The sequence below is a fragment of the Epinephelus moara genome, chromosome 19 (genome assembly GCF_006386435.1).
Source record: "Epinephelus moara isolate mb chromosome 19, YSFRI_EMoa_1.0, whole genome shotgun sequence".
NCBI lineage: Eukaryota > Metazoa > Chordata > Actinopteri > Perciformes > Serranidae > Epinephelus > Epinephelus moara.
Genome location: NC_065524.1, coordinates 30,111,461 through 30,171,877, shown reverse-complemented (window position 1 = coordinate 30,171,877; position 60,417 = coordinate 30,111,461). Strand labels below are relative to the sequence as shown.

The 60,417-nt window shown below is 40.4% G+C and overlaps 5 protein-coding genes across 5 annotated transcripts; 1 reads left to right on the top strand and 4 right to left on the bottom strand.

The window, feature by feature from the left end:
- Positions 1–737: 737 nt before the first annotated feature.
- Positions 738–1,973, bottom strand: LOC126406841 (uncharacterized). Its single transcript, XM_050071365.1, has one exon. The coding sequence runs from the start codon at positions 1,870–1,872 to the stop codon at positions 1,093–1,095; it is 780 nt and encodes a 259-aa protein (XP_049927322.1). The 5' UTR covers positions 1,873–1,973; the 3' UTR covers positions 738–1,092.
- A 1,586-nt stretch (positions 1,974–3,559) lies between these two features.
- LOC126406605 (uncharacterized) lies at positions 3,560–11,236 on the top strand. Its single transcript, XM_050070980.1, has 3 exons — positions 3,560–3,683; positions 3,772–3,905; positions 9,400–11,236. Exon 3 carries the CDS (start codon positions 9,618–9,620, stop codon positions 11,172–11,174), a length of 1,557 nt encoding a protein of 518 aa, XP_049926937.1. The 5' UTR covers positions 3,560–3,683; positions 3,772–3,905; positions 9,400–9,617; the 3' UTR covers positions 11,175–11,236.
- A 1,463-nt stretch (positions 11,237–12,699) lies between these two features.
- Positions 12,700–33,387, bottom strand: slc22a15 (solute carrier family 22 member 15). The gene is made up of 13 exons (XM_050070979.1): positions 33,230–33,387; positions 31,516–31,665; positions 31,285–31,417; positions 29,385–29,549; positions 28,976–29,105; positions 26,380–26,440; positions 25,404–25,570; positions 22,969–23,109; positions 21,492–21,577; positions 19,953–20,061; positions 19,781–19,853; positions 17,126–17,284; positions 12,700–16,164 (listed from the first exon to the last, which is right to left on the bottom strand). Exons 1-13 carry the CDS (start codon positions 33,311–33,313, stop codon positions 16,138–16,140), a joined length of 1,485 nt encoding a protein of 494 aa, XP_049926936.1. The 5' UTR covers positions 33,314–33,387; the 3' UTR covers positions 12,700–16,137.
- A 4,050-nt stretch (positions 33,388–37,437) lies between these two features.
- LOC126406709 (carcinoembryonic antigen-related cell adhesion molecule 1-like) lies at positions 37,438–39,425 on the bottom strand. The gene has a single exon (XM_050071171.1). It carries the CDS (start codon positions 39,289–39,291, stop codon positions 38,377–38,379), a length of 915 nt encoding a protein of 304 aa, XP_049927128.1. The 5' UTR covers positions 39,292–39,425; the 3' UTR covers positions 37,438–38,376.
- Positions 39,426–43,004: 3,579 nt separating this feature from the next.
- kif11 (kinesin family member 11) lies at positions 43,005–59,177 on the bottom strand. Its single transcript, XM_050071636.1, has 27 exons — positions 59,032–59,177; positions 58,706–58,815; positions 56,515–56,644; positions 55,178–55,275; positions 54,990–55,068; positions 54,660–54,845; positions 54,202–54,326; positions 53,992–54,082; positions 53,281–53,426; positions 53,107–53,203; positions 52,870–52,965; positions 51,859–51,947; positions 50,775–50,862; positions 49,933–50,006; positions 49,712–49,826; positions 49,204–49,275; positions 47,255–47,390; positions 46,754–46,926; positions 46,448–46,573; positions 46,108–46,263; positions 45,589–45,728; positions 45,314–45,474; positions 45,107–45,225; positions 44,574–44,796; positions 43,918–44,087; positions 43,432–43,542; positions 43,005–43,298 (listed from the first exon to the last, which is right to left on the bottom strand). Exons 2-27 carry the CDS (start codon positions 58,777–58,779, stop codon positions 43,188–43,190), a joined length of 3,186 nt encoding a protein of 1,061 aa, XP_049927593.1. The 5' UTR covers positions 58,780–58,815; positions 59,032–59,177; the 3' UTR covers positions 43,005–43,187.
- Positions 59,178–60,417: the final 1,240 nt, after the last annotated feature.

Here is a 60,417-nt window from a genome sequence, read left to right as displayed (position 1 = left end):
TCTGCTACAAATCCTGCTTTTAAAGTGTTACTTAAGTAAAAGTATGTAAGTAAAATAAATACTTTAACTATAAAAGGAACTTGATGTCCCCTCTGACAGTTATTCTATCATTACTCGTGCATTAATATAAAAGCAGGATTTTACTGTTGTATCTGAATAAGTTAGAGCTCATTTCTTATTTATATTCTTCTGATGGTAAATGTAGAGTAATTTGGGGTTAAGTACAATAAATGTCAAACACTGTGCTGTCTCTATTTCAGTACTTTCATATGTATTAAAAAGTGTAAAATCAGGATGTAATATGAATGTTGTAGCATATATCACTGACAATTGTCATGTTTCTGTGAAGTGTTACGACATCATAAAAAATGTCATTTAAAAAGTCATTACAAATTCATAGTGTGTGCACTTTCCTGTGCGGTCCTCCATTTTATGCTGGTTCCCTAAAACGGCACTCAGTCATCAAAACTCTGAGAACCCCTGATCTAAGATTTTAGTTTTAAAATGCTCTTAAATACTCAGAACATACCCCGAGGACCCCCTAAAGCGTTGGGTTGCATAACGTGTCAACTGAATACGGTTCCCTCCCCAAATGTAGATGATAATGGCTCTGGTAAAAATGGCACTTACCACAAATAATATTCCACCGCAGCTTTTGACATAGTATTTTTTGTACTTGTGTTTTTCCACGGATGTCAGCAGATATTTGTCTTGACAACAGTCATGCAGTTCCTCTTTATTGCAAGACTTTACACAGACACACACTTATTCAAGGAAACTCTTTTACACTGAGTTATAATCAGTTTCCCAACATCTTAATAACAATATGTCAATACAGTTGCAGTCGTGACAATATTGCTGGTTAGCAAGCAGGCACCAGTGTCCAAACAAGACGGAACAACATGGTAAATGGATAAATGACTTCTGATAGATGGTTAATAGAATCAGTCAGCACTGAGCATGAACTTATGCAAAGCGGTTTTAAAGCAATAAAAAAAGTCTTGCATTCAAGTTTTAATTTTATAGTTGAGTAAAAACACACCGTATTCCTTCTCGATGGCTGCTGACGGGAAATGAAGGCGATCCTCCACTTTAAGCTGCATTATCATCACCTTTTAAACATGGACACAACAGTTTCCTGACAGTCTCTCGTTTCCACCACACCAAGTAGGTAACAGTCCCCAAGAGGGCCAAGATTGCCAGGGATCTCATCACAGCCCCTAAAATCTTTATCCAGAGATCAGAGTCTGGAGGGTTTCTTTGACAGAACAGAATCACGAGGGGTTCACTTTCTTTCTCATTGAGTGGGTTCTTTACCCGGCAAGTGAAGGTCTTCACATCCGCAGTGTCAGCCTTGGTGATGTCTATGGTCTTCCCCGACTCCTTCCACTCTCCGTCTCCCATCTTCCAGCTGTAGGTGACGGGTCCAGCATCTGTGGTGTTTGCTTCACAGGTCGCGGTACAGCTCTCCGAAGAGCCACATGTCAAGGGTGCTATCCATACCTTAGGCTGGGTGACTGCTTTGATTAACACAGCCTTATATTGATCAGGCTGGAGCTTGTTGTTGATCTCCACTGAATACAACCCAACGTCAGCTTTAGTCATGTTGCTGATTTCCAGACGTCCAGTGTTTGTGTCCAGGGTTGTGCGGCCCTGAAAGGTGTTGTAATAGGTCAAGTCAACTACATCTTTCACCCATTCACCCAGCAGGTTACCCTCGAACTTCCACAGGATGTAGCTGATCGGTTCAGAAGATGGAGGCCTCAATTCCAGCGTCAGTTTGCCGCCCTCCATTAAGTATTGCGGTATATCTGCGGCCAGAGCGAAATTCAGCCCCGCAAACAGAAGCCAAAACACCATCAGCTTCTCCATGTCCACCGATCAATGGGCTACACGCCTAAGAGAATATCTGTTTCAAGAGCAGCAAAAAACCCCTTATAGTTCTGAATTCTTCCGCTCTTCTGAGATGAGTTACCACATGACAGCATTTCCTTTTTCATGTTCTTCACTGTGATGTTCAATATAGCTACACAGTTGAACTGTCAGGTTGAGCCAACAGTAGCTTACACACGTCAAAGCACATAACTCATTCAACTCAGTGTGAAAACTAAATCATGGGCCGATTATGAGACAGTGGGCCCCTGGGCACAGATATGCAAAAGGCCCCAACACCTCTCCTATGTAGGAGAAGACAAAGACTTTGTGATGGTTTTGTCCTCTCTTTTTTCTGTTGTTGTTGTTTTTTGTCTCTTTGTAGTCTCTTTTTGTGATTAGTGTCTCTTTGTGGTTGTTTTGTTGCCTTCTGTAGATATTTTGTGTCCTTCTGCAGTTCCTTTGCATCTTTCTGTGGTTATTTTACATACATACATGCATACAGGGAGGCCCCTGACATTTGGGGCCCCTAGGCCTGTACCTTGTAGGCCTGTTCAAAAATCCACCAACAAACTAAATAAAACATCTGTTGGGTTATAATTAGAATAAAAGCTTATTTCTCCTGCACACAATATCAGGTTGAAATTTCTGTGAGAAAGAGCTCACAAACAAAGAGTGTCTTTCTGGGTTTCATTAGCACACTTGCAAGCGGGCGGCATCAACCCTCAACAGAGTTTCAGGGTGAGTGATCAACTTCTTCTTCTCTTAAAATCTATTTCTAATTTCTGCGGTCACCCTGACATTAGAAACACGCCAACAAAGCAGACAGTCTGCAGCTGCATCCTGCATGTGTATGTTTGCATGCATGTGTATGTATGTATGCATGCGTGTGTGTGTGTGTATGTATTGTGTATGCATGCATGCATGTATTGTTTTTGCATGTATGTTTGCATGCATGCATGCATGCAGGTGTGTGTATGTATGCAAGTATGAATGTATGCATGCATGTATGTATGTATGCATGTTTGTATGTATGTATGTTTCCTTCATGCGTACTTGTATATAAGTATATATCGTATATTCTTTAATGTATGTCTCATATTTCTGCAAGCTGCAACAGTAATGCAACAATTAGTCCTCCTTTTGTGGGCGTGGCCTAGTTAGCATTATATGCCATATTGTGCCTTTACTGAAGTTACAATGAACTGGAATAAGAGACATGAAATTTGACACCAAACTTGAAACTTTCTCATAATAATAACAATAATAATAATGACAATAATAATTTTTCAAAAATAACAAAAAAATATAATCAAATTTCTGCTGGTGGCTATATTTTATTTATTATTTTACACAGATGAACTTTTATGTATTTTGCTGTCTTGTATGGTTTTTTTTTATGTCTGCCTGCCCAGGAAAGACAGATACAAATAAGTTGCTCGTTAATAAATCATTTTAAAATAAGTCAGTCATTATTTTAGAAGTTTTTTCTTCATTATTTTAAGACAGAAGCCAAAGTTATTATTGTGATACTAATTCATTATTTTGAGATATACGGCTAAGTTATTATTTTGCAGATATTTCTCTTTTTTTTTAGAAGTCATTATTTCGACTTATTTTCTCATTATAATTGTTTTTTCATCACTGGGCTTCCATACTAAAGAGGTAAACTCCCACTCCAACCACCAATGGCCATCCCTCAGCAACTTTATCACTCAGAGACAGACTTTCTGCAGCGGTCTAGCCAAAGAGCAAACTGTTGGTCCACGAGGGATGAAAGTTCTACTCTATTGTCCTTTGACATGATGCAGGTATGTTTCAGTATGTGGCTTTAAAGAGTGTGGATATCATTTTAAACATAACAGAGATGACCATTTTACTCTGCTGTGATAAATGCAGATGTGGAATAAACCTGCTGTGACCACAAGCCTGACCAGCTCTGGGAGATCCATTTAGACAGAGGACATGAAGATTAACTGTTTTCATGCCAGCAGAAACTTCACAGTTTGTTTGCGCTCTCCTGCTTTTTTGGGGTAAGTTATCACAAAACAACTTTTCCTTCTCCATGTCCCTCAGTGTGATGCTCGATATGAAGTTTAACTGTTGTCAAATGAAACCTCTGTTGGATAGTATTTTTTTAAAATGAGTACAGAGTATAGCAATACATTGTATAATAATAATATAAGATGGTAAAATGGCAGTATAACACCTCGAATATTTATATATAATTTATACCTAACTGCAGAACTGGTTTGAACCAGTTTGACTCAGCCTATTTCCTTCTCACAAAATGAATTTGCGACGCCCGATTCTGTAAAGGAAATTGTTTTTCATCCTGTTTTTGTCACACCTCTGCAGACTGCTTGCGCTCTGTTTAACCATTTGACCTTCTTTGTAAATAATAAACTAAAAGGAAGACAATTTACCATAAAGCCCAGTCCCTTTTACTAGCCTGGTGTGGCTACACATTTTGACAGTTTAACACCTGTCTCAATTAGACGCCTGGTCTGGCTCCCAAGCATTTTTCTAATAGATGTTTTTCGGACGTATAAAACCAGGTTGTTGGCGACCTTAAATTATGTGTCCATTTCTTGATTACCCTGTAAGAAATTCATGTTCCTTAAGTCCATAAGGGTCCTCAGAACCAAAAGGGGTTTTCAGGATGATTAATCCAAGTTGTGAGTGTTGTTTTCAGAGGATAAAGTGGTGGTGTGTCAGTACACCGTTCATGCTCTGAGCCAAAAATGTCAACTTCAGTGGTGATTACATTCATCAAACTTTCTAATTTTATTCCAATCTATATTCTGAAGGTTTTCATCAAGGGGTTTATTCGTATATCATTCATAGCCTGATTTAGAGAACATTTTATCCCTAAAAACATGGCAAAAATTGTTTTGTTTTTTTCATGGCTGTTGACAGTATTTTCAGAATTATGAGTGATAAAAAAAAAAAAAAATGATAAAAGAGATATAAAAATGTCCCCTGTAAAAATCTTTCACTCTGACATGACATCAAAATGAAACAAGAATTTTGGCTTTATCCAATGATCAGATTTTTGTTCTGGAAATATATACAAGTTAAAACATATTTAATCAGATATTGAGTCATACAATTTCAGAAAATGCATGATAAAAAATGGCTTATTGTAAGTAACCGACTGGGGAAGTTTTATTTAGGTTCACCTGGGTGTCTGCCCTTAAAGTATGAATCAGTGGTGGATTAAGTATGGACATCATGGACATTTCCTGGCCTCTGCATTCTCCCTGCATTCTTCTCTGCAAACTCTGTCAGTGCCTTACTCTGTGTGTTCAAGGACAGGGCAAGATAAAATGTTCCCCTCCTCCCTCGATCAGCTCCTGCTCTTGACTCCTCAACCTTATAACCTCCTGCAAGTCACATTAGGATAACACACTGTTTAATTTATTTACAGCCCAAAAAGTCACTGCAGATGAAGTACAAGTTTGCAGTAATAGTATTGAGTGTAGCTGAAATATAGCCAGCGCTGCATGATGTCCAGTTTAGTGGACAGGTGATTAATTGTAATTTATTCCCAACATGAAATCAATATTTGTATTACTTCTTAGATGTTACTTGATTGTTAATAAGTTGTATTTACTTGCAAGGGTTTCCTATTTCTGGTAGGATTGGTGATAAATTCCTGAGCTGTACAACATTTCTTGCTTTCCGTTGGCCATCTTGGTATTCAGAGATTTGTGTTGCACTTAAAACACCTGGCCAGTGGGTGGCAGTGCATGGCAACACGCACTAGGGTCCACAGTCATGGCTTATATGCAACTATAGCATCAAAACTAATTCATACACAAGAAAATGGCTTTAAATAACCACCCCCTGTAGTAACCACTATGCGTCAAGTCAAGCTGGACAAAAGTTGAACTAATTTTATAGAGTAATGTGTAAAAAAAAAAGTATCATTATGATTATAAAGTTTACTAAGAGCAAACGTAATGCCACTTTATGACATGTTTTTTGTGCAATCAGTGAATACGGAAATGAAAGGACTGCATTGAAAATTCACATTAATCTTACTACCTTATGTCCTATGAGTACCGCCTGTACCAGCCAAACGCCGTTACCACCAGTCTCCAAACATAGGAGATGTAAAACAGGCAGAAGTCACAGGCCATAAGCATGGGCAAGCCAAACATCCCCCTCCCTGTTAACGCAGGAGAAGGTAAAAGACTTGACCATCTAGCTACACTAACTAATAAGGGAAAAACCTCTATATGATGAGGGCAAAAATCCCTTATACCACATTCTACGCTAAGGCAAAATAAGCATAAAAGAAACATGTCTTAAATGAGAATACACAAAGGTAGCAAAGCAATTAAGGGAACTCGGGACTGTCATGCAAATGAAATTGAATAATGAAATAATAATAAAAATGCAGCAGCAAAGGTGATCACGCCAACTGTAGCTCTACCTTGTGTTTACCTATGATCTAATTTAGGGACTGTAAAGGAGGAGATTTGATGAGGTGGATAGAGAAAGAGGTATAAGAACTCAATGTTTTAGAGAAGCACAGATCCCCTGATCAACTGCTGGGGGACACTGCGTCACTCTGAACAAGAACTGGAGCTGAGCAGAGTTTTCCCACCTGAGAACGAGACCTTAATGAGCAGAGCTCTCTTGCTGATGCCATGGACTGAAACGGTTCCAAGCGTGTTGGAAATCGTCCTGCTGCAATGGAAAGCTACTGTATAACCTATAACTTTATGTGACCTCTGCTCTATTGCTATTTGTAAGTTGTTTACCAGAGGAATACTCCAGTAACTGCTGTGGTGGCAAAACAACTATAAACAGTTTAAAGAAAAAGTCTCACACATACAACCGCATGAACAGTCAGTGAGCGAGTGCCTAGATGTTCTTCAGCCATGCTGTCTTTATAGTTCCCAAAACACATGCATGTCAAAATATATGGCACTCAGGTGGTTTGTGCAGTAAGCATCCCTAAGACCAGAGGTGGGTAGAGTAGCCAAATATTGTACTCAAGTAAGAGTACTGATACTTTAGAACAAACTTTAGAACAATATTACTCAAGTAAAAGTAAAAAGTATTTTGCATTAAAACTACTCTGAAAAGTAAAATTTATCCAAAAAGTTACTCAAGTAAATGTAACTGAGTAAATGTAACTAGTTACAACCCACCTCTGCCTAAGACACAACATCTCTTGAGGCCCACAAGGACACATGATGTGGGAGCCTCCCTGGCTCTTAAGCCTTAACCTACTTCCATTAGGCCCCTGCTGTATCTCACACTGCTGTCACAGTAGGGGTTAAATGAGCAACACATATCATTAGGTGGGAAGTTCAGTTTAATAAAAACAAGTAACCTTAGAACATGAGTATACAACACATGCAGAACACATTATAGGTTAAATATGGTGAAATACCAGAATTTTCCATCACACTGCCTACGTGACTGTTCTCTCTACAAGTTCTCATATAATCCAAAACCATATAGGGCTTGTTATGTTTTTTTCTGTGTCTACATCGGAACTGGTTGCAGTTGGCTGCCGTTATTGCAGCTGTATACACTCCCTTTATCAGTTCCTTCCTGATTTACTTACAAATGTGCCTCTGTTGAAACGCACTTCGACTGATACTCTGCAGACTGCATGTCACTCTGCATGGTTGTCTGACCCTGTGCGCAAAGCAATAAACAACTCAAAGACATATCTGGTGTTTCAGACTCTTTATTTCAGATCTCATGTGTTAAAACTTCCACCACACTGTCCACATTAAATCCGCTCAGCAAGCTGCTGTTTACCAATTTTAGAGACTTTTGGACTTTTTGCATTATTACTTCCAGCCTTGTTCTTCAGAATCCAAGCAGGTTGTGATGGAAAATTCTGGTATCTTACTTTTTTTTAACCTATAGCGTGCTCTGCATGTTTTTGTATAAGGTTACCTGCCATGATGTATGAGATTTATACGCTCAGTTAATGTGTATACGCTCAGCTAACCCCTGTTGTGATAGCAGTGAGAGATACAGCAGAGGCCTAATGTAAACAGGTCAAAGGTGAGGCTCCCAGAGAGGCTTCCACGCCAAGTGTCCTTGTTAGTCTCAAGAGATGTTGTGTCTTAGGGATTTCAAACCACCTGAGCGTCACATATTTTGACTGTTGGTATGTGCATGTGTTATGGGAACTATAAAGATAGCAGGGCTAGAGGACATCAAGCACCTAACTGACTGACTGACTGTTCATGCGGTTTGAACTGTGTGTGATGCCATTCGCGAATGTTTAATAAAACTCAAGAAAGACAGCTGATGTGTGAAGACTTTGACTTGTTTATTAAATAGCGATTTTGCCACCACAGAATCATGAGTAAAATAGCAATAGGGAAAAGGATGGGGAAAGAATTGGTTGTATCTGATTAATTGTGTTTGATTACATTTATTACATCTGATTGATATCAATGTGTTACTACTGTACGCTTCTGCATAATTAAAATAAAGTAATACACTGTCTATGAAGACCATATCTATAATGCGTTATGAGGGCATTTATAGTGAATTATAATGCATTTATAATGCTCTATGACTGCACTCATAAACACACATAATGTTTCCTGTTGCACTATTTTGACAGTCATAAAACATTATAGATGTGACCTATAATGAATCATAGGTGTCTTATGGATGTTCTTGACTAGTTATAAACTAGAGGTTGACTGATGGGGCTTATGATGCGTTATGAATACTTAAACTCACCTATAAAACATCATGTAACCACCTGTTGTGAGCGAAGCTAGAAATTGATTTGCTTGTAGGCTAATAGCAAACAGTAAAGTAGCTAATGTTAGCTTACAATTAGGCTAATGGATGGATGGATGGATGGATGGGGACAGTGGTTAGCTACCTAGCTATAGCATACTCCATACTCCCTGGGGATTTTGAGGGCTGCAGCAATGTCTGTCCACTTTTTTTCTGTTTGAAGCTAACAATCTTGCAAATAGTGACTCTGCAAGATGCCCAGTTTTTGTAAAAGTTTATTTTGGTGGCACAGTGGTGCGGTGGTTAGCATTGTTGCCTCACAGCAAGAGTGTTCCTGGTTCGAACCCAGGGTGTGGGAGCCCTTCTGTGCGGAGATTGCATGTTCTCCCTGTGTCAGAGTGGGTTTTCTCCAGGTACTCCAGCTTCCTCCCACAGTCCAAAGACATGCATTTTGGTAATTGGTGACTCTAAATTGTCCGTAGGTGTGAATGTGAGTGTGAATGGTTGTCTGTCTCTATGTGTCAGCCCTGTGATAGTCTGGTGACCTGTCCAGGGTGTACCCTGCCTCTCGCCCAATGTCAGCTGGGATAGGCTCCAGCCCCCCCCGTGACCCTTAACATAATAAGCGGTCACGGAAAGTGAATGAATGAATTTATTTATTTATTTACATTGTCTGAAGATGTGAAAGGGTGTCAGTGTTAGTCTTTTAAACGTTTTTCAAAGTATGCTAGTGAACGATAGACATTAATGTAGGCTGCCTAACTCATTTTCCTCATTCCACTTCCTTCACAGGTCGAATCTACTCCAGCTGGTGAAAGGATTTAACATCAGGAAGTCAACCTCCACTGAGGACGACCTGTAATCCACTCCCTGTGTGAGAGGAGACCGCTTGTGAGATCACCAGAGGAGAGACTGTGTGAAACGGCATCCCACAGAGAGAGGGGATACAGTATTAGAGACCACGAAATACGTCTTTAGGTGAAGAGTGACATTCTGACTCACTGAACATAATGGGGAAAAGTAACAGCAAACCTTTGGTTAAGAAGTCAGAGCTGATGGGATGTGAAAAAATTATGTATGAGAAACATGGCGAGTACACTTGTAGACAGCTTCCTTTGTGGGTAGAGAAATTTGGATTTCCAGAGAATGGTAGTTTTAGTGTATTTCAGATACAGAAACTCCAAGAGAATCTGGAAATGTATGTGAACATGAATGGGAAACACAAAATAGACTGGGTAGCACTGATGATGTGGAAAACTGAGGCAGAGAGAAGACAGAGACGACAAGATCGTGGGAGGAGGCGCAAGAGGGAGTGTGGGAAAACGAATCCATGTCCTCAGCACTCACATGCACAGGAAGAACCGGATCATCTTCCTGCCTCAGCCGCACATCAGGAGCCTCAGATTCAACAGCCTGTTAACCCAGAGAGGGATGTCCAAGGACAGCTGGACGCAGCAGAGCACACCACGCCGGTCCCAATGACCTCTCCATCTCCATTTCACGAGGCCACCATCCTCCCCTCTGCACGAGAAGTGCTTGTCCCTGTGGCTGGCAGGGACATGCAGACAGCCCAAGGCATCAAAATCACTGAGGTGCGTAATATGAGAGAATCCAGAGATGTGGTGACATATGGCTATGGAGCCGGGACACCGGACGAGATGCGAATAATCGCCAGTGAACTGCCAGATGTAGCCAGATTGCGAGAATCCAGACATGGGGTGACGTGTGGTGACGGAGCCTGGACACAGGACGACATGCGTTTAATCGCCAGTGAACTTCCAAATGTCGCCAAACAAGGAGGGACTGCTTTTGTTGCAGAGCTGCCGCAGGTGGTGCAGACATTCAAACCGAGTCTGAGAGAAATCAGAAGTCTCCTTCTCCACTGCATGGGACTGAAATGGGTGAAAGTAAAAGGAGACTGGCCAGACACTGACATGTGTTATGACTGGACTCCGGGCGCTGGATATCGCAGACATGTAGAGAAGCTCTGCGAGAGAATCAAATCAACTTTCCCAGCCATCACGAGATGGGATTTGATATATAACTGCAAACAACAGCATGGTGAAACAGTGTGTGACTATCTCGCCAGATTGACGAAAATCTTCGAGGAAAACAGCGGAATTACGCCACCAGCTGACCCACAAACTAATTCCCCATATGAACCAGTACTGAAGGAGTTCTTCCTGTTGGGCATAGATGAGCAAATCATGGACCAGGTAAGCAAAAGTTGCTTTACCTACAGAACAGAACGCTTGTCATACATCCTAGCTCACGCCATCCATCATGAAAAACAGATGAGAATCTCAGAGGAAAAGAAACAGCAGGCTAGAGCTAAGCAGAGAGACAAGCTCGTGAAGGAATGGCTCCGATTTCTGCAAGAAGCAAACAAAGGGAGAGGCAGAGGGCGAGCGCTGAGCAACCAATCACACAATGCTGGCCACTGGGGCGGCGGATGCTGGAATTGCGGGGACCCTAACCACTGGGCAAGACACTGTAACAGACCAGGGCAGCTGATGGGACCTTCTGGGTCCCTTCTCAATTTGGCTTACACTGAGAACGACGAGTGATGGGCAACAGAGGTGGAGGAGACTCTAGAGTTTCACACCACACACACACACACACACACACACACACACACACACACACCAGTGGTGGTGGAAGTAAAGACCGAATCACCAGTGATGGCGCGGTAACACTTCTGGTAGATAACCGGCAAATGTTTTGAATTGCGAAGACGTCAAATCTGCAAACTTGTTCATTTCTGTTGTCATTTTCAGCTGTAAGTGTAACATTTAAAGATGTAGATTTAAATTCAGTGGTCCGACATATCTGACCTCTCTGCTTATTATGCCTCCGAACCTGCGATAGCCACCTCCATCTGTCCATCTGTCCCATTCTTGTGAACATGATATCTCAAGAACGCCTCAAGGGAAATTCTTCAAATTCGGCTCAAACGTCCACTTGGAGTCAAGAATAAACTGATGAGAATTTGGTGGTCAAAGGTCAAAGGTCACTGTGACCTCATCTGTCTCATTCTTGGGAACGCGATATCTGAAAAACACCTTGAGGGCTTTTTTTTTTTTTTTTTTCAAATTTGGCACAAACGTCCACTTGGACCCAACAATGTACAGGTTAGATTTTGGTGACATATATACCTTGTCATGCAGTCTGAGTAAACAGTAGTAAATAGTAATAGAACTTCACCAGAGTTCGTTTGTAACCGGACTGAGACCACCTCTTCAAGGTCTCGGTCCGGTTGTTTTGGTGCGCACCTGAGTGTGACTGCTGTGTTGACACCTGCCCAAACGAACCGCATTTAGGGGACAAATGAACTTGAATTTGATTGAACCAAACAGGGCAGGTGTGAAAGCACCCTATGTTCATCGTTGAGTCCAAGTGGACATTTGTGCCAAATTTGAACAAGGATACAAGGACTCTTAAAACCCACTTACACAGTTTCAAGAAGACTCTGACGTTACCAGCGTTTTCTTATCTGGGATTTGTTCTTAGGTTAGAACAGAATCTATGCTCACTCACAGCACTCTTACACACTTCTTTTGCTTACACATTAGTACAGACAGCTGGGAGGCGTATGAGACGAATCTATTTACAAAAGTTTGAGAGTAAAACTTTATTTCTTTGGTCTATGTGTTCTAAAGGCATGAGCCCCATGTACACACAAATTACTGCAATAAAACTCTGAACAACTGCTTTTTCCTTTTGTTAAATAAATTTTATTACAGAAATTTCTACAACAGATGACTTCTGGTTTTTTTTCTCTTTCTCTCTTTCGCTATCTTTCCATAGAAACTGTTGAAAAGGTGAGTGTCAGCTACGCAGCCTGATTAATGTAGTGGGGTAAAAAAATAAAGTACAGTATTTCCCTCTGAGATGAGGTGGAGTATAAAGTATTGGGTGGCATGAAAAGAAGTAACTTAAATTTGTGATTAGTACAGTAAGTAAATGTATGTGCATGTTTCATAGTGACCCGAGTATTGAATTATGGGTTGACTTTAAGATCAAAACCAGGCTCTTTCTATTGGCAGATAAAAAAGTTGAACTATGACAGAATGAGAAAATGACACTGGGAAGTGTTAGGAGACACAAACTTTAATTGTATAAACAACAGTATGTTCTGCATCCACCTGAGTGTTATCATAGCGAACGAAACGAGACAACTGGATTTTTCAACCGTTTACTGACTTCAGCATAAATAGATCATTTAAAATCTTTAGGACCCAGAGACATTTTACATCGTCTACATAGCACACACTGTAATAGCATGATTGTATACACCATACAAAATGATGTCATATAAAACATCTCAGTCGACTAATATCTTCATATCTCTATTTACATCTAAATTATATCTTACATAGGATTTATTGTCAACATTTCACATCTGAAATCTGAACTTCGGAGTTAAAGGCACAGACGGCAGTGATAAAATCATTTGATGCACACACACAGAAGAAGAAGAGTGGTGGTTTTGACTGAAGGTTGATTTCTGTTAGCACCTCTTGCTTTGCTGCTGACACTATGTGTAAATTCTGTTTACTCTTTTACATAAATGTGTGTCTGAGACTTTTCATCAATTACAGATTTGTTAAGAGGCAAAGACTGCATCCAAAACACACATAAACACACACACAGACCTTGAGGTTCATAGAGGGTTTAAGGGCTGAAACTAAATATAAATACATCAATAATCATATAATACATATAAAACATTTGTGAGTCACTTGTGGTCCATTCAGAATACCCTCAGGACCCACTTTTGGAGCGGGACCAACCAGTTGGGAATCACTGTTGTAAAGAAGGAGTCACTCAAATGTCAGATTATTAACTTGAACCAGATTTGCTTCCTCCTTAGTTCTGTTTTAACGTTAAACAGATTTGGGAAAAAACAAAGATAAGCTGGTTGCTGATGTATTTTTAAATTGAAATGAATTATTGTTGGCCAGAAAAGATCACAGGAAATGTCCTTCTGTGCATTGCAGTGCACATAAGGATACTATGGGGTGGTGAAATGTGATGTTAAAATGGGGCTCAGACATCGGTCAAAAGCATAATTTTCTTTTTTGGTCCAAATTCATTCTTGTCGCTCTATTGACGCAGAAAAACTGCTGCACCCCGCTAAACAGAACCAGCGTCGCTATGTTTCTTCTTGTCAAACTTGTCCAGCAATATATTTATACATTTATTCATCTGTTTAAGCATTTAATTAGATAATCATTTATATTTTAGTTTTGGCCTTTAAACCCCTCCATACATGATAAGAGAAAATAAACATAACTCAGCCCACAGCTGGGGGTGAAATGACTGACTTGTATTGGACCCACTTGTCACCAGCTTCTCTTCATGCAGTCAGTGTTGTATTTGTTTCTGATGTTGTACTTTACGTATTTCTGGTGTCTCGATGCCTGCTGCAGATCACATTTCCTTCGGGATAATAATAGTAATAAAGCTGAAGTAAAAAAAAAAACAATCTGACCTACACAATAATACTGATTCCCCCACAAGGTCCAAAAACTCCCGCCTTCAGCTCGTGACCGACCCTCAGGTTGTAGTGTTGCATGATTTTGCATCAAATGATGATGAAATGATTAAAGCTTTGATGAGTTTATTAAAAAGCTGACTGCCGGGCATTGTGTTTTATTTTCTTTGCTTGTTACTTATTCATTTATATTTCTTGCTGGCACGGTACAGTTTAAGAGTGATAAAGTTGTGTCCAGTGTTGTCACCCTAATTTAACTGTAATAAAGGCTCGTGAAAATTTGATCTCTGTTAGTGCCCTCTGATTTAAATAACCTACAAGAGATTCATATTGGTCCCTAATGTCTCTAAAGAACTTGTGTCACAACCAACTGGGATAACAAGATCTTTCAAAATGTATATATGTCTGAGAGTCTCCAGTTAGTTTTCTGTTCAGGGGATCACTGTCCACCAATCGAAGTAGAACAAAGGTAAACTCTGACTGAGTGTAATGTGACTTCACCTCTATGCCACAAGAATGTATAACTTAAACTCTATTGCTAAAAAAGTGACGGGTCTTCCTGTCATCTACACAAAGAGCTAAAACTCTGATGAGTGAAACCTGCTGCACAGAAAACTTAAACTACGTCCTGTATGACGGTGCCCTGATGGATCAGCAGGGTAATGTGCTTGGCGTCAAGACTCTCGTTTTCACCAAGCAATCCTGTTCAGCTGAGTTCAGTTTGTGCAGTCCATTGATTGGTCAAGTGAGAATCGTCACTCTTGCTTGACAAGGACTTAGTTTCAGTCAGTATGTTTACACGACATTAGAGAAAATGTATTGTCTTAGTCCGACTAAAACCAGACTTTTAAAATACATATAAACATTTTAGTCCAACTGTAATCACACTAAATTGAATTTGTCAAAGTCCGACTAACACACCTAGGTAATGGGAGTTGAATTCTTCCCAGAAGTCGAATAGCATTAAATGCCTGACAGAAGAAGAAGAAGCCAGGAACAACATGGCAAAATCTACATCCAGAGCTGTGCGTTTTCTGACGTACGAAATGAACAGAGCTGTACAGTTGTCCACCATGGTACCAGTTTGCCGCTATCTAACCGTAGCTCACTTGTTTGTTGATTGTTTGGTCTGAGACATAATAATAGGTCAACTGGAAAAGGGTCCACTTGCTTTGAAAACCGTGCATGTAAACATACTCATAGTCACAGGTTTGAACATGTACTGTGACCTTTTACAGTGTCGGACACCCAAAAAAACATTCAGCTAGATTTTAATTTTGACAACATGTGTCAAACTCAGCTCCTGTTCCCATGACAACAGCTAACGTTGTACCCAATCAAATCTGTAAACAATCCCCAATTAGTGTGTGTCTACTCTTAGCAACTGCATGCTAACACTTTAGCGTGTGTACAGGACGGAGCTAGAGACGCTGCCAGAGACACAAGAGCATCGGGCTCATTTCCTCCTGGAAATAAATGCACTCCTAAAAAATTCTAACTTCACTGTATTTTAAGAAAAACTGCACATGTGTAAACTAAAAATGTGTGGCGTCATGTCAGATAACTCTGTTTTGGGAACTGTCACTGGCAGCAAGTTTGGTTTTCCAACCTCCCGCCATCTCTGAAATGTAATGGCAGTCATGAATCAGTTCAGTCATATCTTTGCTGCCTCTCTCGGCTGTCAACCTCCGAGTAAGGCACAAGCACCATGACGATATTCAGGAAATTAAATAAAAGGATCGGGGTCGACTGTTCGACTGTTTCTGTAAAATTACATACATGAGGAACCGTCTGGTCCGTTACGCACACTCTCTGAAGGCAGCATCTACTTCCCACACCCCAGTTGAAATGTCAGAGTTCACAGACGTAAACACGGTGATCGGTCCCTCAAGTTAATTTAAAAGGTCAGTTCACCGTTTTTTGAGGCAGTAGTTCCATATTAAGGAATGAGGTGAGGACAATCTGTGCCGCTGCTCTGAGCTGCTCCGGTGATGACGACTGGAGGCCGCTGGCTTCATTTGTGCTTTGATTTTTCATTTGTCATCTTCATATAAAAGAGCCTGGGGGAACAAAAAAGAAAAGTAAGACATGTATGTTTGTTTTCCTGTTTATCGCCCTACCCCGCCTCACCGTGCAGTGAGTGGCTGAGCACACCGGCGCTCACTCTGATTAAGGACGTAACAGTTAAAAGACCAGGAGACACAAGCAGACAGTGCCAGTGAGCCAGTGAGCCAGTGAGCCAGTGGGCCAGTGGGCGGCTTCCAGGCTGTGTGTAGGTTGTAAAATACGACAACAGCGACCCCGGACTGCTAAACTACAAAACATCTTGTCTTTGTACTGTATTTAATTGAAAATACATCTCTTTGCAAATCAATGCATTCTGCTTTTGATTACAGGGCTCCAGTCTGCTTCTGAATGGCCGCATTTTGTGACTATTTTTGGTGTCAGCGTGGGTATTCTTTACAACTGCATGCTTTTGTGCAACCCACAAATTTGGAGGCGTGGAGCGAGTCCACCAGTGTAGGCCAATGTGTGTGAGAGAGGGGGAGGGTCCGGGAGTGAGTGATTAGTTAACTATGAGGATCACATCATCTACACGCATCAATGTTTCTAGCTGTGGTCGCGTCCAACGTCATATTCAAGGATGTCGGAACAAACCCTGCACGGCAAAAAGTTGCTGAGGAAAACTCGGTTATAGACTCCAAAGAAACCACACAGAAAAAGCTCAATCTACACTTTCGACAGGAACGGCAAATAATACAATGAACTGTGTGTTGTGTGCTAGATATGGCTCCAAATATGCAGGGGAAAAGAAGTTCGCAGAAGCAACCAACACTGCACAATTAAAACATGACACACTAATGAAACACAATAGTTTAAAACATAAAGAATAGAATCCCACCAGCAGCCTCTCACAGGCAGGACGCTACAACACAATTTCACTTAGCATCTACCTCAGTTTCCTGTGCTGTGTGCATGACAGTGCAGTGTAGTTTGGATGAATGTGCAGTGTTGCGTCACCTTGCTCTCCAGCACTCGGCTGTGGGTCGGGCTGCTGAGCTCCTCCAGAGTCTCTGCTGCAGGTCTGTTGAGGGTTTCAGGCAGCAGGAGGCCCAGACAGCCTGCAGACAGGCCGCTCAGACAGAACACAGTGAAGGGCATGGACGCGTGGAGAGCCCGCTGCAACACACGCACAAAGGCACAAACAATGACATCAGAAAAACACAAAAGTGAACAATTTAATATTTCTGAAAAACCTGTGTTGTAAGAGTTGTGTTGGAAAGCCACTTAAAGGGACACTTTCACCCAGCTTTGTACCATAACACTGTGGGTAATGTGAGGGAATGTACTGTAAAGGAACCCTGATTTCTATAAGAGATAATGTGTTACCAGCCGGCCGCCAGATTGTTTCTGGGTGGGAAACACTACGTCAGTGTATTCTGGCAGTTGTAGGTTTCCTTCCTCTTGAGCAAAGCCAAGGCCACAGCCCTTTTAATCTGTTTTCTCTGTTTATGGAGCACCAGTATCAAAAGTATTTGCGTCCTGTGCTGCGTAGACAGCCTGGCTTTATGAAAAGACCATCTTACTAGCAGTGAAAATTTGGTTCACATGTGTTAAATGACAAATTCATAGGACATTCAAAAAATAAGTGATTATTGTTTATGAGTTTCAATTTTATGGAAATAATCCTCTTGGGGAAATACTTCCAGTACCATGAGGAGTAAACCGGTGGTTCTCAAATGGTGTGCCGTGATGCCAATCCAGGTGTGCCGCGGGATTTTGTGATAACCACACATTATTATTGCAATATTCAACTGGGCCTGTACAAAAAGTTATGAATGAGTATCAGTCTGTTGCGGGCACCCATTTCCTACTAAAGAGCCACCTAAAAAATGTAATTTAATTTAGTTTAATTTAAATGGATGTGTTATTGGTGCTTTGATGTCATTTTAAAAAGTTTAAAATGGATTCTTGATGCATCTTGTTAATAAATATTTCATGACTAACAGTTGGTTGTCAATTGTTGTTCGATATTAGGAAATTAAAACAATCATTTACGTCGCTATAAGAGTATAGAGGCTGTTGTGCACAGATATAAATACAGGTGTGCCTTGAGATTTTGGTTCACTTTACCACCACTAGGCGTCACTGTAACACAAGGTTCACGTCACACCAACTGCCCACAGGGGTTAACTGAGGTGATGTTAACTCATTCAAAGGGGAAATTTCTGCTGTTAACATCTTTCACCACGTATGCTGTTGGAAAGTCTCATGTAGGAGTGAATGTAATATTATGTACTTCATTTAAAGTGTCATGTTAAAGGAATTTTTAAAGGCAGGTGCCAGGTTTGTATTGTAAACAACATGCAGGTCATGTACCTGCCTCCTTTGTTGACTGATGCACATGTAAATTATACTTCAACAATAAAAGGTGTGAACATAATTTCTAAATGTATTATGAAGGGAAAGTTCAGATATCTTTAAGTGGGGTTGTTTGAGGTACTTTCCATAGTAGTGCATTACACACAGTAGATATCAGTCGGCACGCCCTCAGTTTCAAGAAGCAGCAGTCGTGACTACACAGAAGCTAAGCAACATGCTGCTGTGGCCGGAGGGCTGCAGCAAAACTTATTTTAGCCACCCAAAAAACTCAATGACACTTTAAGCGTGTGCTGTATTGAGAGTATTTTCACTCCTTGCCATAAACACCTCGTTCTGATGGGGAAGCCCTCAACAGCTTTACTTCCACATCTATACTCTCGTCAAAACCACCAGACTCCATTGACAAAAACAGTCATTTTAGCTTGCTGAACACAGAAGCTGCTGGTCTACCGCTGCCTAAATCAGTGAGTTAGTTTGTGCCATTGTGACTTTAATGAATCTGAACTAACCCTTTTAAACGCCAAAGTCACACAATAGCACAAACAAAATAACTAATAGAGGCGGCGGTAGACCAGCAGCTTCTGACTTCAGCGATGTTAAATTATTGCTTTTCTCAATGGAGTCTGGCTTTAAGGGAAGCAATATAATGGCTTCAGTTACCCATCGGAAATCACTGTCTGACGGTAAGGTAAAGCGGTGAAAATATTTCAAATATGGCGTACACCTTATCGGATATTGATTTTTTCAGCTGGTTGAAATACTTTTTTTTTTTTAGATTATTTTCTTGGGCTTTTTGCCTTTAATATACACGATAGTGTGAAATGGGGAGACAGAGAGAGTGGGGGGACGACATGCAGCAAAGGGTTGCAAGCCGAAGTCGAACTCGCGACCGCTGCAGCGAGGCATCGCCTCTATACATGGGGCGCCGGCACCATCCACCAAGCCACCGACGCCCCAGGTTGAAATACTTTTTGTTGTTTTTAGCTTCCCCTCAGACTCCACCCTGCTTCTCCAAACTGGGGACATGCCGACTGACATCTACTGTAAGTAATACACTGAATTTGGATAAATACCCCATATAATCCCACTTACAAAGATCCAAACTATCCATTTAAGACTAATTTACCCTCTAGTTTTATGTCCCCACCCACTCCTTCTGGCTCCTAATGAAGGTCAATGAATGTCATATATTTCATGTCACAAAGAAACTGTGATAAAGTGCTTTCTGGTGCTGGCTCATGTTCTGTCAAGAGAAAATGTGAACTATTAAGCTGCAAACAAACACCCTCTTACCATGGAAGGAACAAACGGTGCGAGGATTCCTCCAACTCTGCACGACATGGAACAAACGCCCAAACCAGCGTTCCTGAAATAAATAAATAAATAAAGGCACACTGGGTCAACTTCAGACAGCATGATGTATGTGTGAATAATTCAACATGCAGATTGTGAGTGGTTAGTTTACCTGATAACAGTTGGGTAGAGTTCAGAGGTGTAGACGTAGGCGATGTTGAACGCTGCACTGACCATTAGTTTTCCCAGAAGCGCCAACGATGTAACGCTCAGCAACGTCCCTGCAGGCACAAATTAACCAGCGCTGACCACACAACACGGAGCAAATGTTTGACGGGACTCAGAACAATAATTCATAGCTTAATCAGTATTTTGGACCACAGGAGCAGCAGCTACCATTCTTACAAATCTCTGGGGTTCGGACGCTGCAAGCCTTTTACATTTGTGTTTATTGTGGAAATCTGTAACCCTAGAATACATCACAGTAGGGCAACATTAGTCGGCTAAAACCCCAGGATAATGATTTCTAGGAGTTAATCCAAACTATCTTAAAGAGATAGTTCAGATTTTTTGAAGAGGGGTTGTTTGAGGTATTTATCCAAAGTCAGTGTATTACCCGCAGTAGATGGCGGTCGGCACGCCCCCACTTTGGAGGAGAAAATAGCGTACGTTAAACTGATATTGATTTTTTTAGCTGGCTAATACGTTGTGCTGCTGCTCTCGTCCACAGCAGTACATTACACCAATACTTCTTAATTGTGTTTAAGAACACTATACAACCCCACTTCAAAATATCCACACTGTCCCTTTAATCAAATGTGGAATTGATTTCAGGTGGTCTGAGATAAGAGCATTAGTTTAAAACCCAAAGTAAAGTGAAGACTGGATGGACAATTTAAAATCAGAGTTTGGGTGTTGGCACAAACACAACTTGATGAATCATCATCACTTCCTGTAAAAGCCTCCCTGCTATGAAATGCCTTTAAAAGCTCTGTGAACTGACGAGGAAGTAAGAAGTTACTTGTGTCACATATTTTTCCAGTATTTCACTGACACTGTAGTGAGACTGCTGGTTTGATGACAGCTGGCTGACACTGTGGTAGTGCAACATAGTTACATCAGCCTCAGAGAACAGCTGGTTTGAATTACTCGACATGTTCAACTGGTCAGGACCTGTTGGGTGTGTTTCATCCATATTTAAACCCACTTCAGCTGTGCTCAGAGGTATATTCCTCTGTGCGAGTGTCACTGAGTACGTTTAAATGCATAAAATAGTCTCGTTTTTGCTCTTAATACAACAAAGACACTGATACTCTGATTGATGGAAAAGTAGAACAGCTGGAGCTACTTGTCATTTTGTTTCTTGCATCAAAACAGGCCTTGTTTGACCGTGCCAACACAGCCTCCCTCTTTCATTCCTAAACCACCTCCCTGAAAACGTCAGTGTTGCAATATTTGCAAATATCTAATTCCTGCTGTTATCAAAGCTTTTATTTTGGACGTGCATCTCCATACACAGCCATGACAACTGTTGCCGAGTTGGTTTGTGTACAATGCATCCATGACAATGCACAGAGCCAACTGTAAACAGGCAAGAGGCTGTGTGTCACAAACTGCAGTAAAAAACACTATATCAACGCACATTCTGAATGCATGAATAGTGACGTTCATAATATTAGTGTGCATGTAAACGTAGCCGCCAGTGTCTCACCTGTGTTTTCAGGGATGAACATGGTGCAGAGGCAGGCGGAGCCAGCCAGACACAGGAAGCTGGCCATGCTTTTCCTCCTCCCAGCCCTGGAGGACAGGACACAACAACAACTCATCAGTGCATGCTTCATCCTGGACACCTCACAACATTATCTGACTCAAGCTTTTAACATTTTCTAAAGCCATAGACACAAAGTTGACAAAAACAAGATAAGATGAAGGCAGCTAATGAACATATCTACACGTATAAATCAGCAGACTCATGCCTCGTTTCCACACAGCTCTGTGTACGTGTGCAGGTCAACCAGAAGTCCATTCACACCAAAGAGAACCTCTTTTTTTCGGTTGGGATTTGCCTCCAGTACATTGAAAAACTGAACTTTTGCGGCAGATTTCGGACTGACTGTGTGCACCATCCCACAGGAAGTTAGCATAACAACATATTAGCCAACAGACTGATGAATGTAACACAGCTCTACTCACAGGCTCCCACACATCTTCATGGACAAAACTTCAAAACTTTCCATAACTTATCAAGGACCCATAATACAAACAAAGTATTTCCTGAAACTGGCTGCACACCTGACAGTATAACCTCCTCACTTATTTGCCTCCATGCATTATTGGTCCTGTTTCTCTCTCTGCACTGCTCCATGCGCATTTTCCACAAGATTGGACGGCAAAAAACACTCAAATTTAACCTTTCTGACATTTCTGCGGTGGCATTTCTATAATAGACCTTAACAATAATGGACATAGCTACCGTGACGTCACCCATTGGTATTTGTAATCCCGTTTGGAAGCCTTGAGTTTAGAATTACAGCAGTCACCACCTTGACTTTTTGGAGTCAGAGGTGACCATATTTGGGCGAGAGGGTGGATGGAGGTTGGTGGTTGGAGCGAGGGGCAGATTTGACTGAGAAGCCGAGGACACAAAGCGGCCCTGCCTTTAATTATATGTATCTTTGAGCCTTGTCATAAATGTTCAAATCAGCTGTACAGACCAAAACTGTTTTTAGTACCAGGCTGTAAACATGTTTATTTCTGCTATAAAGTTGGGCATTTTAACATGGCGGTGTATGGGGATTGACTCGCTTCTGGAGTCAGCCTCAAGTGGCCGTTAGATGAAATGCAGTTTTTGGCACTTCAGTGTTGGCCTCATTTTTCAGCCTCAGAAGTTACCATTTGGTTTCTATCCTTGCATTGAAAACTAGGGGCATACTCTGTATACTACACAGAAATACGAACCAATACGTAAAAAGAACTGCATAAAGGTAACAAATCAGAAAATAAATCCACAAATAGCTAGAGATACAAGGTTTAATACTCAGCATACACTAACAACTCCCCCAAACAGGAAGACCAGACGTGGAGGTGTGAGCTGCAGGTATCAGGTGTCACACTGGGTTGTCATTGTGTGTGCGTGTGTGTGTGTGTGTGTGTGTGTGTGTGTGTGTGTGTGTGTGTGTGTGTGTCACCAGTGTTTGTTGATGAAGTATATGCAGAGCGGGTAGGCAGGCAGCTCCACCAGGCCATACATGGCTACGTTGACATAACGGCTACCAGATGTGTCACTGGCCCCCAGAGTCAGACCATAGTACACCAGACTGCACGCATACCTGAAACATACAAACACACACATGCATACACACACACAGCAGGTAAGTAGATATGATAACAAACACACAAACTGGTTTAAAAAGTGATTAGAAAAATACATCTCCTGTGTTTCTGGTTTTTGGTAGTATCTTAATAGTTTCTGGTGACTGAACTCACAGACACTTAACTGCTCTTTGACATTTATCTTGTTTTTTTCCTGTCTCCAGAGGCACATCCTGCGCCGTCTTTTCCCCCAGGGGAGTTCGTTTACTGCCAACTGTGCAGCAGAAATCACTACAACTGTTTGACCTGTGGGAATATCTAGAGTATTATCAAACTGAACAGATTTACTCCGCTAAGAAAAGAAAGAAAAAGAAACATATTTTTTCAAGTCTTAAAGCTCACTGAGGCTGCTAACTGGACAGAAAATGAAAACTGTTACAAAAAGTTGAGGTCAAAAGTCTGTTTTGGATCTTTAGCAGCCATGATAAAGCGAAAAACAGTCCACAGGGTAGAGTCAGAGAAAAGTTTTTTTAGTTGTGGACATGTAGAGATGTGTTTGTCAGTGTTAGATAGGGTTTTTTTTGTGCAGCAGAATGATCAATAAAAGAAACACAGTCCTTTAAGATGTAAATATATGTCAACAGCCCCTGCTCACACTCTGTTACCTGACAGTGACCTTTATGACGTAATTACCATGGTATGGTGTCGACCACAAACCACCGCGGCTATACGGGACGTTGAATTTCCTGGTTATGATTCACCTCCACCATCCATCACCCGTTCACGTTGGTAAATATATAGAAACAAACATTCTGCTAGTTTCTACAAACGACTCAACAGTTTGTGACCTCAGACAGGTTGAAGGACGCAACATTTGTGAGATTAAATTTATGGCAATACTCAGAGCTCCAGCAACTTTATTCTTGCATTTTGATAAAGTAAAATTATTTGCAGATACAAAACCAAGTCATAAAGTCATAACCAGCCCCATCAGACATAAAGTCTATTAAAATAGTCATCAGCCCGCTCCTTCCAAATGTTTGATAGGACATTTATGACATACTGTATTGCAATGTGATCGCCTAAATGCCATGACAATCAATCCAATAGCCTACAGAAAAACAGAGAAGCTACATAATCATTTAAAAACAGTAGGGAAATTTTAAGTAACATAAGCAGAAGTAGTTGTAGTGGTGGGTAAAAAACTCAAAGGTAGTTTCTAGGCCCCCCAGGAACACCGCTCAGCCTTGCCTCCAATTTTTCCCCAGTGGCCACTCGCAGTATTGCAGCAAAAACAACCCCAGCAGCCCAAAAAGCTTTTTCCCATAGACCACAACTGTCAAAGACACGTCTGTAAACATGTTGACAGACACCTCTAACAGCAAACAAGGTCAATTATGACTCTTTCTCACGTGACTTTTTGATCCTTGGAGGTTTTATATTTTAAAACTTTCCTTGAGCCGAGGAAATCGATTTAAAATCTGTTACGTCATCACAATGTGACCCTGAGAAGGACTAAATGCACAAACCAGCTTTTTCTAAATATCCCATGGAGAGGGACTCTCACTACAGCCTGTTTTAGTTTGTTCTGAAAATGTGGGCGTGCAGCCTCATTCTGTGGACGATAAATGAGGTGCTGACTTCCATCTGTGTCACCGGTAATGAGGAAATACAGTGAGTGCTGGATGTTGCAGTGACAACAACCCCGCCCACATTTAAGAGTACTGTTTGTGGTGGAAACCCTCGGGTCTAGGTACCATGTCTGAAGGGTTACTGTTGGTTCCAAAGGTACCATACTGAAAGTGTTTGGTGGAAACTGGGCTATACTGTGAAATAAACTGGAATTAAGGACTTAATGCCACTGCTGTGTGTGTTTGTGTCAGAGAGACTATTAGAGAGGGAAAGAGAGGGTGTTCTGTGAGTTATTAATAACTCGGAACGCCGCCGGTCGGGCCTCATCTCTACATGCAAATCAAGGGCTTCTCTACAGCTGACAGTCACAGACAACCATCAGCAATTCATCTCACCTGCTGAAAACACTGGCCCCATTTATGTCTGACACTGGCCACCTCCTTTCATGGATTGACACTTTTAAAGTTCAAAGCATTCAGGTTAGCTCTAGTAGTTTCAATATGAGCAGAAATTCTATTTGAAGTTCTGGCAGTGCTGGTAGAAGTAATACTGTAGTTAAAGTATTAGTGGTGGCTCTGATTTGAGTCTGTGGCAGCAACAGGATTTAAACAAACAAATCTGCTTTCTTTTGTTTTAGCAGCTTGCATGTTTTGCTCTTCTTCTGTGGTGGTACACTCACCAGACAAACATGAGCACCATGGTCCTCAGACGGAGGACTGGATGGATCACCAGCTGCAGGACACCCGCTCTCCTGTTGTTGCGGTTACCGGCCTTTGCAGCACCGACACGTTGCAGCATCAGGTTGTTGGCAGTGTTGCCGTTCCTCAGCGCCATGTAGCGCAGAACCTGAAAACAGGAGACGAACAATATCAGACAGTGTTTCAAAATGATGCACAATTCAGTGATAGATAGACGCTGCATGGTAAGGTAAAATGGTTTAAATCCTGGCAGTAGAGATGACACAGCATGAAAACTAAAACAGAGCTTACAGATAATCACAGTCATCGATATTATTACAGTACTGATGCACAGACTGCAATCATTTCACCAAGGTTTACTTTTTGTTTGCATAAACATTACAATAATAACATATCTAGTAACTTGTGTAAACATATGAAATCATATCAAATATGCTCTAATATAAAAAACAACCTGTCTTTATAAATGTTTGCTCAAGCGTCTGTAAGATAAGGATCAGGGACCAGTGGCCTTACTGGGTTTGCCTGCTGCACGCCTTCTCTGTAAACAAGGTTATAACAAAACAAACCCGCTCTGACTTTTTCAAAGGGCAGTAATCAACACCATTTTAATGAAACTCAAAATTTGAAACGGTAAAACCATCAGAAAATTGACCACGTTTCAACCCCACCTGGCAGATTACCTTCCTGTGGTCATTTTAGTCAAACATCTTATAATTTCTAAGTCCTACCTTCCCAGAGCTCATTGTGTATTACACGTAATAAGTCAAGCAGGAAAAAGGGACATTTTCTGACTTCTCTGCCACAATTCATTCTGTTGTAAGAGGATGTGGAGATTTACAAAAAAAAAATGCTGTTTTCTCTGAGTGATAAAAGCTCTATATGCTACATTTAAATCTATCAGCTTTATAGACACCCAACCTCCCCCAACATGACACTTCCATTAATATATTTTACCTCTTCAGCTCGCTCCGTCTGACCCTGAGAATACAGCCAACGAGGAGACTCTGGAAGAGCTCTGGAGGAGAGAAGGCGAGAGATTATTGTATTGGCACAAATGTTTTTTTGTTTTAACAAACTGGGGTTGCATTAGATTTACATTTCTACAACAGCGGATTCTTTTTCCAAAAACATGCATCAGAAATGTGGAGGTTGTTTTATATTCATCTAGTGCTCATAACATTACCACAATGGTAAGCAACTAGATCACTCTTAAGTGTGTTTATAATTTTATCTCCTTAACTTACAAACACAGTGTTTATATCTTACTTTGGTGATTATTTTTTAATTTTTAAATACTTGTTTGACAGGTTTAGATTTTTTATGCATTTTTTTTTCTTCAGTTCCATGCAATTATTGGTTTCTATTAATACCTGTGTGGTGTAAAAATGAATACAACATGATACTTTATTGTACCTGTAGGGATATTTGTCTTGGACTCAGGAGTTGCACAAGTATTGCTGCCTTACAATAATAGTCCAGAAGAATTGAAAAGCATACACCATAAAAACACTAGCCTGGTGAAACCATCCTAATCTCGCAAGCTCATATCCTATTTCGCTCCGCAGATCAGTCTGGCCATGCAATCATAAAGGCGCATTCTGGCATCGGTTAAAGCTTACCGGGCCAATCACAACCGTTTATTTTACTTTGGGGCGGGCACGTCATCAGAATAGGAGGGACAGATTTTGAAACTGCAATGGTAAATTTGTTGAATGAACTGGAATGTACATTTTCTTTAAAAGCAGAACAAACGGCTGCACTGAAAGCTTTTACTGAAAAAAGGATGTGTTTGCCGTCCTTCCTACGGGGTTTGGTAAAAGTTTAATTTACCAACTGGCTCCGTTGATCGGGAAAAAGATGGGACTCAGTGAAAACCCAGTGGCTATTGTTGTTTCTCCACTAGTTGCTCTCATGGAGGGGCAGGTCAGGGAAGCGACCAAGCTGGGAATCACAGCCATGCAACTCGGAGTCCACAGTGAGGAGGAAATCCGCAAAGACGGCAATACTCTTTCCCAGACATCATCACAGCTCATCTCTGCTGCATGCTGCACTTGCTTGCTGGTCTGTTTACAGTGGCGTTGTGCTAGCCTACGTCACACGTTTCGTTTACTCTGATTGGTTTTCCGTCTTTCCAATTGCGTGAAGGGGCACTTTGAGTGATAGCCGTTGATACCGCCCCTCAGGAATAGAGGAAATGTACACTCCGTGTCCAAACTAGGGCTGCCACTAACGATTATTTTCATTGTCGACTAATCTGTCGATTATTTCTTCGATTAGTTGACTAATAATTTAATCGAAAAATGTGTTAAAATGTTGACAAATGTCGGTCTGTCTCGCCCAAACCCCAAAATTACGTCATCTAATGTCTTGTTTCGTACTCACGCCAAAGGGTTTTAGTTCACTGTCACGGGAGAGTGTGTAAAGCTGTCAATATCTGAACATAAGAAGCTGCAGTAAGAGTATTTTGGGGTACTTTTATAGTACTTTTCTATGAAAAATGACTCAAATAGTCACCGATTATTTTAATAGTCGATTAGTCATCGATTAGTCGACTAATCGTGGCAGCCCTAGTCCAAACCCATTGACGTTTTGCGAACTGGGTCTGGCAACGCCAGGCTATAAAAACACATACTATACATAACAATATTGCACATCAGCCACTCATAAATTGCACATAACACCAGCACACACCAGAGCACCATAAGCAAAACACAACACAACCCGAAAGCATCAAACATCATTATTATAAAAGCTTATCTGAGGTTGGCACAAAATAATTTTCAAAATGATATAGTTTAAATTTGGCCATTCTGTATCGTCTGCCCGAGGGTATTAGCTCGTACTCAGTACGGAGAATGTGAGAAGAGTCAGACAGTGTTATCTGTGCTTGTTTGAGAACAGACTGCTCACACAGTGTCTAAAAGGACTGGTGTTCCTTCCTAACCATGACCTTCATGGCTGTGTGAACCAGACGAGCAAGTTTAGATTTTAACTCCACAGTCAGTGTCCCACACCGTGCTGACAGACCATACCCGACAACACTCTCTAGCACAGCCTGATAACATAAAAACACAATCCTCTGATCCACCACACCTTAAGAAATAAAGCCTTTGCTGTAGCCAAGAGCACACACTGTCCACATGGACCCTCCAGCTAAGGACACCGAGGTGGACAGTAGCCTTAGCTGGACTTTTGTTGTGTACTTCATCACAGCAATGCTTATAAAACACAAAAGCACGATTGGAAATGGTTATTGGTCTTTTAAAGCTTTATGTGAATCTTAGAAAATAAGATCAAAGATGCAAAACCCCTAAGTTTGTTAAATTTATTGTATTCTGATTTATTTGCATTTTATTTACATTCTTTAAATTCCCGCATTGCATCAAAACCAGTGCTGATCACACTTGACACAATAATCCATCCCATTTGTTCTGTGGGTTTTAGTCATCCCCCGAGAGAGAGAGTCTTTTAAAGGCCATTAGTACATCATACTTGTCTCGATATTATGGGGATGTGGGCAGGAACTCATCTCTCTGAGGTTTGTACTCACACAGACAGCAGGAAGAACAGGACACCAGATGAGTTGGCGACTATGGCCAGGTTCCTCCACGGCCGGACGAGGTAGCCCAGAGCTCCAAACAGGGCGATGCCGACTGCAAAACTCATGTTGACTAACGTCCCTGGAGAAAGAAAGAAATATCACGCAGTTAAGACAAAGCAGGGTCATTTTGTGGATGGAGTGAGAGCTGCATGGCCTGTTCAAGCCCAAACCTGCAACTAAATCCTTCCAAAATCAGCTACGGTACAATCTGATATGATATCACTAAGCTCTACACTCACTTTAAAATCCTCCTATTCTAAAAGCTATAACCAAAAAACTGCAGCTAAATTGGCAGCAAGAAAAAACCAAGACATTGTATGAAGTGATGTCTGATGGGATTGTTTTGGTGTTCACGTACCAGTCATGGCCCAGTAGGACTTGCCCACGTACTCCTGAGTGAGAACGAAGCAGGAGACATTGATGCCGCCATTCATCAGCCCCACCAGGAAACGAGACAGGGCGAAGACCTCATAGCTGGGGGCCAAGGCGGTCACGTAACCAAAGACCACCTCAAAAAACAGACCTGAGAGACACAGACAGAGGTGAGGAGAAGGAGGAGGAGCAGGGTCCTGGATTAAGAGGGGATTTTTATTATGTATGCCAACTGTAATGTATACCATCTGACTGATATTCAAGTTAATACAAAACCAAAAAGAAAACATGTTACCAAAGGTTTAATGCAGATAAACTGCACCGGGCTCGGGGTCAGGTTTGGTCAGGAAAATGCGGCCCGAGCCGCTCTAGCGTGCTTAACTGTGTGTGTGGCGGAACTCCGCCGTGCGCGATACAGCGAGCAGAGGAGAATTGTTAACGCGTGACCATGTAGAAACAGAAATGGCATGATGACATAACACCATAAATAGTATATTGTTATGTTATTATATGAAGCGTCCGTCGCGCAAAATAATATCAATGGGGGCTGTGGGCAGGACATTGTTACGTATGCCTGTGACTTCAGGCAGAGAGACCGCTGCATCAGAGCAGAAGAGCACGTTTTAAAATACATTTATTTTATCAATTAGTTATTAACTTTTACTATTTTTAGCAACTTGCCCGAAGTGAGTTGTTAGTTTACATGCCCGACCTTGAGTTTTACTTGCCCCGGGCACTCGGGCAATCCTTATTGTTGAGCCCTGTGGGGTGAACTGTCCCTTTACGCCTCTTTCTATTTCTGTTTTGGTTTGACTGCACATTTGCAGTCTGGTTTAGACTCAATTTTTCCAGTGAGCTCTGATAAACCCACTGCTCACTTCCTGTCCAGCAGGCACACACAGTCAGGCAACTTGCTGATGAAGAAAAAAACTGGACCAATGCATTTTTTCTTTCCTAACTCCTCACAACAGGACATCTGCTGATACAGAATGCCCATCCAGAATCAGCACTCTTTCTCCACTGCACAGAACTCATTGGAATCATCGTTATCATGAGGGATTTATGGGAATGCTGATAAACTGTGTCTGCAGCTCATCCTGACTCAACGGATGTATGACAGAGGAAACACTGGATTATTCTGACAAAATTGACAGAGACACGATAATGGGTGAAGGCAAAAAATACACTGGCTGGAACATTCCGGTAAGATCAGGAAATTACATCACTTTACTGTAATACAGCCTTTATAACACTTACGATATTACAGTATTCAAAATCTCAGACGATATCTCAAAACCTAAGACCATATATATATATATATATATTTATATATGTCAATGCATTTTTACGTGTCTTCAATTCATAGTTTTGACAAGTTGGTATGCATTTTTTTCTTGTTGAACAAATGTTTGTTTTAAGGGCATGTCCAATACTTGTTTTGCAACAAGTTAATCGCTGTCATGTCCCTTCAGTTGTTTAAACAACACTAGATTTTAAATTAGTAATACAAGGGACATGTGACACGTAACATTGAGACATGTTTTGGTATTTTTTAACACATTTCAAATAATAGCCAAAACAATGTATATGCAAAACTTTTCCGAAACATTTTGTTAATTACAAACCATTTCCAGGCCTGGAAAAAACATTTGTATATGTCATAACTTTTCCAGGAATTTCATGACCATGGGAAAAAAACTATTTTGCAGCTCTACATTGTGGTTATTTTCTATAAATCCAAAGCTGTAAATTAAAATCTGTAAACTCAAAACAGGCCTAAAACTTAAATAATCTACATTTTAACATCTGGCCCTACAATAATAAACAGCTCCAGGACAACTTCACTGAGACAAATCTGACTTATCGTGGCCTTTGGTTTTCCTCACATGTCAAGTAGACAGGTCTCCTGCCGATCCTGTCAGAGAGCGGCCCAAAGATGATGTTCCCGACCAGAAGCCCGGCGAAGAACAACGATCCAGCTAGGCTGACCTTATATGCCTGCTGCTTGATGAGAAACCACTGAGGAACACAGAGACAGTGGACTTCACGGACCCAAACAAGCACACATGCTGAATCAGAGGTCTTTGCTGAGTAAACATGAACTGTGGCTCCCTAACCTCTGTCACTATGGAGTCGACGTCCTCGGTAAAGGTGACGTGTTGGAGGAGCTCCTGCTGGTTGGATGGGACACCGTCCTGCTGCTCGATGCGATACTGTGGCGTGAATCCAATCAGAACAATCAGCATGGACTGACAGGCCATGTACACCTGAAACACACAGATCAGCACAGTATCAACCAGCTGAGAGACAGTTCTGCTAGAAATAACACGCATCATATTAAAATCACCACCACTGTGACTATCAGCATGCTCTAAAAACCTGTTCACACCCGTCATAAAAAGGATTAGATCATGTTCTGTGTTTCAGACCTGGCTGACAGCAATATTTGTCATCTGAAACTCCAATTTAGGGAATTTAGTGGCATCTAGTAGTAGTGAGGATTGCCCTATCTACAGCCAGTGTTTCGTTGGGCTCATGGATGTATAAAGAGACCTGGATACAGAGGCAGACCCTATTATGACGCCCTAGAGCATAGTATCTTTGAACACAGGTATACTTCCAAGGTGGCAATCAGAATCACTTGCAAGGGCCTGCTCTTTCTACAGGCCCCTTGACCCTAGGGGCCCCAGTGCAATATTTCCGCCCCTGCTAAAATGTTTTAAAGCTCTCCTTACTTAGTTTGGTGAGGTTTAAGACAGCTAGGGTTTACAAGCTTAACCAAAAAAGGGCGCTATAGCAAACTTCATTTAAAAATGCAGATGTTTAAGATCAAATTTGATACCCGTGACAATACAGACCAAGTAAGAAATTATTTTAAACCATGTGGGGAAACGTGGGCTGTTGTGATAAATTCGGCTTACTTTTGGCATCCCTGTGTGCTATTTCCTTTCAGTAAACACTTCTCTTTGACAAACTTCATATCAATACGCGAAAGTTTACGATTATATTTGATGCTGGAGACAATACAGAGAAAGTGGGAATTTACTTAAAACCATCTGGGAATATGTGGGCTGTTGTGATGAATTCGGCATAGGTTTGACATCCGTGTGAGCTATTGCCTTCTAGTAAATGTAAAATTTGTTCTATGACAAACCTCATTAAAATACCGCTACATTTTCCATTACATTTGACATTGGAGGCAATGTAGGACAAACAGGGAATTATTTCATCCCTTTAGGGCATTTTTAGGCTTTTGTGATAAATTCGGCAGACATTTAATGTGGCTTAGAGGTATTTTCCTTTGTAAAAAATGTAAACATTGTCAACATGTTTAGCGGTGCGTGTCGCTGTAACGTTAGGAATGCGACGCGCGGGGGTGTTATTTTGTTCAGTAATCAACGCGGGAATAATATACTTCCGTTACTAATATTTCTTTCTATGATATGCCGAACTAATGAGTTGCTCAAATACATATGTACAGTACATCGAGATATGGGCTGCTTCATTTCTAAACCTGCCTATAAACAAGGCAACACTAATCATCCCGTTTTTTGAATGAAGTCTGGTGCAAAGTTCTCTATCTCGAGAAGTGCACTTTCGAAGCTTGAGCCTTGCTAAATTGTAAGCAAGCCGTGACAGCTCAAACGTAAAAGTATTTTATAGCTAAATGTTATTTTGTTGGTCCACACGCAAAGGCTTAACGTTAAACATCCCTCCGTTTACTGTTGGAGCCTGAGAGCCACGTAGCGTTACCTCTGTTCCGCTACGACTGTTTTGCAGGAGCATTTCTGGTTTCGCATTTATAAAACACATATTTTTTAATTCGCTGACCTGTGTCAGAACAAGGACAGACACTGCCCGCTTCTGGTAAGGTCCAAACTCGCCGACAACCTGAAAAGCTTCCTCTAAATCCATTCCAGGTAGGGCGGCCAAGCGGCGGCTCTCAGGTTTTGCATCACCGCCAGAGAGGACAGTAATGTGCGAGAGGATCATCCGCGCTCACTTCCGGTTTCACTTCCGCGTCCATTTGCAAATAACGACAGGTACCGTCTCAAATATGAAGTGCAAGATAAAGTGAATTTTTTTTTGACAAAGTGGTCCAAAAATAATGTTTTACTAATATCACAGTTGATAAATGAGCGAGGTCACTTCATTACACACACACTGAATTCCTAAAAGTATCCCACTACCTGTAAACAGGGGCGGAATATCAGAAAATGGGGCCCTGGGCACAAATAATCAAAAGCCCCCCCACCTCTCCAACAGAGGACCAATAGAGTGTGCCAGGGCTGATGTCAAAACCCGGAAGTTTGGCATAGCGCTGGTTCCCGGAAGAGAAAGTGAGTGTGATTTTTGCTTTGCGTTTTGGATTATGTCAGAAAATAAGCTCTGTGGCTAACACAAGTTTATGATACTTACAGGTTTTGTCCAGCGAGATAATCTTCACATATGAACACCTTTCATACCGCATTTGAAGCTTAAATGCGATCGCCAGAAGTAAAAAGCTAACGTTAGGCTTTAACGGACTACATGGCTACTCCACGGTCACATGACTCTTGACGTCACTGCCACTAAGCTTTCAACTGATTTCGGCTGCTTTATTTTAAAAGCATTGTATAATGGGGAAATTGGACTGTTTAAGCTAAATAAGAAGCTGTAATGGCGGACTGCCAGCACTCTCGTCTGTTCTGGGGTGATGACGTTTAATGTCCCCGACAGGGTTTGTAGTCGTATTGAGCAACTTGTTAGCAACGGCCTTTTTTACGACACGTAAAAGCTTCAACATTCACAAGTAGGGTATTTACTGACGTGTTTTATGTCGTAGAACAAAACCTGAAACTCGCTTAAGCTTTTGTTAACCACAGACCTTATTTGAGGCATTTTACCAAAATCCCATTCAGAAAACGTATTGACTTTAGACGAGAGAACTGGAAGTGCTAAAAGCGCTAACGGAGTTCCGGGTTTACTGGCACACTCTATACACACATGCTGTATCTGTCTGAGGGACATTTTCACTGAAATTTAATTGAAATGCATTTCACATTTCCTGTCAGAATTTCATTCACATTTAAATTCACTGTCATTAAAAACTGATTAAAAATGTAAGAAATATGTTGTTAAAAAGGTAACTTAAAATGATTTAAAATATACCACCTTAAAAATATTGTCCAGTTACAGAAAAATGAATTGTTCTTTACGTACATTTATTCTGATTAAGAGTAATAGGTCACAACGTGACTAGAGAGAGCGCTAACATGGCTACAGAGCAAAGGAAGTACACCAACCCCAAAATATTAATATTCTGCATGGTCCAAGACGTGCACATGGTAATTGTCATTTTGCACCTTTATTTGGTTTGTATCTGATTATAATATTTTTTTAAGTGGCCTGTTTGGACACTTCATTATATTTTCTGTTTTTGTGCTAACTTTTTGCGACCTGTCTATTATCAGAAAATTCACGTCAGAGGCTATTGTTGGGCACGTCTAAATCCTGGACATTTGTTGAGAGACTCTACAAGTAATTAAGAAAAATTTGTATTTCAAATCTTGTTTTTATGTTTGTAGTTTTCACGGTGTCTGCGGAGGATTGAAGGATGGAAATAAAACTTAAAGAGACATCTGTATGGTGCGGTACTGTTATTTCCTTGGACCAGGTACCAGGCCCCCAGGAAGTGTCACAGGCTTTGAGGATGATTTTTACCTGTGAAATTACACCGTCAGGGTCCGTCACATGATACCCTACAGCCCAGAAAGACTTTTACTCATTGACTTAGATGGCAAAAAAGACATCTGTAAATCAGGGATACATTTTTTTGAGCATCACAACCCCTGTTAAACGACTAATTTCACTATCAGGATTTACTCCATTCAGTCTGATAAGATTTGTAAAGTCTAGAAGAGCTACAAGATTAAATAATTTTATCCTCGTTCAAGTTAGCGGAGTGCTAAATCCTATGTTGTGTCTATGTCTCTTAGTGCCGTGCACACCAGGACGTACTTTGAGGTCCTCAGGCAGAGCTCTTGTGTCTATTCCAGAGGCCTGGCTGAAGACTAAAAGGGACAGAGTCAGTGATCTCTTTAAAGTCCCTTCTTAAAACACACTTTTATCAGAGAGCCTTTCATGATTTACTTGAGTTTTAAGTTCATTTAGACTGTCTGTTATTTCCTCAGTTATACACTAAAGTGTTTTAATCAGTTCTTTATAAAGTTGTTGTTTTCATGTCTTGTCTGTTTTAATTACTGACATGTGAAGCGCTTTGTAACTGTTTTGAAATGCGCCTTATAAATAAAGATTATTATCATAATTACACACCCATGCTCCAGGCATGTGCAAGGTAGGTCCCTTCAGTAATCCTTACTTGCCTGCAGGAGAATAAAGCACAGTATCTGATGCAGGACCTGCATGTTATTCGAGACTTGCACGGCAGTGATGTGTCTAATGAACAGTCATTGACAGATTAATAATATTGTACTTTATTTATTGCACCTTTCAAAACACAGTTTAAGTGCTTTACAATAAAAACAGACCACAAGAGAGCCAAACACTTTGCACATGTCAATGTCATAAAACACAAGTGAAATCACCCAAAAGGAATTCATAAAAAGTGGCTTTTTAAAAGTGATTTAAAGACGAGACAGAGTTTGCAACTCTGACTGACGTCTAGGAACTCTGACTACAAAGGCTGTATTACTTTTGTAAATTAATCTCAGGGTGGGAGAAGGGACAAAGGGCAATAACAGATCAGATAACTTGGCACAAGGCCTCTGAGGGCTTTGTAAATAATTAGTAACAGCTTAAAATCTACTCTAGTGAAGGAAGCCAGGATCTGTGAGGTGTGGTTTCCTAACTGAGTCAAAATCCTAGTAGCAGAATTTTAGATAAGCTAAAGGCGAAGAGGGATGTTTTCTTAGAGAACAGGGAATTACACAGTCATAATATTATATAATCTAATGTAGTCATGAAGATAGATAAGAGTCTCGAGATGTTGGGTGGGAAGAAATGGTCTCATATTTTAATGTCTCTGCCATGATGAGAGCAGGACTGAACCACTGATTTGACATGTTTGTGTAAGCTCAGGAGAATTACAAGATTTCTACTTTTCGGTTTGAAATTATGGAGCTTGTTTAAGGCAAATGTGTTGTTTAATGGCAGCAAAATAAAGTACGACAAAAGCAGTACCAACATTCTTAGACATATAATACATTGCCCTGCAGCTTCTCGTCGCACCACTGGAGCGATCACTTTGAGAACATAAATTGGAAAGTTCTAACAAATATTCTGTCAGCAGTGCAACAAGTGAAGTGAAGTATGAATCCTGAATCCTCTAATACTGGCACAGAAACACTTCTACTTTAATTCTATGAATGCATTTAACAGGACAAACCTTCTGGCCAAAGCGCAAAACCTCCCATCTGCAGAATGACCCAGGAAAAGTGGGGAAACCTCCTACCCGCATTTTGTGAGGCACTAATATCTAGTCGGTATTGTGACACATAATAGCAGTGTGCATTTTTCAGATAGGAGGTTTTGCTCTTCGGCCATCGTTATGATGTATTTCAGCTCCTAACTTATTCATTTAATGCAGTTCAGCTTCTTGATTGTCAGATCTGTCTGGTAATTTGTTTTACATTCCTGCATTTTCAGCGATGCTTTTGAATTAAATTCAGCTGTCGACATTCACACGCAATTTCTGCAGGAAACGCATTTTTGGTTTTCATGTTTAATTCTACGTTTTTAAAAAGTCGTGTGGGACTGAAATTAATCTACACACAGTAGTTGTTATTTTTGTTACATATGAAAATAAAAAGATGTGGATGGATGTCGTGTTTTTATTTTAAATCTTCACATTTTATTTGCTGTTTTGAATCTATAAATGCAAATGTACACCAGTGTGAGCATGAAATGAAACTGAACTACTGCCTGAAAAACATTTTTTTTTTCTAAAAATTCAAATGTACATGTAACCCTTTTCCTCATGTTTTGTTTTCCTTGTTTGATCACTGAATAAGAGAAATAAAAGATATGTACAGTCTCCGTAGTAGAGCCACAGATTTATTTAAAAGGCACTCCATCTTTAAAAAACCTAATAAAATAAATTAAAAACCAGCGACATTAAAAGCTCGTTTTCCTCATCTTTACATTATTCATGAAGTGCAAACAGGAAGATACTCGACTGAAGAAAAGGAGGATAAAACACAGATAAAAGCTAAAAAGAGCACAAATTACAGAAAACACTATATAAAATCAGATGATTACAAACAACTTTAAGCAGACTGATTCAGATTATTCATATCATAAATACAGATGGTCCAAATATGCTGCTGCATCAACCCTGAACATGCACTTGAAAGTCATCAGTCATCTTTTCGCTTCTGTTGCTCATCTCAAAAGCACAATATGTCTACACAAGGCACATTCAGTTAGTCTCCAACCTCCATCTTCTTTCACTGTCGAGTGAAGCAGGGTATAAAATACCGCCACAGCCATGGCGGGCGAGTTATTACAACCAAAGCATTTTTTTTTCAGCTTCAATGACCTCATCATCTCAAGAGTATTACACTTGCTCACATGTATTTCCTGCAGTCCACCCTGGTCACTAGCAAAACAATAAAAATAATAAAACATGGCTTTGTCAGAGCTGGGCGTATATTTTTTGGATCATGTGTGTTTGTTCTAACACTACGAATCAATCTATCTTCCCTTCTTTTATGTCTCATAATTACTTTTGTTCTACACCGCCCAGCTCCCATGAGCAAATACCTACACACACATACACCATGTGTCTGTTGTCAGACCAGCTTCACTGCTTTGGGACAACAGTGTGAAAATCTGCTGCCAGTAACAGTTGATGATGCACACAGCTTGAGTGCTAATAAAAACATGGATGTTGTCTTGACATGTATGCAGTAAAAACAGTCTGAGGACAAATCTGATGGTGTCTCCATGAGAAATATAGCTCCAGTACTTCATGGGATTTAGTTTCCGTCTGCACTTGGGGCTTCTGGACTCTTGAGAGGAACTTTCTCAGCTGCAAGGGCCTCGTCTGGAGTGACTTTAGGTGACTCTCGATTTTCAGCTGCAGTGTCCTCGTCTGGGGTGACTTTATTAAGTGTCTGTCCATTTTCAGCTGCATTATCAGTGTTAGGGCTGCCTCGATTCTTGAAGGGGCCTTTCTTCTGATGCCACGCCACACCCGTCGCAGCAGCAGCAGCCCCGATGAGCACAACGATGATACCCGCAATCCCCCCAGCACCGAGGCCGTCAGGCGTGTCCTTCCCGAAGAGCGGGTTGTTTTCGCGTTCACTTTCTTTCTCATCGAGTGGGTTCTTAACCCGGCATGTAAAGGTCTTCACATCCGCAGTGTCAGCCTTGGTGATGTCTATGATCTCGTCCGACTGCTTCCACTCTTCGTCTCCCATCTTCCAGCTGTAGGTGACGGGTCCAGCATCTGTGGTGTTTGCTTCACAGGTCGCGGTACACCTCTCCGGGGTAGAGCCACATATCAAGGGTCTTATTACTACCTTAGGCTGGGTGACTGCTTTGATTAACACAGCCTTATATTGATCAGGCTGGAGCTTGTTGTTGATCTCCACTGAATACACCCCGACGTCAGCTTTAGTCATGTTGCTGATTTCCAGACGTCCAGTGTTTGTGTCCAGGGTTGTGCGGCCCTGAAAGGTGCTGTAATAGGTCAAGTCAACTACACCTTTCACCCATTCACCCAGCAGGTTACCCTCGAACTTCCACAGGATGTAGTTGATAGGTTCAGAAGATGGAGGCCTCAATTCCAGCGTCAGTTTGCCGCCCTTCATGAAGTATTCCGGTATATCTTTGGCCAGAGCGAAATTCAGCCCCGCAAACAGAAGCCACAACGCCGCCGTCTTCTCCATGTCCACGGTTCAGTGCAGGCCTGGATAAATATCCACCTTCATATCAGCGAAAACGACGACTTTCTCGGTTCGCCACAGTTCGACAATGCGTCCACACCCTTCCTCGTTCTGCGTTTCTGCTAAAGCAACGGAAAATTATGTCATGTGGAGGGGGAAAAAAAGGACCCGGAAGAATTTAGTTTTAGGTGTCCGCGTCACTGCCAGTGGTGAAAGACATATTCAGATCTCTTACTGAAACCAAACCGAATTTCCTGCACTTAATAATTACATGATGGTAATAATAATAATAATAATAATAACAATAATAATAATATAATAATAATGATAAAAATAACAATAAAATAATAATGATAATAATAACAAAAAATAATAATGATAATTATAATAATAAAATAATAATAATAAAATAATAATAACAATAATAGTAAAGGACACAGAGAAAGTTCCATAGCATACCACATAAAAAAAGACAATAGTCTATATCAGCAGGATTTGGAAAAACTTGTCCATGCATTTATCTTTAGTAGACTCGACTACTGTAACGGTGTCTTCACAGGTCTCCCTAAAAAATCCATCAGACAGCTGCAGTTGATTCAGAACGCTGCTGCTCGAGTCCTCACTAAGACCAAGAAAGTGAATCATATCACTCCAGTTCTCAGATCTTTACACTGGCTTCCTGTCTGTCAAAGAAGTGACTTTAAAATACTGTTGTTGGTTTATAAAGCACTGAATGGTTAAGGGCCAAAATATATTTGTGATCTGCTGCTACGTTATGAACCATCCAGACCTCTCAGGTTGTTTGGGACAGGTCTGCTTTCTGTTCCCAGAGTCAAAACCAAACATGGAGAAGCAGCATTCAGTTTTTATGCTCTACATATCTGGAACAAACTCCCAGAAAACTGCAGGTCTGCTAAAACTCTCAGTTCTTTTAAATCAGAGCTGAAGACTTTTATGTTTGCCTCTGCCTATTACTAAATCAAACTTGAGGCTTCTGATTATTAGGCTACCTCACACTGCACTGTAACTTATTCTGTTTTAGCTTTTTTTTTTCTTTTTAACTAAACTCTTTTTAATTAATTGTACTATTTTATTTCCAATGTAACTCTTTCTGTTTGTATTTAATGTCTTTTTATGTTGCCTTTATTGCTTTTACTTGATGTATGTTTTATGTAAAGCACTTTGAATAGCCTCGTTGCTGAAATGTGCTATACAAATAAACTTGCCTTGTCTAGAGAAAAATACGAGATAATAAATACAATAAACATTACAGATTCAGATTGATATAACATATAAATCAATTGAGAAATTACAATGTATTATTAAAATAAAATAAATTAAACACCCAGCAGTTTATGAAGTAATTAAAATGAGCTCCTCTGTAAGCAGCTGCAACACAGTAATAACAGTACTGGTAGGCTATACATAAAAAAACATTCTGTGACTACTTTTTTACTCTTGTACTTTTACTTAACAGTTTTAATACAGGACTTAAAATATCTGAATACGTCTGCCACAACCGACTAACACAGCTTGCTATCACATACTTACGATATATTTAATTCTATTTAATGATTTTAACTGTTTGTTTTTTAAATCAATTCTATTTAAAGTGCACAGGCATTAGCGTTGGGCAGCTACAATACGTCACATCCGGTCACAACCAGAATGACGTTCTTCAGCAGATTTGAAGAAAATTTGGATAAGAAAAAGATAAGGCACGTTGAAAAACATCAAAAACTACACTGAATAATCAGGATAACCTTATACAGTTGGTTATTATGTGTGATATGTAAATTACGCGTTTAGACAGGCAATTTCCGGTATCCGGAGTGGAACGTGATTTGAAGGGGAGACGTTATTCACCGTTACACCATTGGAAACCGAAAGTAATTGGGCGCCTTCCTGTCGTCCTTGTACTTAGAACTACAAATATTATTTTTAAACTAACGTAGGACAGGGTTTACGTATAGTCATGGTGTCAATATGTATATTAACTACTATCACGGCTATCTAGTGTCGGAAAGTGATATAATAACACTAGTTTGTGCTTTATAGAAAAGTCAGTCAGCCATTACTGCCCCCTAAAGGTCGTTCTATATTTTTGGCTATAACGTTACAGCACGTGATGAAATCAAATGTGTCAAATGTAGCTCAGTGGATGGGTGGGTGGATTTCAGTCAGTTTCTTATTGCTCTGTATAATTTAAAGGGAGCTGATAGAAACAATTAATGTTTAAAGGGTAGATGTAATAAGCTAGGGTTTAAGCCTACACCTTTTCGGTTTTGTTGTTTTACATTGCTAAAAAAGCTTTAACTCAATGTTTATGTATTGTCTATCAACAAGTGCATTTGTGTTTTATAAGTTGGAGAATGACCAAAATGAACTGAACTCAACGGAACTATCTTAATTAGTCACATTGTATAATAAAGTGTATAATTGATTATTTTAATGCCAGAACACGGCAAAAGCTTTGTGATTTGATGGATTTGTGACTCTGTATGAATTTTCCCTTGCTCCATACACCAAGCTAGGAATGTCCTTTTTGTCTGTAGAAACAGTCTGTCACATCTTGTTTCACACCTGTGTGAAATGCTGCCACAACACAATAATAAAGTCCCAGTGTCCTCAAACGAGTACTTCCTAATTAACAGGGTCTTAGCTTGTTACTGTTGCTAGAATTGGCCAAAAAATTGTGTGCAATATCAAACTACAAACATAATTATGAAAGAAAGAAGAATAAAGAAGTTTCACCATAAGGTTTTATCAGGTTTTGGACCTTGTCCACTTCTGAATTGGGATCGGCTGTAGACGGACTTGGCATCTAATCTGGACCCTGTGGCTGTATAAGTTGGGAACCACTGATTTAGAGTAGTGTGCTTTTGTTAGCTCTCGATGGCCAAAAAAAAGTGTCCACGAAAGAGGACAACAGGTCTTGTTAAGCAAAAGTCAAGTAAAAGGTGCAGCAATCCCAAAAGTATATGAGCACACAGGGTTGTAGGAGGTTAAACACCCAAATTACACTTAAAACTTAAAACTTCATGTTCTGTTTTTTTGCATTTTACATGAAATCAGATATCACCTTGTCTTCTTTTTTAAGCATCCTGACAGATCTGTTTTTTCTAGTACAGGTGCAGGGTCAGGTTATATTTTAAATGTATTGGAAATGGTTCCATTTGTTTTCTTGGCTTGAAAAAATATGCAGTTTACTAAACTCCTAAACAATTTGATCTACCATGAGGGATCCAGCTAAAAACATGTTATGGGTGGTCACCATTTTGAAAGTGCAAGATGGGGTTTGTCATACTCTAAACTTTCCAAACATGTTTGTAAACTCCCCAAAGATTTTGAACAAAGGTTGAAATCAGGACTTTGTGAACCTGACTATACCCACATTTGTGCTCACTTCAGGAGTAGTTAAACTTCTTGGGACAGCTAGCCTGGCTTGGTTGAGCTGCTGATGCTGTTGTCCAAATCAAGAGCCTCATGAGTTCTGAAAGTCCTGCACACAGTCTGAAGAGCTTAAATTACCGGAAATACGTAACTAGACCACTCGTGAATAGTACACGTGCAGGTATTGTGACAGATCCTGTTACTTCTGTCAAAGCATTTTCACCAAATCTAAGTTCCTCATTTTGGACCAACGTGAGAAATCCTGTTCACCTCTCAGAATAAACAACTGAATTGTATCTTCTGGAGTCAATAATTCACCAATGTATAAAACAAGTATATAAATCTCTTTAATTTTACAAGCAACTTGAAAACGTCGAGACCATTCTGGTGCTAAAAACAAGTGATACCTCGTGACACAACATCCACATTCAGAAGACAAGAAAGACTTAAAATACAAGAGTTGGACAGTAATAACATTGTTACAGAAGAATATATTAAAAACTGTTTTAGTTTTGACAGCGGAGTGGCAGTCTGGATTTCTGAGGTGTTGAGGCTTCGTTTTCTGTCGCTTTCGGCCTGGAGAGGGTCTTCGCCTCCTTCTTGCCGCCCTTCTTTTGCTGGAAAATGTAAAATTATAAAATCATTGTTATCAATGTATGATAAAATGTGCTGAAAGTCACATGTGCATTCCTATGGAGACATTTTTCAACCTTTAACTAAAATAAAAAGTGTGTTGTTTTTGCCGCCCACCTTGAAGAAGGGAACGCGTTTGCTCTCGTTGAAGACGAGGTTTTCGTCGTTGAAGGACGCCTCCGTGGCCACACTTTCATTACAAGTACTCAGCTCGTCCTCCAGAGAGTCCTAAACACAACAAAGAGCAATGTGGATGGTGAAAACTGAGCAAAAATAACACTATTCCAGCCAGCAGGTAGCATTTTTGCAAGTTCAGCTTAGCAAAATAAATAAATAATTACATAAATAAATGTGAATGACCTGAAAAACAGGGAATGAACCACCATTGTTGAAGTGTATGAACCAAAAATGTCCAGAGAAGCATGCCAGATAATTAAGTTAGTCAATATAATGAATGCATTTAAACTGGACTCAATAAAACATATAAATCTATTAGGTATTAAATAAGCTTATGTGAACCTGAACCATCCTACATCCAACAATGTGGAGGCTTAACAACAATCAGATGGAGAAACTAAAGAAAAAAAACAAGAGTTAACGTACGTGATCAACCTGGCTGTGTTTGTCTTCCTCCTCCTGCTCCTCCTCCTCTTCCTCCATAGCGGCCTGCAGCTCCTCCTGCTGCCTCCTCAGGATCTCCAGCAGCTCACCACGGCTTCGCGACTTCTCCAGCCGCCTGGGATACACAAACTCCCGACGCTGGGGGGTCGCACCTGCAGGCAACAGCAGAACTGCGTTAGTGACCTGGACTCTGGGTTAACTCACATTTTCATGGACATTTAAAACTTTTCAGGACTTTTCAAGGACCCATAATGATTTTTTTCATGCCCTACTACTTGCCTGGCTTTTTTTCTTTTTTTTTTAATTCTTTTTTTTTTTTTTTTTTTTAAAAAGCATATCAGACTCAAACTCTGTTCAAACATTTCAGCTAGCTGGCATACACAACGGGAGACAGAACGTGAGGAGAAAATTATGTTACATTACCTGGAAGATAATACATCAAAGATTACTGTAACAATATCATTACGCACAACATAATTCCATCACTTTATTTTTATGACTTTTCCAGTTTTTCCATGACCGTGGGAAACATGTGGACCAGCTCAAGGACTCGAAAACACAAGACTCAATATGTTCTCTCATACACAAAAAACTACAGTAGTATATTAAATTTTTAACACAGTGAGAATTTAATTTACCCGTGGGAACGTCCTGCTGCAGTTCCTCCTGCAGGAAGCCCTGGACCACCTGTTGGCTCGTCTCCACGTACTCCTGCAGCTCGGCCTGCTGTTGGTCCAGGACAGTCCGGTCTTGGGAGGTCTGGTTCTGCACGGCCACCAGAGCCCGCTTCACCTCCTCCTTCCGACCAGACAGTTCCTCCTCGGCTGTTCTCAGCTGTTCACTGCAGCGCATCTCCACGCTCTGGAGAAAAGATAAGGGTTTAGAGTACAGGCACGTTACAACAAGTTTCATCTCCCAGGGTGAAGCGTCTGTTGCGATACAGTGAAACCTCAAACTTACTGACCCACATTATAGGAAATACGGAATTGGCTTTCACCCATAAAAACATTCTACATACATAAAAAGAAAATTAAGACACATACACTGGAGTTTAATAGATAAAATCATCAGTGAATAAGACATGAATGTGTTCACTTAAAGAAAAACTCCACAGAAAAATCTAGTTAAGAAATAAAAGTTAAAACATGCAGAGGTCAGAGGCCATATTTACCTGATGGAGAGTCTGTGCTTCAGTGGAAATCTTCCCCGTCAGGGAGAGGTGTTCCTGGGCTTTACTCTCTGCATGCTCCCTGACTCTGGAGCTCCACTGGACGTCACGTTCGACCAGACCTGCAGCCACCAATCAACAGCATCAGCAACAATGCACACTGACTATACTTTAGATGAAGGTTTAAGGGTTAAAAGATGTGTTGTGTACCAGACACAGAGCTGTGGAGGTGAGAGCAGCAGCCCGTCATCTCCTCCAGGGCCTGCTGGCTCTCGTTGGTGGTCAGACGCAGAGAGGAGGCGAGGGAAGAGGAGGTGGAGGAGAGGAGGTCTGCCTGGGCCGAGGCCTGACGCTCTACTGTGCTGCACCCGCTGCACACAGGGACACAAAATGATGTAAGACAATTTCAGTGGCTGAAAATTGACCCTAAATCTGACTTTGACAAGGATTTGTGTTTGTAGCTTGTCCATGTGTCTGACACTCACCTGGTGATGTTCTCCTGGAGGAGCTGTAGAGGTTTCTGCAGAGCTTTGGAGGCTGAGCGCAGGTCGGTGTAGTCCCTCGTGGCCTCTATGGCGAGCAAGTTGAGCTGGTCCTGCAGGCACTGGATGGTCTGCTTCATACCCTGACAGCAGGAAGCACAGTGATGACGTTAGTTTCATTTTACATTCACAGAAATATCTGTGACCAACGTAACTAACTCGCCTTTTATAAAGTAGGTGGGTGATAATTTCTATAGACATGGAAATGTGACAATATGCATCACAGAGATGACAAATGGAGCCTTATCAATAAAATCTGATCAGGTATGACTTGAGATGTTGAGGGCTCTGCTGCAAAAACGCAATGTGCATAGATGAATAACGAGATGCACAGGATGGTGTCAAGTAGAATTGTTGTCTTTGACAAAATAACTTTAATCTCTCTCGTCACATTCAAACGGAAGCTGGACAGAAGCTGCTGAAACAATCAGTCTGCGTCTTGTTTCACAGCTCACTTCTTACCGTCTGGTGTCTGTCCTGCGCCTGTCTGATCTCGTCCTCCAGCTTGTCATGTTCAGCCTGCAGTGAGCTCAGACCCTTCACGGCTTCTTCCCGCAGCCCGGCCAGCTCCCGAACCAAGCCGCCGAAGAACACGCCCACCTCCTTCATCGCCTCCACCTGAGAGCAGGAGACAGTGACAATGATAAGAAGCCTTCAGCACAAGTTGATGTAAGACACTGTGACAACAGGTGTTAAGTAACGTGTTTATAAATCACTTATTTCATAACACAAATGAAGACAATTAAATACTGCAAATCATTTTAGGTGATTCTTTCCTTTCCTTTCAGAGACATGGACTCACCTTGTCGGCCAGAGCTCGCTGCGTCTCCACGGTGGCTCTCAGAGTGTCGTTGAGCTCCTTCACAGCTGACAGACCCATCAGAGTCCGAACCACCAGCACCTCCTCCATGTCCTGTCGGTGCTCTTCCTACAAACACAAAAACATTTAACAAAATCTGAGGAAATCTGAACTTTGATTTTGGGATAATAATGGCCTGATTAGGAAAAAAAAAAAAAAAAGTCACAACAACAGTTTCAAAACAAATACATTCGCCTTGAGAAACCCTCGTCTTGTCAGTTAAACTGTGGAGATTGTCTCTGTCCTCACCAGCAGCTGCAGTAGACTCTCCTTGTCCTGCTGACACAGCGCCTCCTGTTGCTTCACCCTGTCCTGACAGCGAGCAACGCCCTCGGCCACCAGCTGCCCGACTCCTCCCACGACGGACTCGACGGTGGTCAGAGCTCCCTTCAGCGCCGCCTCATTCATCACCAGCACACCGTCTGGACAGGAAAGCACAGAGACTTTATAAAATTGAAACTAAATTTGCTTTTTCATTTTCTGAGATAAACTTTTTCCTAAATATTTGTATGTTACACTTCATACATTTCCTCCCAGCAGTATCTTTCTGAACCAAGTTTCAATAAAATTTCTGTGGATGTCCAATGGATGGCAAGAACTGAATCCTAATGATTTTGGTGACCCCTGACCTTTCCTCCTTGAGCACATTCCTGCTCCTCAGAGTCGATTTTAGTGACTCTCTGATTATTCTATACTTCACACGTTTATCTCTTTCCTACAGGTTGGATCCCTGCAGTTCTGTGTTCTCACCGATGGCCTGCGAGTAGCCGCTCAGCATGTTGTGGTGTTTGGCTCCTTGCTGCTGAACGCAGCGCTGCATGTTGCTGAACGCTCCCTCCATCCGCTGAGAAAAACTCTGCTGGATCTGACTGTTGTGCTGCTCCACCTGCAAATTCAGATCAAGTGAGTTTTTTGTTAGTCCTGTAAAGTTACCGGTGCACAGATGGAGTTGCTGATCTTTACGGCCACTTAAAGGTCGTATTAGTGTACTTCATTCACTTTTTTAGGCAAAGCTGCTTTAATTGCTCATGAATACAACTTTTCATTAGCGAGAGGAAACTTTATTCTTTTAACCTGACTATCTCTGAGTTTTGGTTTGCTGGTCGGACAAAACACAACATTTGAAGTGACAGGCTTTTTCATAATTTTCTGTAATTTTTTATCACATGAGATTACTCAATTAATCAATTAAATTAAAATATAATTCTATCATTACATATTTTAAGCTCTGGAGAGGCTTTACAGCTGCTTTTGAGAATCATGTTATTTGGAAGTCGAAAAATCGATACGCAAGTGCAAATTAAGACAATTAATGTTGATGTAGAAAAAGTGCCTGAAAATATATTCCTTAGAGTGACACTGGATCACAAAATCAGCCGAAGACCTCTAGTAAGTCACATTCAATCAAAGCTGGCAAGGAGCAGTGCAGTCACACTGGGCCATAAATCACTATAAATCATCTACTGCTCACTCGTTTTACTGCATCTTAATTACTGTGTGGAGGTCTGGTAACACTTATAGAAGGAATTTATATACATTACATATATTACACAAAAAAGCCATAAGGACTGTACATAATGTTTGGACATAGGGAGCACACAAACACATTGTTTTTACAGTCACATGCATTGAAATTCGAGGACTTGGTTAAATTTAAGTCCATACAAATAATGTACAAAGCAAGAGATAATCTACAGGGAGGGGGATAACATAGTCTGTGTATTTCAGTGTGTTGGGTGGGTTTATGGACTGGGTTAGATGAGGAGTTGAAGGGAAGCACAACTACAGAGCTCTTTAAAAAGATGTACAGACAGTATATTTAGGAGGTATGCAGACGAAGAGGGGTTACGCTGATGGGCTGGTTTATTTATTTATCTGGGCTTGGTTGAGATGGGGTTTGTATATTCAGTATCTGAGACTGTTGTTTATTCTTCTTTAATAATGGTTGTAAGTAAGTTTGGGATAGTTGTTGATCTTTTTTTTTTCTTTTTTCTTAATATTATTTTTTGGGCTTTTTGCCCTTAATGAACAGGACAGAGTGAAATAGGGCGAGAGAGAGTGGGGGTTGACATGCAGCAAAGGGTTGCAAGCCGGAGTCGAACCTGTGACCGCTGCAGCGAGGCATCGCCTCTATACATGGGGCGCCGGCACTATCCACCACGCTACCAACGCCCCGATCATTTCCTTTTTAAGTGAGACATGAATACTGAGAAGGGGTGGGATGATATATAGTGTACTACTCCTTTTCAAGCATGTCTGTTGATGTTTTGTTTTGCTCGAAATAAAGTCATTCTTTGTCTCACTCATGTTTACTTTTACTGTCAAATTCCTCTGAGAGCTGTCGTGCAAGCGATTATTAACAAAACACATTATATTTCATCAGTTTATCATTCCCTCGGGCCATCTGAGAATACAGACTCTGATTTAACTCTCATCTGTTTGGTGCAACTTGTGGGTCTCTAAATCTTTTTGATGTCAAGGAGTCCTACGAAAACCACAAATCTGCAAAACCTAAAAACTTTTCATGTGCACAGAAAGCAGTTTTACAGCTCTGAGGCAATGCATTTCTTCTTTCTTCCTGTTAAAGGGTTTCATTTAGATTAGGCAATATGGGGAATTCTCTCAACATGGCACGTCCTCAGCTGATCTGGGACAACGACGTCACTAAGTTTAGGGATATACCGATTGAAAAACGTGACCTTTTTCTTCCTGTCCAGCTTGTCATGCAGGCCCGACACGTCACTGGTGCTGGCATCCACTGTACTCAGCAGCTGAGAGAGAAAACACAAAAATGAAAACACAAATATTATTTAACATTCAAAATTCTCACCAAATACAAACTAAGTAACTCATTTTGAAACTAAAGCATGTATTCAAATCCATGGCACTTGTAAATGTGTGTCAAATTTACAAAGCTGAGTGCAAAAGAGGTTAAATAACTTTTCAGAGAAAAGGAAGTTTGGTCCAAAGCAGCTACAAGACAGGAAGTTGCACTGAGTATGATACAAGAAACAGTGACATTATTATCAGTGTGGAAAATACATGGGCAAAAAAAAAGGAACAGAAAAAGAGAAGGACAGAAAAGCAAATTCAAACAAGCCAACCCCTAAATATAGTTAATGAAACCTCAGCAGATGAACACACTTCAAATTGAGCATCATGTACATTGAAGCGTCATGTGTCAGCGTCAGTGAGGCTCGTCCGTACCTGTCCCGCTGTGTCGTAGAGGGATTCCTGAGCTGAGGTGAGCTCCGAGCAGATGAACTCCTCCTGACTCAGCTTGTCTTTGGTCTGCTGCAGGTCTTTGCTCGTCTCCTCCAGCCTGACACACAGACAAAAAACATCCTTCAAATGTAGAGCTTGACTCTGGTTTAAACTCCTATGGTCTCATTTCAAATGTTAAAGGATTTATAAGAACAATCCCTCACCTCTGCTGCTTCTCGTCGAGGTCTACAGTACACTGCTCCAGCTTGGTTTTACTGTCAGAAAACAGCTCTGTCACCTGCAGAGAGAAACAAAGTGTGAGTGACATTTACTGATATAAAGGAGACAGCACAGCAGCTGGAGTCAGGTTTCACTTCACGTGACAAGAGTTAAAACAGCTGATCAACAAGATGAGCTTTTTATTGTTATTATCATAATCATCATATTGATTCTCCAGGTGTCTTGTGGCATTTACATCCCTTTTATTATGTGCAGGTATTGTGGGCTCATGGGAATGATGTGAGGGTGGGTCGATAAATGAGAGCCATGTATCTATGTTGTATGTTGTGATTGTGTCCACTGTAATGACGTGTGTTGTACGTTTTGTGTCGGACCCCCCCTCAAAAACGACATGGTTCATGTCAAGGGGCTACCCGTTAATAAACCGTTTCAAGATGATGACGAAGGATTTGGTGTCAAAGCAAAAAGCAAAAGACAATATTTGGTAATATTTTGGATTAAAACCCAACGGCAGTAGGGACCCTGGTCACATTACAGACGTGAAATCAGTAACACTAGTGTTGTCACAAGTTTATTAAGATGTGGGAAAATCCCATTTGAGAAGCTGGAACTTGACAGTGATTAGAATTTTTGCTTTATAAATGTTAATCGATTATCAAAGTAGTTGCCGTTTAGTTGATTAATTGATTGACAGAAAAATAAACTGTTGCAGTTTTGGTGTAAATTTTAATGAATATTTTAATTCTACATGGTAACTAACTTAAATGGTACAAGCTGTTTTGAAGTAACTGCTTGACATGTTGAAGTTAATGTGAGGCTCACATACCTTCCTCAGTTCCTCCTCCATGACAGCGATCCTGTCGGTGTACTCGACAGAGTGCTCCTCATGGGCGCTGATCTGAGTCATCATCTGCCTGAAACACACACACACACACACACACACACACACACACACACACACACACACGACTGTTAGTTCATACCTGAAACAGCAGAACAGACGACACAACGTACAGCAAACTGCCTCCAACATCTCTAAATGTGAACGTACATCTTATTAAAAACACTGTTTCTTCAAATAAAAGCCTTCCTTTCTTAAATAAAAACAAGTGTATGGAAAAATAATTTCAAACGCACAATAACCACCTGAGTTTATTATAAAAAATTAAATAGCACAGCACATTAAAAAACCCAAGCGGCAATAAATAACCTGATATCTTCTCTACAATGATTTTTGAACGGCACATTCAGATAAAGTTGGACTTTTTTGGGGGTATTGTGTTATTATTTCTTGAACGATTAAAGGGTTTGCTCAATGGATGCATTCATGAATCATGAGCAATAACAGGGCTGCAACTAGTGATAATTTTCATTGTTGATTAATCCGTTGTTTATTTTCTCTATTAACTGATGATTTGTTAGGTCGAATAAATGTCAGAAAAATCTGTGTTTCCCAAAGCTCAAGATGGCCTCCTAAAATCACTTGATGTTTCCACAACCCAAAGATACTCAGTTTACTGTCATAGGAAAGGAAAGAAACCAGAAAAAAAAATTATATTCAAGAAGCTTTTGACTTCTTTTTTTTTCAATTATCAAATCAATTATCAAATTAGTTGATTATTTATTTATAACTAATCAATTAATTGTTGCAGCTCTACAGACTGGAGCTACTTAACAGGAAGTTAAATTTTAACACTCTTAAATAAGGCATCTAAACCTCAGAAAATAAACAGTAATTTAGAATAATTGATTAATTGTCACAAGCAATTAAAAAACGACAAATTCTCTGGCCGTAACTTCAAAATGTTTAGTTCCACAGATTTTTGTGATGTACCAGGTGTTATGTGGATAAAGAATAACTTCCAGTAAAACAAATAAAACTGTGTTCCTGGTGCTTTCATGTGACCTACTCGTAGTTCTCTGCAGACAGGTAAACTCCATTTTTGTCTCGAGTGGCGGCCAGGTCGCGCTTCAGACGCTCGATCTCCTCTGTGTATTCCTGTATAGAAACAAACAATATTTTCATTAAAGATGCTGAAATGCGTTGTTTGACTTCACCGTTTGAATCAAACTGCTGAACCTGGTGAAAAAACTGAGGCTAAAACTGGGTTTTTATTTTCGGAATAAGTTGTGTTTTTCTTTTAATGTAAAAAAGTGTCTAGTTGCTGCAACTTTTTTACCTGTATTAGACTATGGTGATCTCTTGTACATGCATGCCTCTGCTCAATGTCTCCATATGGTTGACTCAGCCTACCATGCGTCCCTAAGGTTCATTACAAATTGTAAAGCACTGACTCATCACTGTGAGTTGTACTCTGGGTAGGATGGCCCCCCCTGGCGACCCGTAGGCTCCTACATTGGTACACCTTTATATATAAGGCAATTCTTGGTCTGCTTCCATATTACCTGTGTGTTTTCATCACGCAAAAAAACACCAGGCAGTATTCACTGCGTTCTCAGGACCTCTTTATGCTCTCTGTCCCAAATGCTCGGACTGAAATTGGGAAAAGGGCTTTTGGGTATTCTGCACCCTCAGCCTGGAATTTGTTGCAGAATGATTTAAAACTGAAGGAGCTCGTGTCGTTACATGTTTTTAAATCTAAATTGAAGGACTTGGAAGCAGTTTCTATGGGATGTCGATGTTTTTAGCTTGACTGTTTGTACAAATTACTCCCAGAAACACTCGTTTTGATTTATTGGTAGTTTTTCTTTATGCAAATTTTAGTGCTTGTGAATTGTACTTGTTCTCCCTGTATGTCTCTGTCTGCAACTTTGTGTTTTTGCTGCTGACCGTCTTGGCCAGGTCTCCCTTGAAAAAGAGATTCTTAATCTCAACGGGACTAACCTGGCTAAATAAAGGTTAAATAAATAAAAAAAAATAAAATCAAACATAATTCCCAACAGCCTTTAGACCCATCTACCTTAATGAGCGTCCTCTTGGTGAGTTTCTGGTTGACCTCGGGTTTGTTCATGATGTTCTTGGCTCTGCTGGCGTACTCCAGCGTGCTCAGAGTCTCCTGCACGGACAGAATGAATATTACATCAGCAGCAGCATGCACTGAATCAGAGTCAAGCGCGTATAAACAACAGAAATGTTATCTCTGGAAGGAACATTAGCACATGGAGACACATGTTTCCACAGAGACAACTGGACGTACTTCCAGGTTGCTGGAGGAAGGCGACACGGTGGCGATGATGGAGGTTTTGGTTCGTCCTCCCAGAGAGTCCTGCAGGATTCTGGTCAGCTTTGACTCTCTGTGGGAAAAGTACACATTATTTATCTAACTAGTAATTTGATTTTGATTTGATTCACAAATGAATGCTGACTCTACCTGTATGGGATGTGAGGCCTTTTGTCCACCAGCGCGGTGATCACTCGGCCCAGCGTCAGCAGAGACTGGTTGATGTTTCCCGCCTCGCGAGCTCGCTTGTCCACCGCACCCGAACGCCCGATGTTCTCACTACCGGCGAGATCCACCTGGGGGAGAGGAGGCACGTTTACAGCTTCTTTTCTTGCCTGAATCAAAAATCTATTAATCGACTCCAGACTGTACAGAATTCAATCGTTTGTCAGTAGCCAACGTCTCCAGTTACCAGTGAGTATCTTTATAAGTTCTTTGCAGTTACCCCCAGTATTGGAAGTGACAGCTAGCAGGAATAACCAAAGTGCTATCCTCTTTTTGTTTTGGTTACAAAATGGTTGATGCACTTTCTTTGTGCTATAAATTGTGCCATGATTTTCTTCGGGAGGTCATGTCCGGTGACAGGGAACCAATCTAAAGTAATCTAAATACCAGTGGTGTCAATATTTTACAGCGATCAGTCATTTCATAATGACAAGTTAAAGCATAACACTCATCTATTTCCACTTTAAATATAACAATATACATAACTGATAACTTATAATGACCTTATTTTAACCTAATAATCACTGTTAGAGAAGGATTACTTACAGATTTTCTTTAAAGATTGGTGTATTGATCTATAAGCAAGTATCACATTATTACATTAAACCACTCATATTTATCATAAAGGATCATTACCAGATTGAGTTTACCGATCTTCACCAGTTCCTCTCCATCCAGGGTAATCTCCTTCATGTGGATGGTGACCGAGAACACAGAGTGGGAGCGACTACACAGAGATACGAGAGGGAAACAGTAAACAATCAGCCAAAGTAGCAGATATTGTTCGTATCTGGTACAGAAATCACCCAGAAGAGTGCAGTACAGTTTAGTCTCCTCAGTGAGTACCTGGAGTAGGCGTTCATGAGCGTGGAGGCCGTCCTCCTCTTGGCTGATCCTCTCTCCAAGATCTGATAAACCTCATCTTTGTTGTGAACCGTCACCTCCTCCAGACCCTTCACCACCACACCACGCTGCAGCACACGACACAGCCGTCAGAACAGAGATCAAAGATGGAAAAATGTCAACACAACATTCGCATATAATCTACATTTTAAGGGACATGTTGAGCTTGATCAAGTTCTGTCCCTCACAGCTTTCTGAAACACCTCAATGGGTACTGTGAAATTTAGGAAATATATTACTATTGCTTTTTTCTGAGGAAAAGCAAAATAAGACAATTTCAGAAAAGCAAAATGTGCATTTCCCAATTCCTTTAAAGAAGACAGAAGTAATACAGCGGAGTGGAGGATACTTTCCAAAGACAAATCCTGGAATCATAACAGCAGATATTTGACACAGGTTACCTTGTTACGCGGGTCGTCGAAGAGCTGCAGACGCTCGTTGACGTCCTCGCTGGGGCTCAGCAGGTCGAACAGCTCCTCGTTGTAGATCTCCAGCAAGGAGACTTTGACGGAGAACTCTGTGCCGTTCTCGGAAAGCTTCTCAAAGATCTGGTGCAGCGTCCTGGGGATGATGCCAGCCAGAGGGTCCTAAAAAAATCCAAACAGTTAATCAGCTTATTTTCTGCCGCATACAGCTCTGTAACTGTCTGATCTGATTATGCAGTTTAAAAAAACAAAAACAAAAAAAAAGGAGGTAGAAGAGATACAAGTGATTTATGGCTCTTTCCTCACCTCCTCCCAGGTGAACTCCTCATCTGGACTCCTCTCTCCCTCCATGGTGAACGTCTTTCCTGTTCCAGTCTGACCGTAGCTGAACAACACAGCAGAGAGGCGACAAGTTATTATTTAATGTTAATGGGAAAAAATAAGCATATAAACGAATAACTACAGTACAGTGCAGAACAGAAGTGAAGACTCACGCAAAAACAGTGCAGTTGTATCCCATGATGACTTCATCCAAAATGGGGCAAACGACACTTCTGTACACATCAATCTGTTTGGCAGCTGGACCAAACACCTGTAGAAAAACATTTTAAAAAATACAACAGAGAGAATTAACCTATAGTGGACTTCTGCAATGAGTTACACCTTCCTATTCCATGCTATCAACTGTGGACGTCCTGACGAAGTTTTCATATTTACCTAAATGTTGATTTAAGGTATAAGACACCTGCTAAATGACCATTTGTATATCTATGACGCTTGTCATGTTGAATATATGAAGAAAACTTTTTTTTTTCCCCTCACATGCCTCCACAGTGAACGTAGAATCCAAAAAAGGCAAATATTCTTCATGTATTGAAATAAAGGCGACCACGTTTAACAACAGCAAAACTAAATCAAAACATCCGTTTAGAAACTCTCACACAACTTGTGCGGTCTCGTTTATAGAGTCATATGCTCAGTGCTTTCCCACCATGAAAATATTCACATAAAATTACGATATAAAAACACGTTGGTACAAACAGTCTCATGCATGGACAAATAGCATTCAGTTCAGGAAGAATGTTGGCCCTTTTGGATTCTCCATTCACTTCGGAGGCATGTAAGAAAAACATTGTATTCTTCGAGAATTTACCGTGACATGCGCAGAGTAGCTGAAACACAAATGGTCATTTTGCGGGTGAAGTATTCTTTTAAACATGCATCTGACACACTGAAATAACAGGTGTACCTACTACTGACATAACTTACATTTAACAGCTTGATTTAATACTGAAGGTCCCAGTTTAAAAATCAGTTTAGGTGGGTTGCATTAGGGTGTGTGTACAGTATCAGATCTGAAATATGGGTAAGTGTAAGGAGCACACGGTTAATACAGAATGCTCATGATTATTTCTTTGATATTGCACTTGATGATCCTTATTGTAAAAGGCTAATTAGCTTAAATTGTTGATATGATACAAAAGAAAGATTAACAGAGAGAATGTGACTCCTGAAACTGATATGACGTGATCCACGAGAGAAAAGGCGTATCACTCTGTTGGAGTTTTGGAACTACAAACACACTTGCAGTTGTACAGCGTGAAGCTTCTTGCACAACAGACAAGTTTCATTTTTCAGTTTTATTTCAGGCTTAAGTGCACAAAACAGAGCAGAGTCCAGTGAAGTCAGGATCAGATTTTCATACAGGTCCATTAAAATATGTCCGATCAGCTCATGTTTAGGACTACACAAAGACCCCCCCACAGAAAAAACACCACATTGTGTCATACTTCAGTGTGCAAAGACAAAATGCACATCTGCATCCACTCACCATGTCAAATGTGTAGGTCTTTCGTGACGCCTTGTCGTTTATCCCTCCCGTCTTCACGGTCACCTCCTTCCTGTTTGAATCGCACTCCATGACCCCGTAGGATGATTTGCGCTCCGTCGTGTTAAAAGGCCTGGAAACGACGCAGCAGAGACACATGTGACTTCTCTGATACATCACACTTAGAAATGGGATTTGTCAGAGGCTGGCTGACAGATTAATTTACCAACCAGCTACACATCCTACAACATGTATTTTATGCATAAAGTCGAATTAATTACAACACGCTCTTTTGATAAACATTTAAAACATGCTGGAAATGGATTGAAAAGAAGATTTGAGATATTGTAGGGCAAAAGGAGTGTCGCTCTTTTATACAACACTACTAACTGCTGTCTGACTGTTTAACCTTTTACCATTTTATAGCTGTTAAACATCAGCAGCAGCACACATCCATGTTACTCTGAGTGTTCTAAAAATCACTGACGAGAGAGCTGTAGTTGTTGTCTTTCGTCAATGCCTCAGTCTCAGACTTACAGCTGGGATTAAAGGTTAATCTTTTCCTTTAAGAATGGAAAAATTAAGCCGCAGTTTATGTTTCATCATGTATTATCATCACACTCAAGTGATAGTTGGTTTTATAAACGATAAAGCCTGGATGGTCTCTGAAAAATCCACAAGGTCGTTGAAGTCATACACCTTTTCTGAAGGTATTACCAGAATCTATAAAGATTTTAATAATCTTAATTAAAATTATATCACAATAAGAAATATGGAAACAAACATGGGAAGCTGAAATGGTGCTTGTGCGAGGTGAAAGGTTTTAATATCACTTACATTTCTCTATAGTAATGTTATTTCCCATACCTGATAGCTCATGTGTTTTACTTGTTCTAATAAAACAAGCAGTCAGTCTGAGTCGCACTACGGGAAACTACTTAAATCTCTTTTATGGTGCAGCACACAGAATATGTTTTGATCCAGATGTTCACAAGAGTCTTTAAGGATTTGTAAAACACCTTCAAAATAGCAGGAAAGGTTGTTAAACAGCATTATGGGTTTTTTCATTCAGAAAATCAGAGGCTTAACTCTGTGACTTGAATGAAGTACAGTACACAACAGTATCACATGCTGTTGTAGCATTGTCATTCTACTTCCCAAAATAAGGGGTCAGATGTAGTGCTAGTTAGAATGATAATTTTAGCATATCATCAAATAAGCCTTTTCAACATTATTGAAAATTGTGAATTAAAGAATATATTACACTGAAATGTGGTAGAGAATACGTAGTGGCTGTTGTCATTTGTTTCGATGGCATGTGATTGGCTGTACCTCCCGACAACATTTTGATTTAAAGGTCTTGATTTGATAAAAGGCCTCAAAATTGTTTAACTGTTCAAACTAATGCTGCGGCATGATGATTGATAGATATAGATATATACACCTTAAATCTAGCCCTGGTATTGAGTATTGGGCCCTAAATCTAACTTTGAGTCAGTCAATGAATAAATTAAACTCATATACATTTAAATAAATGTGACCAGTTGTTGAGGAAGTATTGCACTGATGCCACAACGTAAAATAGTCCTGTGTGAAAATGTTACTTCAGCAAAAGTATGTAAGTATGATCAGGTACATGTATGCAAAGCATTAAAAACATAAACATTGCTGTGACTGTTATACTACTATATCCAACATAGTTATGTCATTATGGATTAATCTGCTCATTATTTTTCAATCTTTTTATTTAGTTTTTAAAATATAGTGAAAATAGTAGGAAATGGTTTCACAATGACCCAGAGCCCAAAGTGACAACCTCAGCATTACTACTGATACACTACAATTATTCACATTATCAAAATGAGTCTTCACATTAGTGAAACTGCAAATATGACATGGTTTTACATCATCAAAATAGTTGCTAATTAAATTTCTGGAAAAAAAAAATCAATTAATCGTTTAAGCTGTACTTCAAGTTAGAAGTGTAAAGTCACATAACAAGTACAAGTGTTTCAAATTACCACGTACTTGTAGGTAACTCAATGTACATGTAAGTTAAATTTCACCACTGCTGCCACATTACAGCACATTTTAACAGACTTAGATCCTGTTAAAGTTTATTTACTGTTGACACAATGTTCAACACTGACCACAAAAGACATAAACATAACCTGAAGTAGTTTTTTGTCCGTACCTGCATCTGACAACGACCTGGATGTTTCTCCCCTTCTCCTCCCGTTTTAATCCGCTCAGGTTGTGTGAAGCCATGGCTGCAGAGAGACGTTGTCCTCCGCAAAAATCAGTCTGGAAGTACAGTTACACACTTTAAATTAGCACATGAATACACCAATAATGCTGAGACAATATTATCCATTAACAGCTGCTGTCAAATATCACAGACGGTAGTCGGTTAGCATTTAAATATATGAGAGAAAAGCTGTGAGCTAAAGAAGAGTGAGAATTAGCATGTTAGGTAGCGCTAGCTTAAATCTAAATTGGCGTTAGCCCAGCGTAATTTACCGAATCACGGTGTGTCGTTCTCTTCCTTTTTTTCCGTTATCCGCTTATTGTTTCCGTAAATAAAATTATTTGTAAATTATATTTAACGTCTTGTGCCTCTCCGCCAGCACTCTCTTTCCACAGCCAGCCTCTGGCGCACTAAAACCTCCGACAGAAAAATATTTCAAACGGTACTTTTAAATTTTCCTGAACCAATGACAGGACAGTGACGGCCAAACAAACGACACCATTGGTCAGGAGGACACACGTGATGGCTTCGGCGCGGAGCATGACGGGAGATAGTATAGTATAAGTACCGGAATAGTTGCACTAGGTGGCGACATTGTACTGAAAACTGTTGGTGCAGTCAACAATGATGTTTATCTGAAATATTCTTATTAACACTTACTCTGAATTTTTTTCCTAACACTCTAATGCACACATTATAGGTCTTTATTAAAAAAAAACAATAATTCATTATACTTTTAGGAGGATATTTATTCAGTGAAATACTTTAGAAACACTCTTAATTTGTTTTATGTAGGTCTAATATTTGTTCAAAACATCTTTAATGTGCAGTGAGCACAATTTTAGTCATTTTATTGTAATAAATTATGCAAAAAAACTAATTACAGCATGTTCTCCACGTGGTAGCAGAGGATCGCCCTAAGCTGCAGGGGTGTTTCTAGGATTTACGGACACTGGGGGTTTAGCCCAGACCACTGTAGGGGGGCATGGGGGATCCTACATGACATAAATTGACAATTTTGATGCTTTTTTATGCTCTCTGGCATCTTATTTGCCTTTAAAACATTTATTTAAATATAAGTAGTTGTTAGTAATCAGTACAGAGTAGAAAGAGAATACTTTGCAACAGCTATCATTAAAATTTAGACAGTTTTGAGGTACACGTAAATAAGTATTCCCATTTTATGCTACTTTATGCTCCTCTACAAAGGGACATATTGTATTTTTTACTTTATTACATTTATTCGTCTGCTGTAGTTACTTTTTAGCATCAGATTAATAACCCAAAATAGAATCAACTAATGAATTATGATGTATTATTATAGATTAAACTCTCCAGCAGTGGATAAAGTATTTAAAAAGAGCTTCACCTTTACCAGCTGCAGCATTAAAGTGTGTGAAACAGAGGACCAAAACTTACCTTTTTGGTCAACAAAAGCATATTATTTTTACTTTAATGCATGAATGGAATGACACCATCCAAAGCTTATATTTATTTATTTGAAATTATTCTATTTTATTTTAAGGCCTATTCTTATTTTTGAAAAAGGGACTTAGTCTTTATGTTCAGATCTGGGGATGTTCATAAAACATTCAGGGCTGAAGCCTTGGATGCCGAGGCCTAACAGTGTTTCTGCTGTGTTGGCTGAATAAATCTAC

Bases quoted from the DNA above. Each gene is read 5' to 3' on its own strand.
- LOC126406841 (XM_050071365.1), bottom strand. From the start codon at position 1,872: ATGGAGAAGCTGATGGTGTTTTGGCTTCTGTTTGCGGGGCTGAATTTC.
- LOC126406605 (XM_050070980.1), top strand. From the start codon at position 9,618: ATGGGGAAAAGTAACAGCAAACCTTTGGTTAAGAAGTCAGAGCTGATG.
- slc22a15 (XM_050070979.1), bottom strand. From the start codon at position 33,313: ATGGATTTAGAGGAAGCTTTTCAGGTTGTCGGCGAGTTTGGACCTTAC. The intron at 31,418-31,515 runs GTTAGGGAGCCA...TGTGTTCCTCAG, and splicing joins TCGACTCCATAGTGACAGAG to TGGTTTCTCATCAAGCAGCA. The intron at 16,165-17,125 runs GTGACGCAACAC...TTGTTCCCCCAG, and splicing joins GCCGAGTGCTGGAGAGCAAG to GCTCTTTTATATGAAGATGA.
- LOC126406709 (XM_050071171.1), bottom strand. From the start codon at position 39,291: ATGGAGAAGACGGCGGCGTTGTGGCTTCTGTTTGCGGGGCTGAATTTC.
- kif11 (XM_050071636.1), bottom strand. From the start codon at position 58,779: ATGGCTTCACACAACCTGAGCGGATTAAAACGGGAGGAGAAGGGGAGA. The intron at 55,276-56,514 runs GTGAGTGGATGC...GTTTTTCTACAG, and splicing joins AGACCTACACATTTGACATG to GTGTTTGGTCCAGCTGCCAA. The intron at 44,088-44,573 runs GTAAATTAAATT...TGTTGCCTGCAG, and splicing joins GCAGCAGGACGTTCCCACGG to GTGCGACCCCCCAGCGTCGG.